Consider the following 72,089-nt stretch of genomic DNA (forward strand, 5'->3'; position numbering starts at 1 on the left):
GAAGTGACTTGTCCTTCTTGGGGACCATGACAACATTGGCGAGCCACTCGGAGTGGTAAATCTCTCGGATGAACTCCGCTGCTAAGAGCCGAGCCACCTCCTCGCCAATAGCTTTCCTCTTCTGGACGGCGGACCGTCGAAGATGTTCTTTCACAGGCTTGAACTTCGGGTCGACTCATAGGCGGTGCTCAGCCAGCCCCCTGGGAACTCCAGGCATGTCAGAAGGCTTCCATGCGAAGACGTCCCAGTTCTCACAGAGGAACTGGATGAGCGCTTCTTCCTATTTGGAGTCGAGCATCGTTGAGATGTGAGTCGGAGCAGCATCGGGGTCGGTCGGGTGAATGTGAGCTGGCTTAGTTTCACCGGACGACTGAAAAGCAGATTCTGAAGCAGGCTTCTTGGCTCGTAGCAATTCACTCGGATCAGCAGTCTTCTGGTACTCTTGCAGCTCAACAACTGCCATCTGAGCGTCAGCAATCTTTGATCCTTTCTGAGAACACTCCTCTGCTTTCTTCCGATTGCCTGTAACGGTGATCACACCTCTGGGGCCGGGCATCTTCAACTTGAGATACACATAACATGGTCGAGCCATGAAGCGTGCATAAGCTGGCCTGCCCAAAATGGCATGATAAGCACTTTGGAAGTCCACAACCTCGAATGTCAACTTTTCCTTGCGGTAATTCTTTGAATCGCCGAAAACCACATCGAGAGCAATCTGGCCGAGTGATTCGGCTTTCTTTCCAGGAATGACTCCATGGAAACTCATGTTGCTGGCACTGAGCCCGGACATCGGAATGCCCATCCCTTTCAATGTTTCAGTGTACAATATGTTCAGGCCACTGCCACCATCCATCAGGACTTTGGTCAGTCGAGTGCCTTCGACAACTGGGTCGACCACCAAAGCTTGCCTCCCAGGGGTGGCAATGTGTGTAGGGTGATCAGACTGGTCGAATGTGATAGCAGTCTGAGACCACTTCAGATAACTGGGTGTCACCGGAGCAACCATATTCACCTCACGGTTAATGACTTTCAGTCGACTTTTGCTTTCGACATCAGCAAAAATCATCAGGGTGGAATTGATTTGGGGGTATCCATCGTCACTATCTTCCTTGTCCTCAACTCTGTCCGACTCTTTTTCCTTATCTTTGGACGGTTTGCCCTGAAACTGCTGAATCAGGAGCCGGCACTGTCGAGTGGTATGCTTTGGGTAAATAAAATTACCTTCCTCATCTTTCTTGGTGTGGATGTGACATGGCAGATCCAAAACATCATTTCCATCTTGATCCTTGACTTTCTTGGGCTTCCAGGGGCCTTTGGGCTTTCCCTTGAAATTTCCCTGGGTTGCGGCCAGGGCCTCCCCAGGGGCGGCTGGCTCGGCCTTCCGCTTCTGTTTCCGACTGGAAATGCCTCCGGTTTCCTGGGCGACTGCTTTCTGCTTGCCACTCCGGAGTCGATCTTCATCTTCTCCATTAGCGTACTTGGTGGCAATTTCCATCATCCGATTCAGAGACATTTCTCCGGTCCGACCGAACTTCAGGTTCAATTCTCTGTATTTAACGCCTTCTTTAAAGGCACAAACTGCTTGATGGTCAGGCACATTCTCAACTGTGTGATGCAACGTGATCCACCTCTGGATGTAATCCCTCAGAGTTTCATTCGGTTTCTGCACGCAAGAACGCAATTCTGTAAGGCCTGCGGGTCGCTTGCATGTTCCCTCAAAGGTTGTGACAAACACTCGGGAGAGGTCCTCCCAAGTGTAGATGTTGCTGGGCGCCAACTGATTTAGCCACGCTCTGGCTGAGCCCTCTAACATGAGAGGCAAATGCTTCATGGCCACCTCATCATTGCCACCGCTAATCTGTACAGCCACTCGGTAATCTTCGAGCCAAGTGTCAGGCTTAGACTCACCGGTGAACTTGCTGACTCCAGTCGCCAACCTGAAGTTGGGAGGAATCACTGCGGCTCTGATGGCTCGACTGAAACACTCTGGCCCCGAAACATGCACTCTACTGCTGGCAGGCGCATCTCTGTTGTGGCCTTCCCGATGAGCTCTGTTCCTGTCAACCAAACCTTGAACGAGGATAGACCTCGCGTCAAAGCCTGGGTCCCTGGGGTCGACTGGAATCCTCTGCCCAACACTATGAGGGCGCCTGTCATCTCGATGCCGAGGCGCATATGACCCACTCCTCGGGGGAGGGGTTGGCACTCGACGTCGATCATCACGGTCGGATCGGTGATCATACCGCTCATTCCTTCTGTACTGATCATGCCGGTCACCACGTCCCTCACGCCTCGGGGGCGATCTCGGGCTGTGAGCTGACTCGACTGTATCTGTTGCAACGGATCGACTGTGGATCCTATTCCGCGACTGAGAAACAGCGGAATTCTGGTTTCCCGCCGCCCGGAGCAACGCTCTGATCTGCAACAAGCCCCTGCCAGCCTCCGACTGGGAGGGCTGAATCGATTCTGCTATACGGGCCGCGGTGGCCAAATTCTGAACTGGGGTTCGGTATACCTGCGTCGGCGGGAAGAGCTGACGTCGACTAGACTCGGGAGCCCGCTGACGCGCTTGCTCGTCGAGTGCTCGCTGGAGATTCTCCAGTCGAGTGCGCTCGGCCAAGTTAGCCAAGCGCGCGTCCTCCAAGGCCCGGGCCTCGGGGGTCTCTCCGACGATAGGAGTGTGGAGTGCGTCCATGTTCCGGCGGCGAAGCTCCTCTCGCTGTAATGACGTGAGAGGTTCGGGGAGATACTCATAGTGGGGGTGCGATGGGTCGCCCCCACCCGCGCCTCCATCAGCGCGAGGGAAACCGGGAGGACTGTGCGTTCCATCGACCGCCAGAACCTCAGCCGCTGGGTCGCTGCTGTCGCACTCGGATGCGGTCTCCATGGAGCCAGTCGACAGGTCGAACAGGCCGCAGAGGGATTCGTCGGGCTCGATTGCCGCGACTTGTGGGGCGGTCGACTGGCGAGCCATGGCATGCCTCACCCACCTCTGAAGTCTCGACCGACCGGAGCGCTTGCACCGGTGGGAGACAGAGCGGGGAGACGATACGGGGGCCGACCGATACTGGGTCGACGGCTGCCGCAGGAGGACGCCACGAACGCATGCGCGAAAATGCGTCGCACCGCGGACGGGGAGCGCGTCGATGTCGAGTGGTGCCTCCTGAAGCCAGGCGGAGTCGTCGGCGATGAACGTGAGCGCGCCGAGGCGGATCTCGCGGCCCTCCACCAAAACTCCGCACGAAACCATGATCAAAGGGATCGGAAAAATCGCAACTTCTCCAATCAGGCGCTAAGATTCCGGCCCCACGGTGGGCGCCAACTGTCGTGGTTCTAACTCTGACAGTGAGGTAGGGGGGTGTGTATGGAGAGGCTAGATCTCAGCTATTGGGAAGTTGTAAACACACGAGGATTACGAGTTCAGGCCCTTCTCGGAGGAAGTAACAGCCCTACGTCTCGGTGCCCGGAGGCGGTCGATTGGATTATGTGTGTATGAATAACAGGGGTGCGAACCCTTCATACTGAGGAGGGGGGTGGCTTATATAGAGTTTGCCGGCCCTCTCCTGCCCTCAGTGATGCAGGGTTTAAGGTACATTTAAGGTTGGGCGTTACTGGTAACGCCCCTAATAAAGTGCTATAATGACCATAAAGACTACTTAATAGCTGACCGTTTGCCTGCGGAGTGACTTTAGGTCCCCTGGCAGTCGAGTGGTTGGCTTCATGGTCGAGTGATAGCTTATTGGTCGAGTGTCTTGAACCCGTCGAGTGGGATACCTTCAAGTCGATTGAAAGGTGACTTCTTCTAGGGATGTCCTTGGGTAGGGCTCTTTGGACAGGTCCGTGCCCCTACCCTAGGTACATAGCTTCATCAGGGCCTCCTTCTCACTCTACCCCTCTCTCTCGGCAACGCCGTCAAACCCTGCAAAGTCCAAGGGTGGTGGCGTGTCCTCTAGCGCATCCTTAGACTCCAGCCAGTCGCTCCAGAGTCTCGGAGGAGCGGATGCAGGCTCAAACGAACCGAATCTCAAAGTGCTCATAGGCGTCGACACCGAAGGGGCCTCCCCAGACCCAGGTGCCTGCGAGGTGGAACTCGGCCTGTTGGCCAACTGATTCTCAACCTCATCCCCTCGCGATTCCGTGTTACCGGACCCATCATCCTTATCCTACATATGTACATTTGTCCCAGCCATAGCCTCCACAAAAAGATCTGAGTCCTCAAACTCTATCTCAAGGTTGAAAACCTCCCCCTTATAAGTCCACTTGACCATGTTAGGTACAAACTTGATATGAAGGATACTCATGAGTAAGCATGCCACCCCATGAGCTCAGGTGAAAGTCATGTCCACCTTCTCAGTTTTCCCGGCCAGCATTCCCAAGATAGCAGCAACTCGGGCATCATGAAGCGGCTTGGAAGGCGCCCCTGAGAAACGCAACCAAACCTGAGTGAGGGGCTTGCCCTGCGGCTCAACTCGTTTACACTCATGGAACTCGAGGATGCACTCAGTTCTAGGGACTCTGCACAACCCAAAACTGAGCATGCGCTCTAAGTCCTCCGATGTCGGGAAGTCCACATCAAAAGAATTATCCTCGAGGCGACTAAGTTCCAACACAAAGTCCCATAGTATAAGCTCAGAAAGCCTGTGAATAATTTGTGCCTCAGACACCTCACACTTAGTTACCTTAACAATCCCTGTATATGAACTATGTGGCTCGTCAGGAATCTCCCTCGCACTGGGAGACTCAAAAAACATTAGCTTAGAATAGTAGACTCCATAAATGGTGATACTCGGCATCTGATCACGCAAAAATCGGGCATGCCCCAGAGTCATGTACTGGCTTAAGACATGTATCACAGAGCTCCGTCTCACACTCAGTAATAAAGTGGCCTCTCTCGCCACACCGGTAGCACAACATCTTTTCCTTTTTACGAGCCCACTTGGATGCTCTCTCCTCCTCCGCCTTGTGAACCGCCCAGGCATCCTCCATCTCAACGGACTCTAGCAATGGCACGTCCGCAGACGCGAGCGCAGACACCACTTCCATAGCCTGCCCGGACAGCTCCACATCCTGGCCGGTGACCTCGACCATCGGATCCACCGCGGCCGTAGGTGAGGGCTGGGGGTAACGGTTCCTGCCACCGCGACCACCGCGACCCACACGGTGTCCTCGGTAACCACCATGCTGCATGTATTCGGGGCCAGATGCTCCCTCGACAAAACCACCAGGCGGACTATAGAAAGGCCGATCAACTGACCCATCTCCCTTCCATGCGTAGCCACGCCCACCATCTGTAGACGATGAGCCACGATGTTGACCAACTCCATAAGCATTGAACCCGTCATCACCCCACTTTCCTCGGGGCGGGCCATTGCCATCGTGATTAGACGTCGCCCGAGCCGCGGTCACACCTCCCTCTCCTGCAACAGGTAATGTCGGTGCGGTCTGAACCGGCACCGCTCGCTTCTGAGAAGGTTGCGCCACATAATGCGGCGGAGGCGCCGCCTGAGAGCGCAACCCCGGCACCGTAGCCGGCGAAGGCCGTCTCGGTGCAGCAGCTCCTCACCCGACAAGAGAGGGCGTTGGCGGCCTTGGCAGAGCAGCCCCGCACCCCACTGGCACGGGCGTAAGCTGCCTCAACTGAGCTGTCCCGCGGCCCGCGTTCACCGGCACAGAAGCCGCAGGCGGCGGAGGCCGACTCCCCTACGCAGGCCGCATGGCTCCCACCTGCGTGACCTGCTGCCCTGGCGCGGTCCCTCGACCGGCCACACCCGCAGGGCGCGGCCTCTGAGGTGCTCCTCTGCCAGCCGGCAGCACCGGCCTCTGGCTAGGTTGCACGCCGCCACCTCGGGCCGCCGGCGCTGCCCCGCAGCTCGGCTGGTTTTTGTTGGGGCCGACAGCCGCCACCTCTCCCCGACCCACCATCAGAGGGGGAATGCGCGCAGCTCTCCTCGGACCACAGCGATGAAAACCCGGAGCATCCCCGCTGCGTCGCAAGCTAGGGCACAGCGACGACGATCGATCGCACGAATACCCTTGATCGCACGAACGCATGCAGGAGGTAACTCCTACGTAGCTCGTAGATCCAGCGGAGTCCAAGTTAGACTGGGCCACAAACCCAGCTAACATCGGCCCATTTGGAGTTGCCGCGCGATGGGCCTCATACCCATCGGCAGGCCGACCCAACTCTCCCACTGCCCGATCGAAGCCACCTGGGCCCATGAGCGAATTCAAACGGCGAGCCCTGTCGGCTTGGATCTCACTCATCACTCTGGTCGCCGGCGCCGGCGGCGCCGCCGCCGCCGGTCTCGATTTCTTTCTCTTAACGATGATCCACGATTCCGGCCGAATTAAATCAAAAATGGTGAGGTTAGGAAGACCGACCTTCGGGATAGGACCCTTCTAAGGCCTGACCGCCGTCGCCGCCATTCGCCGATGCACCACACGGCGCACCATCTCCTCCTTCTCTCCCTCGTGCAGCCCTATCCTGGCTGGATCATCGAGAGGCAACAATTTATCGCTGGTCGTCATCACTTCCTCTTCCGTGTAGCCAGCGTTGAAGAACTCGCAGATCTGGTCTGAAGGCATCGGCGACTGCGGTGATGGTGGAGACGTGACCGCATCCCCATCCGCGTCGTCCTCGTCGGCGACAGCTAGAGCCCAAAACCGGCCCCCACCCGCCATCGATCATCGGCGGAACTAGGCGGAGCACCCGCGGTCGCCCCGCTGGTCTCCGCCCCAGTCGCCCCAGTCGCCATTCAAGCTTTGGCATATTGGTTCTCTTTTTACTAGCAGGAAGATAACTGCTAGAAGTAGTTGGCAAGAAAAGCATTTGATCGATCTCGGAGCATTGATACTGAAGGAAGGTAAATACAAAAAGGCATTTATTTTATCAGATCCTACTCAAAGGTAACTACTCAAATGCTATGCTAGTAAATCTATACAATATGCAATTTGCTATAGTTATGTATGCAACTAATATGGGCAACATTCTTAGATTTGGTTGCTGCAAAACCTGTAGGGTTTTCCCTGTCGGCTAAACTTTCCGTTCCTCTATTGTATGGATGATTCAACCGTATTTGTCTCTTAGAAGAATTGGGTGTTTCATGGTTCACATGAGATGGTTATAATGGAGTTGAGGGAAAGCATTCTAGCTAAAGAATCATAAGATAATACTATGGTTGTCATTACTGTTCTGCTGCTTTGAGATGGCGAAACATAGTAGATGTGTTGTGTATATGCTATCTGCTCCTAGAATAAGGCGAGGAGATTGTTTTCTCCTTGCCCTTCTCTATATTTGAATCTGCTGTAATTTTTTGCATTTAACTTTATCTTTGTATCAGCTGCTTCTTACAATGTAGAGAAAAAAATGTTGTTGCTGAGAAAGAATGGAAAAGAGCATCCGAAAGTACCTCCTGATTAAGCAACCAGCTAATTAGTCTTGGAATGTATTTTTCACATAAAGTGCTCCATTAGGTTGGCCTGAATTTTTTTATCCAACAAAAAGTTGCAAGTTCAACCGCTTCATTTTTTCAGATTATAGAACATGCATCCATGCCATCCTTTTGGCTGCTAATCTAGCAACCAACACAATGGTGGACAAACAGGTGCAAGGCCAGTGAAGCAAGGGTCTGATAAAGTCACTGAAGAAACTTCCGGCCATCTTTTGTTCCCAAGGAAGGACACATTCGTTGAATCCATGTTATTATCTGTTGTAATTTACTGCCATCTCTAAGACACAGTAGACCTATGTGTTATCATTTCTTATCTCTTTTGTTGCATCCAAGTGCTTTGGCTCATGATCATGAACTTCAAAATAGTCTGGGAGCTTCAGTGGTGGTCTCTGAGCCTTTTGTTAAACAACTGAATCATGTTGTATATACGCCTAGCTTGTTCTTCAAGATAGGTTAGTTAGAGGTGATTCGTATCTAGCTGTAGATCATGTTTATCTTGTATTTTGTTGTGATCACAACACATTGTAATCTGTAACCTCTTGACGCATATAAATACATGACCAGGGCGGCCTCTATTGAGGTGTGCCAAACTGCATCTTTCCATCTTTTCACATGGTATCAGACCTACCTCTTCCCATCTAAGATGTCTACGACCTCCAGCCAATCTTCCTCAACCACAACAGCTGCCACCACCTCCGCGCTCGCGTCGTTCACCTCCGGCGCAGTAACCACCCAATCCCTCGGCGTCATGGCATCCGCCTCGCCGTCGCCATCCCTCTCTGGCTTAGTCACCGTCAAGCTTTCCCACGACACCCATCTCCTCTAGAAGGCCCAGATCCTCCCGGCGCTTCGCGGTGCACACTGGATGTCCATCGTTGATGGCTCGGAGCCGGCTCCGGACAAGGTTGTCGCTAGCGCTGAAGGAAGTCCGCCGGTTCCCAATCCTGAGTACCTCTCGTGGGTGACGAGGGACCAGCACTGCTTGAGCTTTCTTCTATCAACTCTCTCCAACAACACCCTGTTGCAGGTGCTCTTCCTGCCGTCATCAGCGGCGGTGTGGAGCGCACTGGAGAGGACCTACGCGACCCGCTCTAGGGCGCACGTGATGCAACTCCACCGCCAGCTCGCCACCATCCAGAAGAGGGACATGACGATGGTGGACTACTTCACCAAGGTCAAGGGCCTCATTGACGCCTTCGCCGCCGCCGGAAAGTAGCTGTATGATGAGGATATTATCATCTATCTTCTGACCGGCCTCGACTCCAGCTATGATCCGCTCGTCACCTCGGTCACCACGAGGGCAGAGGCGATCTCCCTCAACGATCTGTACTCTCATCTGCTGAACTTTGAGATCCGTCATCAACACCACGATCACATCCTCCAGCTCCCTGGATCAGGCGGCTCCTCTGTGAACCACATCAGCCGCGGCGCTGGCGGCAACGGCAGTGGTGGCGGCGGTGCAGGTGGCAACCGCAACTGCAACCCTGGAGGCAACCGCAACCGCAACATAGGAGGTGGTGGCGGCGGTAAAGGCGGCAGCAACAACCGCAGCTGCGGTTCCCCGGGACACAACCACAACTGTGGTGACCCGAGCCACAACCACGGCCGTGCCTGTGGTGCTCCCAACTATGACAGGGCCGGCGGCAAGAGTGACACCATCTGTCAGCTCTGCAAGCGCCCCGGCCATGATGTCTTTGACTGCTACCGGCGCTTCGACCACTCCTTCATCCGCAAGGAGTGCTCCGCCAACAATGCCTCCACCAGCCAAGCATTTGATCCAGCGTGGTACCTTGATTCCGGGGCCACGGATCACATAACTGGCGATCTGGACAAGCTCACGATGCATGAGAGGTACACAGGCAAGGATCAAGTCCATGTAGCAAACGGATCAGGTATGCCAATTGCTCATGTTGGTTCATCTCAGATTCGTACGTTTCATAATCCATTGATCCTTCGCAATGTCCTCCATGTTCCTCAAGCTACACGAAACTTGCTTTCCACCGATAAACTCTCCAATGATAACAATGTATGTGTTGAAATTCACCCAACTTACTTTCTTGTTAAGGATCGGGCTTCGAAGAAGGTTCTTCTTCGAGGGGGCACTGATGGCGGCCTCTATCCCATCTCCGACGGCCATGGCAGGACACCACATGCTCTTTCTGCCGTCAAGCATACCCATACACGATGGCACTACCGTCTAGGCCATCCAGCTTCCCCGGTGGTGGATCAAGCACTTCATCGTCAAAAATTAGAATTTCTTCGTGAATCAAATAAAATAAAATCCTTGTTTGTGATGCCTGTCAACAGGGAAAGAGTCATCAGCTTCCGTTTTCTAGGTCAATAAGATCATCCTCCAAACCTATTGAACTTGTTTTCTCAGATGTATGGGGGCCTGCGTGCACCTCCTTTGGAGGTTTCAAATACTATGTTAATTTTATTGATGATTATAGTAAATTTACATGGGTCTATTGCCTTAAATCTCAAGCTGATGTTTATCGTGTTTTTCTCCAATTCCAAGTCCACGTTGAAAGACTACTCAACCACAAAATTATTTGCATGTAAACCGATTAGTGGGTGAGTATGAAAAGCTCAATTCTTTTTTTCGGCAGCTAGGCATAGAGCATCATGTCTCATGCCCCCACATTCATCAACAGAATGGCTCTGCCGAGCGCAAACATCGCCATGTAGTCGATGTTGGTTTTACACTTCTTGCACATGCATCTATGCCCCTTCGGTTTTGGGACAAGGCTTTCCTTACCGCTTGTTTTCTCATCAATCACTTACCCACCCGAAATATCAACAACACCACACCCCTTGAATGTTTGTTTGGAAAAACACCTGATTACAATTTTTTGCGCACGTTTGGCTCGGCATGTTAGCCATGTCTTCGTCCTTACAACAAGCATAAAATCCAATTTCGTTCAAACACTGTGAGTTTCTTGGGTACAACATGATGCACAAAGGGTACCGATGCCTCCATGTTTCCACTGGTCGGATCTACATCTCCCGGGATGTTATCTTCGATCAAAATATTTTCCCCTTTTCTACCGATACACCCAAACAAACTCCCTATGAATATCTTGAGCAAATCCTCGTTTTTCCCTTCCTCTATGGAACGTACGGAAACGAGTACTCAACATGCAGAAAATGGCGATATTTTACCCCCTAATGCTTGGACTAATCCGGCTTCCCAGCCTATTTTGTCGTTATTTCATGTGCATGATGATGACCCACAAGTATAGGGGATCTATCGTAGTCCTTTCGATAAGTAAAAGTGTCGAACCCAACGAGGAGCAAAAGGAAATGATAAGCGGTTTTCAGTAAGGTATTCTTTGCAAGCACTGAAATTATCGGTAACAGATAGTTTTGTGATAAGGTAATTGGTAACGAGTAGCAAGTAATAAAAGTAAATAAGGTGCAACAAGATGGCCCAATCCTTTTTGTAGCAAAGGACAAGCCTGGACAAACTCTTATATGAAGGAAAGCGCTCCCGAGGACACATGGGAATTATCGTCAAGCTAGTTTTCATCACGATCATATGATTCGCGTTCGGTACTTTGATAATTTGATGTGTGGGTGGACCGGTGCTTGGTTGCTGTCCTTACTTGGACAAGCATCCCACTTATGATTAACCCCTATTGCAAGCATCCGACCTAACCATAGCATGAAACATATGGATCCAAAACAGCCCCTTACGAAGCAACGCACAAACTAGGGTTTAAGCTTCTGTCACTCTAGCAACCCATCATCTACTTATTACTTCCCAATGCCTCCCTCTAGGCCCAAACAATGGTGAAGTGTCATGTAGTCGACGTTCACATAACACAACTAGAGGGATGACAACATACATTTCATCAAAATATCAAACGAATACCAAATTTAAATGACTACTAATAGCAAGACTTCTCCCATGTCCTCAGGAACAAATGTAACTACTCACAAAGCATATTCATGTTCATAATCAGAGGGGTATTAATATGCATAATGGATCTAAACATATGATCTTCCACCAAATAAACCAACTAGCATCAACTACAAGGAGTAATCAACACTACTAGCAACCCACAAGTACCAATCTGAGGTTTGGATACATGGATTGGATACAAGAGATGAACTAGGGTTTGAGATGAGATGGTGCTGGTGAAGATGTTGATGGAGATTGACCCCCTCCCGATGAGAGGATCGTTGGTGATGACAATGGTGATGATTTCCCCCTCCCGGAGGGAAGTTTCCCCGGCAGAACAGCTCCGACGGATCCCTAGATTGGTTCCGCCAAGGTTCCGCCTCGTGGCGGCGGAGTCTCGTCCTGAAAGCTTGCTTATGATTTTTTTTCCTTGACAAAAGACTCCATATAGCAGAAGATGGGCATCGGAGGGCCACCAAGGGGCCCACGAGGCAGGGGGCGCGCCCAGGGGGTAGGGCGCACCCCCCACCCTCGTGGCTGATGGGTGGTGTCGGTGTCAAAACCGGCGGATCTCGGGTAGGGGGTCCCGAACTGTGCGGCTAGGCCGGATGGTAACAGGAGGCAAGGGACACAAAGTTTTACCCAGGTTCGGGCCCTCTCGATGGAGGTAAAACCCTATGCCCTGCTTGATTAATATTGATGATATGGGTAGTACAAGAGTAGATCTACCACGAGATCGAGGAGGCTAAACCCTAGAAGCTAGCCTATGGTATGATTGTTGATGTGTATGTTGTCCTACGGACTAAAACCCTCCGGTTTATATAGACACTGGAGAGGGTTAGGGTTACACAAAGTCGGTTACAATGGTAGGAGATCTTCATATCCGTATCGCCAAGCTTGCCTTCCACGCCAAGGAAAGTCCCTTCCGGACATGGGACGGAGTCTTCAATCTTGCATCTTCATAGTCCAGGAGTCCGGCTGAAGGTATAGTCCGGCTATCCGAACACCCCCTAATCCAGGACTCCCTCAGTAGCCCCTGAACCAGGCTTCAATGATGACAAGTCTGGCGCGCAAATTGTCTTCGGCATTGCAAGGCGGGTTCCTCCTCCAAGTACTTCATAGAAGATTTTGAACACGAAGATAGTGTCCGACTCTGCAAAATAAGTTTCCACATATTGCCATAGAGAGAATAATATTTACACCAATCTAATCAGCTGACGTATTCCGTAGCGTGTCACACCACGGCCAAGCCTTTATCCGAGTCGTTTCATTATCCCACCTCAGCGCGTCATGCGAGGCGGTTTCCTTGGCACGTCTTGTTAAAGCAGAGATCGTGTCCCCTTATCCCGGGATTCTCATCAATATGGGCGTGGGTAACCCAACCGCGCCATTGATTACGGCACTTGGAGATAAGCGAGTTTTACCAGGCTGGTGGGGACATGTTGTCGCGTCCACCCATATAAGGGGATAAGGATCCACCTTTTCACCTACGCCTTCTTCCTCCTTCGCCTATCCATTCTTGCGCACTCGAGCTCCAGCGCCCAAGTCCGCACTCCCCACCTCAACCTTCTCCAGCCATGTCCGGAGCGGGAGGCAAGTGGATGGTCTCCTCCGTCACGGAGGGACACATCAAAAAGCTGAGGAAAGCCGGATACCTGTCTAACGACATCGTGTACCGGCTTCCCAAGAAGGGGCAGCTCATCCCCACCCCTAGGCCCCATGAGAGGGTGGTATTTCTCCCCCATTTCCTCCGCGGACTGGGCTTCCCTCTCCACCCATTTGTCCGGTGGCTCATGTTCTACTACGGCCTGGATTTCCACGATCTGGCCCCGAACTTCGTCCTCAACATCTCGGCGTTTATCGTCGTGTGCGAGGCCTTCCTCCGCATCCGCCCCCATTTCGGCCTATGGCTCAAGATTTTCAATGTCAAGCCGAAGGTGGTGCGCGGCAACCAGGCGGAGTGCGGAGGCGCCATGGTGGGCAAGATGGCCAACATCCTCTGGCTCGAGGGCTCCTTTGTGGAGACCCTCAAGGGGTGGCAATCGGGGTGGTTTTACATCACCGAGCCGCACGACACCGAATGGGTCGCACCCCCTGAGTTTTGATCCGGACCCCCTACGCGGCTCACCTCCTGGAAGGAGACGGGCCTATCGTGGGGTAAGAAGGGAGAGCTGACTGGACTCCAAACATGCGTCCAAACCCTGGTGGACAAGAAGCTCAAACTTGTCAACGTAGTCCAGGTTATGCTCATCTGCTTGATCCTCCCGTGTCAATAACGGGCTTTCAACCTATGGGAGTTTGACCCGGCGCGGCACCAAACTCTGAGCAGGCTCTTCGACACAACGTACGAAGATGCCTGGAAGGTGCTTTTCAAGGGCGCCGAGGCTCCCGCATCCGCTACCGAGGATCGCGGATTTAGTGCGCAGTGTCATGCTCTCGCGGTAAGCTGTTTTTTCCCTTTACAGGGTATCAGTTTTTCATAGTTTGACTCCACGCGGGATCTAAACTCCCTTACCTTTGAAAGGATTGGCAGGTGACATCCAGAAAGATCAACTGTCCGGCTCCTTTGCCCGAAGGCCCAGCGGACGCTCACTTGGCGAAGCTGCTGGTTCCTGCACCCTATGTGGTGTCGGAGAAGAAGGCCACAAAAAAGGCCGCGGGGACTCGAAAGAGTGCCCAGCGCCAGGAGGTGTCGGATCCCTCATCCGACGGTTCCGAGGCGCATTCCTCCCGTGAAGATGAGGAGGAAGAAGAAGAGACCTCTCCCCCTCCAGCGGGGGAAGAGAAGAAAAGGAAGGCCACCCTCTCTGGGGAGGCCGGAGGGTCCAAGAAGGGGAAAACCCTTCCTCCGGACTGCTCCACCGAAGCCGACGGTGGCGGAGAGGAGTGGCAGCCCAGGGCCAAGCCCCTGGCAAAATCGTGAGTATCCGGATACCAGAGTAATTCATAGTATTCGTTTATTGCACAGCTTTCCCTTACATCGAATATGTTTATGCAGCCCACCCAAAGACCGGCTCGACACATCGTCGAGCGGCTCACTGGACTCGTCGGATGTGAACTCGCTTCCGACGGCTTCCTCCCCCGCCCTACGGACGACACCAAAGTGTTGTCCCAACAGGTTCCAAGCCGGGAGGAGGTGGTCCTGGGTCGCCGCAAGGCGACCTCCCGGACTCCAGGAGTAAAGGGGATGAAACCCCTCAGGGCTCCAAGTCCGGCTCTAGGCCGGACACCCTCCGGAACCTTCAGAGGTTCCAGAGTCCGGCGGGGGACCTCCTTCCAAGAGGAGCAAGTCCACTATGCCGCTGGCCCCGTCCAACCGGAGGCGCCGGACAATATGTTGGAGGCGCTCCAAGGCGCCTCCATCGACGAGGAGCACCGCACTATTATGAGTGCGGTGGTCCAGAAGGTTCAGTACGCCAAGAGCGGACTGACTGAAGCTTGTACTAGCCTTTTAACAGGCTTTGAGGTAAGTAAAGAATGTGTAAATAATATTACCGCATAGACAGTAGCCCCTGATGCTCTGTTTGGCGTTCGGGAGGAAAAGCCGAATAGAGGATCAAATAAAATTCGCAGGAGTCTAACAAAAATGAGTCAATATGCATGTGCAGGCTTCTCTGCTTGCGTCCGTCGCACTGACTGCGGAAGTGGACACGCTAAAGCAGAACCTCGAGCGGTCCGAGCAAGAGCTCGGGCGTGCAAAGAAGCAGCTCGAGGACAATGAAGGTGAGAAATACCTTGTTTTTAAATATATATATATAAAAAGGTGCAATTGCAAAGAATGACAGGATAATCGTGGCTATTGTAGGGGCCACGTCTGAAGTGGCGACCCTTAAGAAAACGTTGGTCGAGGCCGAGAAGAGGGCAGCCTTGGAGCGCACCGAGCGGGAGAAGTATGAGGCCGAGGTTGGCAAGGTGCGGCAAGAGCTCTAGGCTCTCATGGAAAAACATGAGAGCTTGGAGCTTGACTCAAAGACGCGAGCGTCCGAGCTTGCGGTGGCTATTGAAAATGCCAAGTCTGCCAAGGCCGAATCCCAGAAGACCCTCCAGGAGTTGGATGAGGTGAAGAAGATAGCGGCGGGTAAGGCATTCTTTATGTAAAGCAAACACATAAACGTGAGTTACTTGTTACTTACCCGAATCCGGAGCTCTCCAGGAGCGTTTGCAGATCTTCCCCGGAGTGTGTCCGATGCCACCGCATTCTATCGAGCCGAGGAGGGCAGCTCAACGAAGAAGGTGTTCTGGTCTCAGTACGCTGAGGCCGGACACCCCGTGCCCCTAAGCGACCAGCTGAAGCAACTGTCGAGCTCCACAAGGCGGCCGAATAGGCCATGAAGGGCCTCATTGTTCGGCTGTGGCCAAGAGGGGCTCTGCCTGGGAGCTATTTCGGGCTGGTGCGGCGACTGGTGGAGGCCTGTCCAAGGCTCGAAGTCATCAAGCGCTCCGTCTGCATTGAGGGTGCCCGTACGGCCCTTGCCCGTGCTAAGGTGCACTGGGGAAAGCTGGATGCTGAGAAGCTTGTGAAGGACGGGCCACCGCTGGGGAAAGAGCATCGCAAGCCCGAGAATTACTATAAGGATGTTCTGAAGGGTGCCTGCCTTGTGGCGGATGAATGTTCTAGGGATGTAATTTTTGAGTGAAACTTGCTCGTTTTGTCCTGTGCGCTGAAAACTTGTTTATATGCGCTAAGCAATGCTATTGGAATTTAAAATATTACCTTCTGTGCGGCTGTTTATCAATTCTGAGAGATGGCGAGTCGTCGTCTTCTGCCCCCGTGCCGCTAGTGCTGGGGTGTTCGGGGATAAACCTGAGCGCTCTTTTTCCCATGTTTGGGTCCTTCGAGGGAGGCGCTCAGCCCAATGAATAAGGCAATCGGACTATAATGCGTGAACACTCTCACTTAGCCATAGAATTCTATAATTTTAAATTTCAGCGAAGCCCCTGGTATTCGGAAGACCGAGTTCAGGGCGCTATCCACGCCTTGGCCGGACAGAGCCGGCTCCTCGCCCTAAGCGGCATAAGTCTTTAGGGACTCGAAAAAACCTCTCGAACAGCAACCAGCTCTCGCTTCATCATGACAGTCAGTTTTAGCTTTCTCCACTGAGGTGCTCGACCCAGCTCAACTGGGGCACAATCGCAGTGGTTCTCTTAGTGCTACCTTAGCCGATATAGCGGAACGTAAGGCACCAAAACATAGGAGCCGGGCAAACCCAACTATTGACCCAAGACATGATTCGGAGCCGATGCATATAATGCTATAAGTTCGAGGTGCCGCACTTGTTAAAGTGTTCGGACTTCTCACACCATATTGAGGGGTACTAAAGCCCCTGGCGTATTTTGGCCGTACCAACGTGTACGGGTGCAACATGTCGTTAAGGAACATATATAAAGAAAAAAGGTAATGCAAAAATAGACGAAAGCTATGCATTGTTTATTAAAAAAGGGGTGCGATCAAGGCAGAACGATACAAGTAATGCGATAAGTGGAAGGTTGGACTAGTTTACATGTCCGTTCCAGGGGCAAGCTGCGGAATAGTATGCGGAACGGGTATACTGCTCGTGATAGAGACCACCTGGGAGTTCCATAATGCGGCGTGGCTTGTCCGCTTCCCTGGTTCTTGCATCGTTTGTGCGGCAATTGAACTGCCGAACAGGCCTTCCGAACGATGGAGTCCTCAAAGTAAGAGAAAATTTAAAAAAATCGGCAGCCCCTGGTACGGTTTAAGCCGTGTTTTGGGCGTGCCGTGATGGTGCCCCTCCCCCTGTGCCCATGGTATCTCTAGAGCGTAGTTATGTACGAGAAGTACTAGCGTCGCCTTTTTGCGAGGGTTGGGGTTGGGGCCGCGTTGCTACGCCTGCTCAGATCGTGCCAGGCGGTCTTGTTGTAGGTTACTCCGGGCGCGCTTGACGGTGTCCGGTCGTTTAGTGGCCGGACTGGAGAACTGTCAGGAGAGGCTGCTTTGTACTTCCGCTGCAAGGGCCGCTGTGTGCTCCTCCGTTCGGAGGGAGCGTTCGGTGTTTCCATTGACCGTAATTACTCCTTGAGGGCCTAGCATCTTGAGCTTAAGGTATGCGTAGTGCGGTACCGCATTGAACTTAGCGAATGCGGTTCGCCCGAGCAGTGCATGATAACCAATGCGAAATGGGACTATGTCAAAGATTAACTCCTCGCTTCGGAAATTATCCGGAGATCCGAAGACCACTTCAAGTGTGACTGAGCCTGTACAGTTGGCCTCTATATCTGGTATTACACCTTTAAAGGTAGTTTTGGTGGGCTTAATCCTCGAGGGATCTATGCCCATTTTCCGCACTGTATCCTGGTAAAGCAGGTTCAGGCTGCTGCCGCCGTCCATAAGGACTCTAGTGAGATGAAATCCGTCAATAATTGGGTCTAGAACCAATGCGGCGAATCCACCATGACGGATGCTAGTGGGATGGTCCCTTTGATCAAAGGTGATCGGGCAGGACGACCATGGGTTGAACTTTGGGGCGTCTGGCTCTACCGCGTATACGTCCCTTAACGCGCGCTTCCGCTCCCTTTTGGGGACGTGGGTTGCATATCTCATGTTCACCGTCCGCACTTGTGGGGGAAAACCCTTCTGTCCACTGTTGTTCGGCGGCCGGGGCTCCTCGTCGTCATCGCTATGCAGCCCCTTGTCTTCGTTTTCGGTGTTTAACTTGCCTGCCTGCTTGAACACCCAACAATCCCTGTTGGTGTGATTGGCTGGCTTTTCGGGGGTGCCATGTATCTGGCACAAGCGGTCGAGTATTCGGTCCAAACTGGACGGGCCCCTAGGATTCCTTTTGAATGGCTTTTTCCTCTGACCGGATTTAGAGCCTCTGAATCCGGCATTAACTGTCGTATCCTCAGCATTGTCACCGTTAATGCGGCGCTTCTGCTTGTTGCGACGCGACCTGCCACTACTGTCCCTGGTGTCTGAATTACCAGGGTTCTTGGTCATATTGTTGCTACGAGCAAGCCACCTGTCTTCTCCCGCGCAAAAGCGGGTCATGAGTGTCGTGAGTGCTGCCATAGATTTCGGCTTTTCCTGTCCAAGGTGCCGGGCCAGCCACTCGTCACGGATATTGTGCTTGAAGGCTGCTAGGGCCTCAGCGTCCGGACAGTCGACTATTTGATTTTTCTTTGTTAGGAACCGTGTCCAGAATTGCCTGGCCGATTCCTCTGGCTGCTGAATTACGTGACTTAGGTCATCGGCGCTTGGGGTCGCACATAAGTGCCCTAGAAATTGTCGAGGAATGCGGCTTCCAGGTCCTCCCAACAACTGATTGATCCTGTTGGCAAGCTGTTAAGCCAATGCCGAGCTGGTCCTTTAAGCTTGAGTGGGAGGTATTTGATGGCGTGGAAATCATCGCCGCGGGCCATGTGGATATGAAGGAGATAATCCTCGATCCATACCGCAGGATCTGTTGTGCCATCATATGATTCGATGTTTACGGGTTTTGAAACCCTCGGGGATTTGATGATCCATTATTTCGTCTGTAAAGCAGAGTGGGTGTGCGGCGCCTCTATACTGGGCTATATCATGACGTAGCTCCAATGAGCCTTGTCTACTGTGTTCGGCCCTGCCGAATTTGTGGCCGGCATGATGGTTACCGTCTCGAGCCGTGGGGCGCCCACGCGATCCGTAGATCGATCTTGTTTGCCTTCCCTTGTCATCCAACATGTCTCGTAAGTCCGGTGCATATTCCGGTGCCTTGGTACGGGGTGCGGCTTAGGTGGATGAAAGCACAAGTGCTCCCTAGGTGGTTTTGATAATTGATGACAACATATCTTTTGTTGGACTAACATTTCTATCTAGCATGTTTCAGATAAGTTCAACAATGGAGTGGCATGGACTAAAGGTTGTGGGAACTCCTTCAAGATGCTAAGGACAAAGGATTAGCTAAAGCTTAAAGCTCAAGACTCCTCATTTTACATTTTAGTGATCCAAGATCACATTGAGTCCATAGGAAAAGCCAATACTATCAAGGAGGGATGAGGTGTTGCTTAATGAGCCTCTTGCTTCATGTGCTTAATGATATGCTCCAAAATCCTCAGGTACTTTCCTACTTCCACAAATGACCTAAACCCTAAGCCAAACTCGGTCATACCGATTCTTCCTATCCGGCGCCACCGAGTTTCACTTGTCATAAGCCACTGCCAAACCCTAATCAGTTCGGTCTCACCGATGGGATCTCGGTCTCACCGAGATGGGCTTGCAAACTCTCTGTTACCCATTGCAATATTCTCGGTCCCACCGAGATATGCAATCGGTCCCACCGAGTTTGCTTGACCAAATCTCAGTTTCACTTATTACCCAAATCGGTCCCACCGAGTTTGAGTAATCGGTCAAACCGAGTTTTGGATTTACCCTAACCCTAGCACATCAGTCCCACCGAGTTGATCCAGTCGGTCCCATCGAAATCTCTAATGGTCACTAGGTTTACCTTTTCGGTCCGACCGAGTTTGTTGATTCAGTCCCACCGAGATTGGAAAACTGTGTGTAACGGTTGGATTTTGTGTGGAGGCTATATATACCCCTCCACCTCCTCTTCATTCGTGGAGAGAGAAATCAGACTAAGCCTACACTTCCAGCATCCTATCTCTGAGAGAGAACCACCTACTCATGTGTTGAGACCAAGATATTCCATTCCTACCATATGAATCTTGATCTCTAGCCTTCCCCAAGTTGCTTTCCACTCAAATCTTCTTTCCACCAAATCCAAATCCTATGAGAGAGAGTTGAGTGTTGGGGAGACTATCATTTGAAGCACAAGAGCAAGGAGTTCATTACCTACACACCATTTGTTACTTCTTGGAGAGTGGTGTCTCCTAGATTGGCTAGGTGTCACTTGGGAGCCTCCGACAAGATTGTGGAGTTGAACCAAGGAGTTTGTAAGGGCAAGGAGATCGCCTACTTCGTGAAGATCTACCGCTAGTGAGGCAAGTCCTTTGTGGGCGATGGCCATGCTGGGATAGACAAGGTTGCTACTTCGTGGACCCTTTGTGGGTGGTTGCTTCTTCATGGACCCTTCGTGGGTGGAGCCCTTTGTGGACTCGCGCAACCGTTACCCTTTGTGGGTGGAGCCCTCCGTGGACTCGCGCAACCGTTACCCTTCGTGGGTTGAAGTCTCCATCAACGTGGATGTAGGATAGCACCACCTATCCGAACCACGGGAAAAACATCCGTGTCTCCAATTGCGTTTGAATTCTCCAAACCCTTCCCCTTACATTCTTGCAAGTTGCATGATTTACATTCCGCTGCTCATATACTCTTTGCATGCTTGCTTGATATGTATTATGTATGTTGAAATTGTGCCTAAAACTCCACTTAAATCAAAAAGCCATAAAAATTGCAACTTTAGCACTAAGTGTCTAATCACCCCCCTCTAGACACATCTACTTCTAGATCCTACAGTGGAGGGCCGAAAGGCCTCTCTGTCGCGGCCACGAGGTGGTCGGTCGGCCGCATAAAGTGCTTCCTCCTCTAATCGGGGTAGCAACCTGTGCTTTGGGTAGCTCTTGGAGGGGCGTTCGAGTTTATGCTCTTCGGCCGCAAGGACTTCAGTACATCTGTCGACTAGCAAATCTTGATCAGCTCTAAGCTGTTGCTGTTTTTTCTTGAGGCTTCTTGCTGTGGCCATAAGCCTGCGTTGAAAACGCTCTTGCTCGACGGGATCCTCTGGCACGACGAATTCGTCGTCGTCGAGGCTTGCCTCGTCTTCGGAGGGAGGCATATAATTATCGTCCTCGACCTCTCTGTCCGCCGCTCTCTCATGAGGGCTGGTTTCTCCATCCTCCTGTGCTAAATCTTGCTGGAGGGGGTTTTCTTCGGTGCTTTCCGGAGTATTATTATCTCCCGTGCTGGAATCACCGTGTTTGTTTTGGCGGGATTTTGAGCGGCGCCGCTGACGCCGGCGCTTAGGCTGTTTCTTGGAGGGGTCATCCTCCGCTGTTCCATCGCCATCTCCCTCTTTTGGGGTGTCCACCATGTATATGTCATACGACGAGGTGGCTTTCCAGGTCCTAGTAGGCGCTGGTTCTTCATCATCTCCTTCATCGGCGTCCATATCGTCGATGTCTTCGGAGTCGAAGTCGAGCATGTCGGTTAAGTCGTCGACAGTGGCTACAAAGTGGGTGGTGGGTGGGCTTTGAATTTCTTCATCGTCCGTACCCCAACCTTGCTGACCATAGTCCGGCCAGGGCTCTCCTGATAAAGAGAGAGACTTCAGTGACTTTAGGATATCGCCGAGAGGCGAGTGCTGAAAGATGTCCGCGGCAGTGAACTCCATGACGGCGACTAATCGGATTCGATCGGTAGGGGCGCGGAGGGTTCGGAGTCCGGAGAGGAGTCCGGCTCCCTGGAGTCACGAGTCTCGCAGAGTACAAGGCTGGTGTTCGGCTCAATCGCCGTTAGGGTCGCAGCCCCCAAGGTGGCGTCCAACCGCCCATCCTCGATCGGCGCAGTTGGCTCCGAATTAGGGGTCGGAGCTGACGCAGGTGCGGCCTCCAGGGCACTGTTCGGCGGCAGAGCTAAATCATGCTCGTCGTGACAGAGCGGCGCGCTCGGCAGTGGCTCGAATCCGTCGAAGATCAAGTCTCCGCGGATGTCAGCCGTGTAGTTTAAACTTCCAAATCTGACCTGACGGCCAGGGGCGTAGCTTTCGATCTGCTCCAGACGGCCAAGCGAATTGGCCCGCAGTGCAAAGCCGCCGAAGACAAAGATCTGTCCGGGGAGGAAGGTCTCACCCTGGACTGCATCGCTATTGATGATCGTAGGAGCCATCGAGCCAGACGGCGACGACACAGAGGAACTCTCAATGAAAGCACCAATGTCGGTGTCAAAACCGGCGAATCTCGGGTAGGGGGTCCCGAACTGTGCGTCTAGGCCGGATGGTAACAGGAGGCAAGGGACACAAAGTTTTACCCAGGTTCGGGCCCTCTCGATGGAGGTAAAACCCTATGTCCTGCTTGATTAATATTGATGATATGGGTAGTACAAGAGTAGATCTACCATGAGATCGAGGAGGCTAAACCCTAGAAGCTAGCCTATGGTATGATTGTTGATGTGTACGTTGTCCTACAGACTAAAACCCTCCGGTTTATATAGACACCGGAGAGGGTTAGGGTTACACAAAGTCGGTTACAATGGTAGGAGATCTTCATATCTGTATCGCCAAGCTTGCCTTCCACGCCAAGGAAAGTCCCTTCCGGACACGGGACAGAGTTTTCAATCTTGTATATTCATAGTCCAGGAGTCCGGCTGAAGGTATAGTCCGGCTATCCGAACACCCCCTAATCCAGGACTCCCCCAGGTAGCCCCCCTCTGGTACTTCTTGCGCTCAGTATTTTTTATATATTCTGAAAAGTGCTCCCATGAAGTTTCAGGACTTTTGGAGATGTGCAGAATAGGTCTCTAATATTTGCTCCTTTTCCAGCCCAGAATCCCAGCTGCCGGCATTCTCCCTCTTCATGTAAACCTTGTAAAATAAGAGAGAATAGGCATAAGTATTGTGACATAATGTGTAATAACAGCCCATAATGCAATAAATATCGATATAAAAGCATGATGCAAAATGGACGTATCAACTCCCCCAAGCTTAAACCTCGCTTGTCCTCAAGCGAAAGACGAAATCGAAAAATATGTCCACATGTTTGGAGATAGAGGTGTCGATAAAAATAAAATACGGACATGAGGGCATAATGATCATTCTTAGAGCAGCAACATATATATATATATATATATATTGTCATATGATCTCTTATGCTAAAGTAACAATTCAATCACAATTTCAAGTATGAATCATAAACTTCATTGAGAACCAACAAACTCTAATCTCAGTCATTGAGGCAATTGCAATTTATCATAACATAGGAAAGAGTCAATATAAGAGCTTTTCAGCAAGTCCACATACTCAACCATCTTTTAGTCTTTCAATTGCTAACACTCACGCAATATTTATGGGTATGAAGTTTTAATCGGACACAGAGAAAGATAGGGGCTTATAGTTTTGCCTCCCAACGTTTTACCTCAAGGGTAATGTCAACCATAATAGTTCATGAAAACTCACATCCAATTAGCTATATATATCTGGATCTTTCCAATACATTGTGCTTGCCAAAGGATAATATGTAAAAGGAAAGGTGAAGATCACCATGACTCTTATATAAGGTAGAAGATAAAAGTAAAAGATAGGCCCTTCGCAGAGGGAAGCAGAGGTTGTCATGCGCTTTTATGGTTGGATGCACAAAATCTTAATGCAAAAGAGCGTCACTGTATATTTCCACTTGTGATATGTACCTTTATTATGCAGTCCGTCGTTTTTATTTCTTCCATATCACAAGATCGTATAAATATTATTTTCTCCCACACTAATAAGTCATACATATTTAGAGAGCAATTTTTATTGCTTGCACCGATGACAACTTACTTGAAGGATCTTACTCAATCCATAGGTAGATATGGTGGACTCTCATGGCAAAACTGGGTTTAGGGATATTTGGAAGCACAAGTAGTATCTCTACTTGGTGCAGAGAAATTGTCTAGCATGAGAGGGAAAGGCAAGCTCAACATGTTGGATGATCCATGACAATATAATTTATCTCAGATGTAAGAAAACATAACCCATTACATTGTCTTCCTTGTCCAACGTTAACTCTTTAGCATATCATACTTTAATGATTGCTCACAATCATAAAAGATGTCCAAGATAGTATATTTATATGTGAACCTCTCTTTCTTTATTACTTCCTACTAATTGCAACGATGACCAAAACTATGTTTGTCAACTCTCAACAACTTTTATTCATTATACTCTTTATATGTGAGCTCATTACTCTCCATAAGATCCATATGATCTCTTTATTTCTTTTTATTTCTTCTCTTTTATTTTATTTAATTCCCTCAAGATCATAGCAAAATAATCAAGCCCTTGACTCAACACTAGTCTTTATTATATAGCTCACGGACTCGATTACATAGAGGGATCATAAAGCAAAACTCACAACTAGATCATACTAAAAATTTATTCTACTAGATCAAGATATTATCAAAAGGATCGAACTAAGAAAAATGGTAAAGATAAAAGTGATGGTGATACGATACCGAGGCACTCCCCCAAGCTTGGCAGTTGCCAAGGGGAGTGCCCATACCAGATACTCAATTCTTCTTTGTTGGTGAAGAAGGTGATGGTTTTGTTGATGGCGTAGGCTTCTTCCTTTATTTGCGCTTGAGGACAGAATTTTGATCCCTCAGGTCATCAATCTCCTGCTCCAGGCTTAATATATTTTTGCATAATTCCTGCTTGTTTTCCTGCAAGAGGCGAAAAGGGATAAACTCGTTCTTAAGTTTCTTTGCTCTATCAGGGAGGCTTGACTTTTTGAACTCCACATGCATGTCCCCAGGTTGAGGTAATGTGACTTCATCTTCAGATGAGCTCGTCTCCTCCTTTCCCTTGGGTTCATAGTCCTCTTCTTCTTCCGTAGTCCAATCAAAATGCTCCACATCCCCATAAACCTTAGGATCTGCAAGGTAATCAGCCACATAGCTTTCTCCTTCCGAATCCTGGGACGACATGTTGCTCTAATCTACAGCAGGACAGCTCGAGACAAAGACAGGAGATATTTGCGTGATACGATGGTCAAAACCTTCGAGAGATTATATAATGAATTTTTACCGACTAAAAGAAGTATCATACAAGAAAACAGAGTCCGGAAAGCGCACGAGGTGCCCACGAGGCAGGGGGCGCACCTAGGGGGGTAGGGCACGCCCTCCACCCTCGTGGAAGCCTTGTGTCCTTTCCGGTCTGCTTCTTATTTTCCTATTTTTTCTAAATATTCCAAAACGGAGAAAATTACCATTAGAACTGTTTTGGAGTCGGTTTACTTACCGTACCACGTACCTATTCCATTTCGGAGTCTGAAACGTTTCGGAAAGTGTCCCTTATGTATTCCTCCGGGGTTACGGTTTCAATAACATTAGTTTCAACATTTATGGGATTACCTGAGATATAATGTTTGATTCTTTGACCATTTACCACCTTCGGATTTGTGCCTTCGAAGTTGTTGATTTTTATGGCACCAGAACGATAGATTCCTCGATAACGTAAGGACCTTCCCATTTAGAGAGAAGTTTTCCTGCAAAAAATCTTAAACGAGAGTTGTATAGCAATACATAATCACCTACATTGAGCTCACGCTTTTGTATCCTTTTATCATGCCATCTTTTAACTTTTTCTTTAAACAGCTTGGCATTTTCTCACTTCATCAAGTGAGCTAATGTCAAAAAGCCTCTTCTCACCAGCAAGTTTGAAGTCATAGTTGAGCTCTTTAATAGCCCAATATGCCTTATGTTCTAATTCAATAGGTAAGTGACATGCTTTGCCATAAACCATTTTATACGGAGACATACTCATGGGATTTTATATGCAGTTCTATAAGCCCATAATGCATCATCAAGTTTCTTGGACCAATTCTTTCTAGATCTGTTAACAATCTTTTGCAAAATTAATTTGAGCTCTCTATTACTTAATTCTACTTGACCACTAGACTATGGGTGATAAGGAGATGCAATTCTACGATTAACATCATACTTAGCAAGCATTTTACGAAAGGCACCATGAATAAAGTGTGAACCACCATCAGTCCTTAAATATCTAGGGACTCCAAACCTTGGAAAAATAACTTCTTTAAGAATCTTAATAGAGGTGTTATGATCAACACTACTAGTTGGAATAGCTTCTACCCACTTAGTAACATAATCAACAACAACTAAAATATGTGTATACCCATTAGAGGAAGGAAATGGTCCCATATAACCAAAGCCCCAAACATCAAATGGTTCAATAACAAGTGAATAGTTCATAGGCATTTCTTGACGTCTACTAATATTACCAATTCTTTGACATTCATCACAAGACAAGACAAACTTACGGGCATCCTTGAAGAGAGTAGGCTAATAAAAACCGGATTGCAATACCTTATGTGCGGTTTTATCTCCAGCATGGTGTCCTCCATAAGCCTCGGAGTGACACTTGCATAGGATCTTTTCCTATTCATGCTCAGGTACACAACATCTAATAATACCATCCACTCCTTCTTTATAAAGATGTGGGTCATCCCAAAAGTAATGTCTCAAATCATAGAAGAACTTTTTCTTTTGCTGGTATGTGAAACTAGGTGGTATAAATTTAGCAACAATATAATTAGCATAATCAGCATACCATGGAGCAGTACGAGAAGCATTTATGACATTTAATTGTTCATCAGAAAAGCTATCATCAATAGGTAGTTGGTCATCAAGAACATTTTCTAACCTAGACAAGTTGTCTGCAACGGGGTTCTCAGCTCCCTTTCTATCAATAATATGCAAATCAAATTCTTGTAGCAAGAGAACCTATCTAATAAGTCTAGGTTTAACATCTTTCTTTTCCATAAGATATTTAATAGCAGCATGATCAGTGTGAATAGTTACTTTAGAATCAACAATATAAGGTCTGAACTTATAACAAGCAAATACAATTGCTAAAAATTCTTTTTCAGTAGTAGCATAATTTCTTTGAGCATTGTCTAGGGTTTTACTAGCATATTGAATAACGTTTAATTTATTATCAACTCTTTGCCCTAGAACAACACCTACAGCATAATCACTAGCATCGCACATAATTTGAAAGGGTAAATTCCAATCAGGTGGCTGAACAATAGGTGCAGAAATCAATGCTTTCTTAAGTATTTCAAATGCTTCTACACAATCATCATCAAAGACGAAAGGAATATCTTTTTGTAATAGATTAGTCAGAGGCCGAGAAATTTTTGAGAAGTCCTTAATGAACCTCCTATAAAAACCGGCGTGATCGAGGAAGATTCTTATACCTTTAATGTCCTTGGGACATGGCATCTTTTCAATAGCATCAACTTTAGCCTTGTCAACTTCAATACCTCTTTCAGATATTTTATGCCTCAAGACAATACCTTCATTAACCATAAAGTGGCATTTCTCCCAATTGAGAACAAGATTAGTTTCTTCACATCTCTACAAAACTCGATCAAGGTTGCTCAAGCAATCATCAAAAGTGGATCCATAAACGGAGAAATCATCCATGAATACATCACAAATATTTTCACAAAAGTCAGAGAATATAGCCATCGTGCATCTTTGAAAGGTAGCAGGTGCATTACATAACCCAAAAGGTATACGTCTATAAGCAAAAGTACCGAAAGGGCAAGTAAAAGTGGTCTTTGCTTGATCACCAGCTGACACAGGTATTTGAGAGAAACCAGAGTAACCATCTAGAAAGCAAAATTGTGTATGTTTGTATAATCTTTATAGCATTTGATCAATAAAAGGTAAGGGGTAATGATCTTTTTAGTAGCCTTATTTAATTTGCGAAAATCAATTACCATCCTATAAGCTGTAATAATTATTTGTGGGATCAATTCATCTTTATCATTAGGAATGACAGTGATACCTCCCTTCTTAGGGGCACAATGGACATGACTTACCCACTGACTATCAGCAACGGGAAAAATTATACCTGCCTCAAGGAGCTTTAGTATTTCTTTTCTTACCACTTCTTTCATCTTAGGATTCAGCCGTCGTTGGTGATCAATAACTGGTTTGGCGTCTTTCTCTAAGTTTATTTTGTGCTGACATAGAGTGGGACTAATTCCCTTAAGATCATCAAGAGTATATCCAATAGTAGGACGGTGCTTCTTCAGAGTTTTCAATAATTTCTCTTCCTCCTTCTCTGAAAGGTTAGCACTAATAATAACAGGATATATTTTCTTTTCATCAACATAAGCGTATTTAAGAGTATCAGGTAATGGTTTAAGATCAAACACGGGATCACCCTTGGGTGGAGGAGGATCCCCTAGGATTTCAACAGGCAAGTTGTGTTTCAAAATAGGTCCCTGTTTAAAGAATACTTCATCTATTTCCCTTCTTTCATTCATGAACATATCATTTTCATGGTCTAGCAAATATTGTTCTAAGGGATCAGTAGGAGGCATGGCAATAGAAGCAACACCAATAATTTCATCTTTACTAGGCAATTCTTTATCATGGGGTTGTCTACGAAATTTAGCAAAGTTAAAATCATGAGACATATCCCCTAAACCAACAGAAACAATATCCTTATTGCAGTCTATCTTAGCATTGACAGTATTCAAGAAGGGTCTATCAAATATAATGGGACAAAAGCTATCTTGTGGGGAACCAAGGACAAGAAAATCAGCAGGATATTTAACCTTCCCACACAAGACTTCAACATCTCTAACAATCCCAACTGGTGAAATAGTATCTCTATTGGCAAGCTTAATGGTAACATCGATATCTTCTATCTCAGCTGGTGCAATATCATGCATAATTTCTTTGTATAAGGAAATAGGTATTGCACTAGCACTAGCACCCATATCACATAAGCCATGATAACAATGATCTCCTATTTTAATAGAAATAACATGCATGCCTACAACAGGTCTGTGTTTATTTTTAGCATCAGGTCTAGCAATTCTAGCAGCTTCATCACAGAAGTAAATAACATGCCCATCAATATTATCGGCTAAGAGATCTTTAACCATAGCAATTTTAGGTTCAACTTTAATTTGCTCAGGGGGTTTAGGTGTCTTAATATTACTTTTGTTGACTACAGTTGAAACTTTAGCATGATCCTTTATTCTAACAGGGAAAGGTGGTTTCTCAACACAAGTAGTAGGTACAACAGGATCATTATAAGTGATAGTATTTTCTTCAACTTTAATAGGTGCAACTAATTTTGTTTCAATGGGAGGATTATATTTAAACCACTTCTCCTTAGGGAGATCAACATGAGTAGCAAAGGATTCGCAGAAAGAAGCTACTATCTCAGAGTCAAGTCCATCTTTAGTGCTAAATTTACAGAAAACATCGGTATCCATAAAAGATTTAACACAATCAAACTTAGGTGTTATACCTGACTCCTTACCTTCGTCGAGATCCAAATCTTTAGAGTTTCGTATAATTCTCTCCAATAAATTCCATTTGAATTCAATAGTCTTCATCATAAAGGAACCAGTACAAGAAGTATCGAGCATGGAGCGATTGTTGTCAGAAAGCCAAGCATAAAAATTTTGAATAATCATTTCTCTTGAGAGCTCATGATTGGGGCATGAATATAACATTGACTTAAGCCTCCCCCAATCTTGAGCGATGATTTCTCCTTAGCGAGGCCAAAAATTATATATATAATTACGATAACGATGAACAAGATGCATAGGATAAAACTTCGGATGGAATTCCAATTTCAATCGCTTATAGTCCCATGATCCCATATCATCACATAGCCTATACCATGTCAATGCATCTCCCTTCAAAGATAAAGGGAAGACCTTCTTCTTGATAACATCATCGAGCATACCTGGAAGCTTAAATAATCCACAAACTTCATCCACATAGATTAAGTGTAAATCGGGATGCAATGTTCCATCTCCTGCAAAAGGATTAGCCAGCAATTTATCTATCATACTCGCAGGAATTTCAAAGTAAACATTTTCAGTAGCTTCAGTAGGTTGAGGAGAAACTATTTGCTCTACCGGTCGGGGTGAAGATACCCCGAACAAGCCCCTCAAAGGATTACTTTCCATAGTAACAAGTGACAGTAAATTTCAGCACACTATATAAATTTTTCCTTACCAAGTTCCACCTACCAAAGGATGCTTCACTCCCCGGCAACGGCGCCAGAAAAGAGTCTTGATGACCCACAAGTATAGGGGATCTATCGTAGTCCTTTCGATAAGTAAGAGTGTCGAACCCAACGAGGAGCAGAAGGAAATGATAAGCGGTTTTCAGCAAGGTATCTCTGCAAGCACTGAAATTATCGGTAACAGATAGTTTTGTGATAAGGTAATTGGTAATGAGTAGAAAGTAATAAAAGTAAATAAGGTGCAGCAAGATGGCCCAATCCTTTTTGTAGCAAAGGACAAGCCTGGATAAACTATTATATGAAGGAAAGCGCTCCCGAGGACACATGGGAATTATCGTCAAGCTAGTTTTCATCACGATCATATGATTCGCGTTTGGTACTTTGATAATTTGATATGTGGGTGGACCGGTGCTTGGGTGTTGTCCTTACTTGGACAAGCATCTCACTTGTGATTAACCCCTATTGCAAGCATCCGTAACTACAACAGAAGTCTTAAGGTAAACCTAACCATAGCATGAAACATATGGATCCAAATCAGCCCCTTACGAAGCAACGCATAAACTAGGGTTTAAGCTTCTGTCACTCTAGCAACCCATCATCTACTTATTACTTCACAATGCCTCCCTCTAGGCCCAAACAATGGTGAAGTGTCAGGTAGTCGATGTTCACATGACACCACTAGAGGGATGACAACATACATCTCATCAAAATATCGAAAGAATACCAAATTCACATGACTACTAATAGCAAGACTTCTCCCATGTCCTCAGGAACAAATGTAACAACTCACAAAGCATATTCATGTTCGTAATCAGAGGGGTGTTAATATTCATAATGGATCTGAACATATGATATTCCACCAAATAAACCAACTAGCACCAACTACAAGGAGTAATCAACACTACTAACAACCCACAGGTACCAATCTGAGGTTTGGATACAAGAGATGAACTATGGTTTGAAATGAGATGGTGTTGGTGAAGATGTTGATGGAGATTGACCCCCTCCCGATGAGAGGATCGTTGCTGATGACAATGGTGATGATTTCCCCCTCCCGGAGGGAAGTTTCCTCGACAGAACAGCTCCGCCGGAGCCCTAGATTGGTCCCGCCAAGGTTCCGCCTGGTGGCGGCGAAGTCTCGTCCCGAAAGCTTGCTTATGATTTTTTCCTCGACGAAAGACTCCATATAGCAGAAGATGGGCATCAGAGGGCCACCAGGGGGCCCACAAGGCAGGGGGCGCGCCTAGGGGGTAGGGTGCGCCCCCCACCCTCATGGCTGATGGGTGACCCCCCTCTGGTACTTCTTGTGCTCGGTATTTTTTATATATTCTGAAAAGTGCTCCCATGAAGTTTCAGTACTTTTGGAGATGTGCAGAATAGGTCTCTAATATTTGCTCCTTTTCCAGCCCAGAATCCCAGCTGCCGGCATTCTCCCTCTTCATGTAAACCTTGTAAAATAAGAGAGAATAGGCATAAGTATTGTGACATAATGTGTAATAACAGCCCATAATGCAATAAATATCGATATAAAAGCATGATGCAAAATGGACGTATCACAGGATCACGCGGCCGCAGAAAATCCGGGATCTCCTGCTGCACCCGATCCGACCGATGCTCCTGCCACCCCTGATCCCGGTGCAGACTCGCCTGGCCGAGGTGACACCGCGCCAGGCACAGATCCCGGGAGCGATCTGGTCTCCCCTCCCCATCTTCGAACTCCACGCACCTCTCCGCGTACGCCAGCTGGTGCGCCCTCCGCGGCCGGCCCCGAATCGGTGGACAGGCCCTCCAGGCTGGCCCATGTGCCCGGCCGAGGGGGGGGCGCGTCGCCACCCCCGTTGGCCTCTACCAATCCCGTGTTGTCACGCGGGCCGCCTGTCTCTGCGCCTGGCCATGATGGGCCTGCTGCGGCCTCCACATCGCCTGAAGCCACTCCCGCGACACCACTTGTCCCGCGGGCGCGCACACGATCCCAGGCGGGCGTCCACAAACCATACGTACGTACTGATGGTACGGTTCCATATGATCCATGTAAACATGGATTTTTAGCGATGGTCAAGCCCTCGCTCGAGCCAACAAGTGTTTCTGTTGCTTTGGCTGACCCTTCCTGGGCTGCTGCAATGGAGGAAGAGTACCAAGCGCTTCTTCGCAACTGTACGTGGCATCTTGTCCCTCCTGGTCCCGGCCGTAATCTTATTGACTACAAATGGGTTTTTCGTCTTAAGAAGCGAGCTGATGGCACTGTTGAATGTCATAAAGCTCGTTTGGTTGCCAAGGGCTTTAAGCAGCGGTATGGAGTGGATTATGAGGATACCTTCAGTCCCGATGTAAAATCTGCCGTTATTCGTCTGGTCTTGTCTCTTGCAGTCTCTCATGGATGGATTCTTATGCAATTGGATGTCCAGAATGCGTTGTTGCATGGCATTCTGGAAGAGGAAGTGTTCATGCGTCAACCACCTGGCTATGTTGATTCGCGCTTTCCGCATCATGTTTGCAAGCTTGACAAGGCTTTGTATGGGTTGAAGCGGTCTCCTCGTGCATGGTACTCCCGTCTCAGCTCCAGACTCCAAGAGTTGGGCTTTGTACCCTCTCATGCTGATACCTCACTGTTTGTGTATAACTCCGCTGGTGTCATCATTTTTATGCTGGTTTATGTGGACGATATCATTGTCACTAGTTCATCACCGACAGTTGTCACACGTCTCATCCAGGACCTTCATACTGAGTTTCCCCTTAAGGATCTTGGTGATCTTCACTTCTTCTTGGGTATTGAAGTGCGGCGGTCAGGGGAGGATCTTGTACTCACTTAGGAGAAGCATGCAGCTGACTTGCTTGCAAAAGCAAGTATGACATAGTGTAAGCCAGCTAATTCACCCATGGCAGTCTCTGACAAGCTCTCTTGTGAAGGGGGCACTCTTTTATCTATCGAGGACACCACCTGGTATCGCAGTATGGTTGGAGCTTTGCAGTATCTTACATTAACTCACCCTGATATTTCATATGCGGTAAACAAAGTTTGTCAATTTCTGCATGAGCCCACAGATGATCATTGGACAGCGGTTAAAAGAATTCTCCGTTATGTCAAGCATTCTTTGCATACTGGACTGCACATTCGCAAGTCTCAGTCTTCCTTGATCAGTGCATTTTCAGATGCAGATTGGGCAGGTTCAGCAGACGACAGGCGTTCCACTAGTGGCTTTGCAGTATTTTATGGAAGCAATCTTGTTTCTTGGAGTTCACGCAAACAAGCTATAGTGGCACGGTCGAGTACAGAAGCAGAATACAAGGCGTTAGCTAATGCTACAGCTGAGATCATCTGGCTACGGTCTTTACTTGGTGAACTTGGAGTCTATCAAGCACGAGCACCTGTTCTTTGGTGTGACAACCTTGGCGCCACATATCTCTCTGCTAATCCGGTGTTCCATGCATGGACTAAGCACATTGAGGTGGACTTTCATTTTGTACGAGAATGTGTTGCACTCAAGGCCTTGGAGATCCGGTTCATACCTACACAAGATCAGTTGGTGGATGGTCTAACTAAACCTATCGGAATACAACAACTTCAGTTACTTAGACACAATCTCAACCTTACCGACTGTGATTGAGGGGGAGTGTTAAACAGCCGAATCATGGTGTATATATGCCTAGCTTGTTCTTCAAGATAGGTTAGTTGGAGGTGATTCGTATCTAGCTGTAGATCATGTTTATCTTGTATTCTGTTGTGATCACAACACGTTGTAATCTATAACCTCTTGACGCATATAAATACATGACCAGGGCGGCCTCTGTTGAGGTGTGTCGAACTGCATCTTTCCATCTTTTCACACCTTTTACCATGATGAGATTGATAGAGTGATCAAGTGAGGTGTGCCGAACTACATCTTTCCATCTTTTCACACCTTTTACCATGATGAGATTGATAGAGTGATCAAGTTGATGCCTGCAGATAGGCACCGGGGCCTGACGGGTTTAAGAAAAAGGGTTTCCTCCCGCTTTGTATTACAAAGCAACCATCCGATACAACCAACGATAGGGGCTGGGGCGGAAGCAGCACAAACACGCCCAAAAGAAAGGAAAGAGAAAAAAAGAAAAGAAACAAATGTCGATAACGGCGGATCGACAAAAACGACGAAGCCTCGTGACCGCTGAGTCCACCAGAGATCGCCCACCAAGCTCCGAGACTCCGAGGGCCTGATGGGTTTAGTAGCGTGTTTCTAAAATCTGCTTGGCACATTGTCAGATAAGATTTCTATAGATGTGCTTTGACTTTTATGATGGCAAACTCAATCTCCAGAGTATAAACACTGGCTATATTACACTGATCCGAAAATTGCTTCACCGGAGACTGCAAATGACTATAGGCCGAGCATACTCCTAAACTGTTGCCTGAAAGTGATCATGAAGATTCTTGCCAATCAATTACAGAGATTGATATTGCATATTATCCACAGAAACCAATATGGCTTTTAACAACGGGAGAACCATTCAGGATTGCCTTGGATGGGCGTTTGTATATTTACCAATGTCATGCTTTTGGTAGTGGGACTTTCATTCTGAAACTGGATTTCGCCAAAGCCTTTGATACTATAGAGCATGCAGCCAGGCTGGATATTATAAAAGCAATGGGGTTTGATCACTGCTGGCTAGGGTGGATTAAGCGCATTTTCAGCTATGGAATTTCTTAGGTTCTGCTCAACAGGGTACCGGGCAAATAATTTCATTGCATTAGGGGTATTCGACAGGGTGATCCCTGTCTCTGCTAATCTTTGTGCAGGCAGCGGACTTGCTTCATGCGACAATCAATGATTATTACCGAGAAATCTTTTGTCATTGCTCATTATTGCAGTGGGAGATTCAGACTACCCTATTATTCAGTACGCCGACGACGTGATGATGGTGCTGCATGCCCTGTTCAAATAGCGACGATGAAAAATATTTTGATAGACTACGCTGCTTCCGTTGGTCCAAACATTAATTTCCAAAAATCTATTTTGGTGCCAATCAACTTGTCTGCTCACAAAACCAGTGCTCTAGCAGAGATCTTTCAATGCTCTGTCAAATCCATTCCCTTCAAATACTATGCTGCTTCCGTTGGTCCAAACATTAATTTCCAAAAATCTATTTTGGTGCCAATCAACTTGTCTGCTCACAAAACCAGTGCTCTAGCAAAAACCTTTCAGTGCTCTGTCAGATCCATGCCCTTCAAAGAATATGCTGCTTCCGTTGGTCCAAACATCAATTTCTAGAAATCTATTTTGGTGCCAATCAAAATTAATAATTAACCGACCAAAAACTTAGGGTAGGTTAATTGTTCGAACCAACTCTAGAAAGCCAGGCTGCCAAGTTTTATTTGGAGGTCACGAGAAATATCAGAGTCGATTTAAGAAAACCATCTCAGTCATTCAAATAAAAAAGCAACCTCTCCAAAACCGAACTGTTTGAATTTTCCGGGTTTATGGAGTTTTGTTGTCCTGGCTGTAGCTACATTGGAGTCGATTTCGAAAATTGACTCTAGTTGGTGCGGACAGATTTTTCCGGAGTGTTTGTGTGAATCTCGACAATCCAGATTTTGTTCTCAGAAAAAACAATGGCCTGTTTGTAAAAACCCAGACCCCATTGATTTTTCTTCGGCTTTTGCTCCGGGTGTAATATGTTTTTTTTAAACTGACCCTTTGGATTTGTACGAACTGTCCAGCCTTTGTTGCATGGTTTGTGTCCGCCCTTTTTGGATTGTTTAGAAATGGCCATATTTTCACATGGATATGAGTAGTTCATGCTTTATTACTCTAACTAGCAAAAGAGCCATTGCGTTGCAATGAGAGAAAAAAAATCATAATCTTCAAAGGCCATGACAACATTTTGCTGCATCACCGATAACATTTTGGCGAACATTTTGTTCAATTTTATTAACATTTTTAATAGACGAACTTCTAAAAAAATCATGAACATTTTTTGATTGACCAAACATTTGTTTTCAAAATGTTAACACTTTTTAAATATGCGAGCATTCTTTTAAAAATTGCAAACATTTTTTAAATCCACAAACATTTTATGAGTTATTGAAAATTTTAATTAAAAGATGTCTTTTTTAATTTTTCGAACTTTTTCAAAGTAGAAAATTATTTAAATGAGAAAAAAATTGAAAACAGAAAATGAAAAATAAAAATAAAAAACAAAATTTAAAAGCAGGCCGCCCGAACATGGGCCACCTAAAACGGGTGCGCTACGTCCTCTCCCAGCGCATAGAGCACGGTATAAGAGATTCCTACTCTGTGGGCCGACCCAGGTGGGGAATTCCTCTGTGTGAAACGTCTTTTGTTACTTACAGGTGGCATCGATGGGTAATATTATACAACTTTAAGGGTAATTTATGTGATGTACAGCCAGAAGCACTAATAACTTTAGGGATAACTCAGACCACATAAGTATTCACACCATAAGACGAACGACAAATTCACGACAGTGCATAAACCAAATGTAAATGATCGATACCAGATCAGACATATTCACAACTTTGGCAAAATATAGACGAAGGAAAAGAGTTTAAATCATATGATTCTCGCATCATCGATGCTTTGCAATTTTAGTATTCCATTTTACATGAATAAGATGACACCTAATGGCATGAGTTTGTCTAAGATGCACGGGGTGGATAACTATGTGACAAACATGCATAGCTTGATGAGATGAAGAGTGCATGTTGTAACAACTGAAGGTAGTGGGTATGGTGCATGCATGATAAATAGTTCTAGTGAATACTGACATGGCAAACTTGATGGGATGGAAGGCTGCATGTTGAGATGTGGGGGATGAACTTTTAAGAACGGAGGATTAGTAATGTGATGGAAATAAACAGGGAAATCACATGAATTACTAGAATTAGTGCTGCTAGTACAGGTGCATGTCCGACAAACAAGATACATGCAGAAATTTATGAAATAACGAATAAAATTTTGACTAGGAAAAGACGACTCAATCTGGCCGGCCGGAGTGCGAGCTGAGCGCACGCCCACACATGGAAATGCCAAATGTTGTAGGATGGGCCCGTACGGGGCTAGTACTTTTTTTTAACACAGTACGGGGCTAATACTAGAACACGATCACGAACGACGATGAGAGCGAGCAGCAAGCAAACGTCATGGATCATTCATTCGACCACTGCTCGGACAACGCGAGCAGCTCTTCCAAGTAGTCTGCTCCCAGGTCCTCTAGCTCCAGCACGCTCGATGACGACGACGCAGCGGCAGCGGCAGCAGGTTGCTTCTTCTTCATGTCACCCTCCTGGCTCTTGCCCTTGGGAGTGCGCTTCCGGATCCAGTGGCGCCAGGCCCGGCCCGGATGGGGGGGGGGGGGGGGGGGGGGGGGGGGGGGGGGGGGGGGGGGGGGGGGGGGGGGGGGGGGGGGGGGGGGGGGGGGGGCGGCGGCTGCCCTGAGCCCCCGAAATCCAGGAGCCCCTCTCAGATGTGGTACGAAGATAGCCCATAGGCCCATATCATTTCCTGAAACGAAATTAGCTCAAACAAAGAAAAGAGGTAGCAGCCTAGGCGCAAGTACGCAATCAGGAATTAATTACTTTCTTCTCCCGAAACGAAATTAGCTCAAGTAAACAAAATTAGGCCCACATTGATGTACGCACGCAATCACGGCGTAACTCTTGCGACGTGAGATCGCATCCCTAATCCACTGACCTATTCTCTGTTCCCTGGTCCCGAACTTTAGATCAAAAGTCGCTAGCCGCCGGCAGCTCGAGTAGCTGGACGCAGCCACGCAGGACTCACACGCACATCACCAGGCCATGGCAATTGACAATACCGAGTGCGTTCGTTATCCACTTTCTAGGTGTTGGGATTATATTGCTAGGTGCCTCCTGCCTAACATCCATATCGCGCCGTTGTTGAGCGCCTAATCACGGATGCTGATGCGTTTGGTTTGAGGTATATCATTTGTACCCGCAAAAAAAAGAGGTATATCATTCGTACTATTTCCTAGTATTTATGTTGCTGATGAAGTAATTTACCTTCACATACATATAAGATGCATATCTTCCACTGCTAAATGATTTGGCAATATTACACATCTATAAAAATTGTTGGATAAAATTTACATTGATCCTATGATAAGTGGATTTGTATCGAGAATTATTTTAAGAGACTAGATCTTATATATATTGTTGTCCTTTGCTTGCTTAGTCGTTCTGTAGCCAAGTTATTCGAATGTTTCTCAGGATAAACGGATGTCCAACATGTTTCGCCTACAGAAAAATGACTGATCTGTTGACACGAATCATGGCCTTACTACTAGGTCCCAGATGGCCAGCGGGGTTTTAGAAGAAACTTTTAGAATAATATATAGAAAGTATTGAACGAAAGTAGTATCAAAATTGGTTGCATTAAAGTGTTATTGGTTATATATATTAGGGGGAGCCCTAATTTTTTGTCTTGCCCCTGGCCCCCAAAATCTTAGGACCGGCCCTGAGTGGCGCCTCTTGAGCTCCAGCACGGGCGAGTCGTCCTCCTGAGACTGGATTTTCTACTCTCGGGTGCACCTACACCCGCATGAACAGTACACTTGAAAAAAACACAAAACAAAATTGAAAAAATCTGAAATTTTGGGACATCAAACTAGATCAAAAGTTTTCGCTTCTTGCAAAATTTCATGACCAAATAACATTCGAGGAGCCCTCAACAAAAATAATAAATCTGTGTTCAAAGTTTTATTCACTTTTCAGGAGTTATTTTGTTTTTTTTTTGCTGAGGGCTCCTCAAATGTTATTTGGTCATGAAATTTTGCAGAAACTTAAAAGTTTTGATCTAGTTTGATGTCAAAAAAAATCGGATTTTTTTTACTTTGTTTCATTTTTTTTTAAGTGTACTGTTCATGCGGGTGCACCTACAACCGGAAGCTGCCACACCTTTCTCCGTCCTCCCCCGCGGCGGCGGCTTCGCCGAGCTTCAGCACGCGCAGCGACTCCCGGACTCGCTCCACCGGGAAATTGAGCACGGTCGCGGTTCCGCGGGATGTGTAGGCCGCCTGATCGTAGGCCAGCGCGGCGGCCTCCGGGGTGTCAAAGGTGCCCAGCCACACGCGCTCGCTGCTGCGCGTGGAGTCCCGGATCTCCGCCGCATACTTGCCCCACGGCCGCCTCCGCACGCCGATCAGCTGCGGAGACTCGGCATTGGCCTTCTTTGCCTCGTGCTGCTCCGCCCAGGATGGTACAGCAGGTGAGATGTACGTGGCCTCCATGAGCGCGCTGAACTGGTCCATGTCCATGCCCATGCCCATAGCACTCGCCGCGCCATGGTACTGGGTAGAAGGAGACTGCTGGTATTGGTAGCCATAGGAGGGTTCGGAAGTGGCATAGCTCATGCCGTAGTAGCATGGGTTGTCGTCATTTGTATAGGACCCATTGTTGTTGTCGTAGTAGCCGTAGCCGTAGCCGCTGTGGTTAGGTTCCATCACTTGATACTCCTGGCTATAGGCTAGTCTCTCTTGCTTAATCAGGCAGGTGTGCACTTAAGCTCGGTTGGGGACGACTATATCTTTATCTTTACCTAATTTTTTTTAATAATAAAGCAAATTAAGTTTCGATTGTCCGTTATGGCATTTTTCAGAAAAGCCTCTGTGTTTGGATGAAATCAACCCGCGGTCCGGACTTAAGTCACAACCAAACCGTTATTTTACATTTTTCGAAAACCCGTTGATATTTTAGGTAATTCATCCGCGGATCATATCTAAGTCAAAGAAATGTTTTTTAAATCATCCATATCTTTTAAACCCTAACTTTGATTTGAACATGTTATATATAAAATTTAATTAGAAAAATATGTAGAATATGAATATGAGATTTTTTTTACCTGTTAATTATTTTAAATATTATTTTGGAATATATTTAAGTCAAACAAATGATTTTCTAAATTATCCGTATCTTTTAAACCGTAACTTCAATTTTAACATATTATATATATGAAATTTTATTAGAAAAATGTGGGGAATATAAATATGTTGTTAATTTTACCTTTAAATATTTTTAAAATATTGTTTTGGAAGAAAACTTATAATTTATAGCGCAAGATCCATTTTTCTTTAATACCGGCGGCGATCCGGATTGCAAATAAACACCCCACTATAACCATATAGGGAAAAGAAAACATCGCTAACTACACATGCATACCTCTGAAAAATGTCACAGGGGAAAACAATAGATTTCTCATCGCGGGAGTGAGAGATAGCGAGAGAGAGAGAGAGGGAGAGAGAGACGCCTTAGGATTAACCATATTCGAACACGTTTTTTTTTTGTGAACACCGAGGCCATCGCCGGCGAGGGTGAGAAAGAGGATAAGCGACAACACAAATATGATGCCTCACAAAAATAAAGAAGATGGACCTATTGTGGTCTTGAGTGATGGTTGTTGGATTAAGAGCGTGTGTTATGTTTTCTCTCCCGTTGCAACGCACGGGCTTTTTTGCTAGTTTAGCTAATCGATATTTGTAAATCCCAAACGTTCGGATCTTTCTGATAGGTCCAAACGATCTGGATGCCATCATTTTTTTATCGCGGGAGCCTCCCGTAATTCTGTTTTTTGTGTCTCCTTAATTAATGGGATTTTAATTACGGAATACATGGATTGACCTGATTTTTAATCGGGGAATTTATTAGTTAACTCAATTTAGTCTCCTGACTCTTAATTAGCACGATTTAATTTCCTCCTATCCTAATTGGCATGATTAATGGGTTCCTAATTATGCGTACTGCCATTTAAAGCTGCCTTTTCGTTTTAAATCAAAAAATGAGTGAGTGGGATAGGTATCGATCTCCTGCCCTCACTATCTGTGGCATGCAAGACTAACCAACTCAGCTAACAATTGGATACATTCAATAAATAGAAATGTGATAGTTAAGCTTTTTTCACTTTCATATGAGCTAAAAAAAGCATTTTTCTTCTTGTGTTTTTTGGATTTCTCAAGTTGTCTTGTAGTCTTCCATACACCAATTGGTTGTATACCTTGCCATGTAGGCTCATTGTAAATATGATGACAACTTCACATGAAGGATTTTCTGGGTTGAAACATACTCTGGTAATTTCTGTGCATATGGCATGGTAATTTGTGCACCGGGACCCGATAACTTACATACAAATGTCATGGTAACTTCGATCGGGGGTGAAAAAATTATTGAAACATCTCCTCGGTAATTTATCTGTAAACAACGTGGTATTTTCTACATGGCAACCCTGATAACTTAGCCACAAACAACCACGACAACTTTGACCAAAAATGTACCCTGGTAACTTTTGTATAAACATCATGGTAATAATGCATCATATACATGATAACTTAGATACAAACATCATGATAATTTGGACCCCGAAGAAAAAATATTGAAAAATATAATCTTGATAACGTTTGCGTGAAGCACTGCATACCTTATACTTAGGTGAACTACGCGGGAGGGGGGGGATGGGATTTATTGAAAAACATATTCCCGGTACTTTGTGTGCAAATAACACGATATTATACGCACATGAGAGTTGATAACTCATATACAAATATCGCGATAATTTTTTGACCGAGGGAATGAAAATTGTTGAAAACCATACCCCGATAACTTTTGTGCTACATGATAATATACACAACAAAGCTATAACTCACTATAAACAACATAATCACTTTTTGACCCTCGGATAAAAGTTTGTTCAAAATATATTCCGGAAACTTTTGTGTAAATGACGTGGTAACTTATGTATGACAGACGTGATAACTTAGCTAGCCCAAAGATGATAACTTTTGGTCTGAAAAAAATCATCAAAACATATCAACATGGGATCTAGTTTTGAAGATCTCGTCGAGATGAATTTTTTTGTGAAGACGGTTTTTTAATCGGAGCGACGGTTTGATCTACAAAACATTTTAAAATTTGAAAAAAGAAAAAATCTAGGATGACATCAGCTTTTCATCCTTTAGTGCATATATTTCCACTACTTATCTCCACTACTTATAAAAGATCAAACATTAGTTTCACTAAACACACATAACAAAACACACACAGACGCACTACCACCGTTTGATTAGGCCCACTAATTTTAATCTAACAGCTAGCTTTATCCTGATCTATTTTTCGGTGTGCACTTAGTATTTTGCGTTGACTGACCATGCTTCACCTGGAGGAAAACAAATTCCATTCGCCTGTGATCGCAACTCCTATAATCACGCATCCCACACAAAAAAAAAGAAACATATCCCCTCATAAAAAGAAACAGACCCTCCGACAGATCTAAAACACGTCATTAGGGCACCTACAATGCCGGGCGCTAGGATTAATATCCTGCCTAATTGGCAGTTAGGCTAGAAAATCCTAGTGTCTTACCTGGCATCGGCGCAAAGGTTAGAGGCGGACGCTTCGTCTTTTTTTCCTGCCAGGCTTGAAAGATGCATGTAGCGATCGAGTTTCCCTGCTGGTTGTGGGATTAATTAGCGCCGGTCCTTAGGGCCCAGCGTTTTTTTAACATCAGTACAGACACAAGCGTTCATATACACGCGCATACACTCATCCTATGAACGCACACACGCACATCCTACCCCTATGAGCACCTCCGAGAGACTGAGCCGGCATATCATCTTGAGATTTACGAAGTCACCGTAGGCGCCTCGTCGTCTCCTCCCACTGAAAGCGCATCGCCGGAAATTCTGAAATAAATTCAGGAATAATGCGAGCACCAGGATTTGAACCCTGATGGGTTGGGAATAGCACTGTCCACCTGACCAACTCAACCACGGGTTGATTCGCCTTAGCACCCAGCGTTGGCGTGTAAAACGCTAAGCTAATTTTTTATTTTATAATGTTTATTTTTTTTCGTCATAAGCGCCGATGCAAGCGCTCTGCAATGGACATGCCCTTAGCAAACCTCCACCGCGCCCCACCCACGACACCTTGATTGCACGATGCCCTCCCCTACCCGCCGCCTACCTCGCTCGCAGCCTCAACCACATCGCGGCTACTGGTGTCGGGCACCATGCAGAGCGGCCGCGCGGGCCAGCCCACGCCGACGTGAGAGAAGTACGTGTCGCTCCCGACGCCGGACAACACCGGCCCCTGTATCTCCGTCGTCGATGCCACGAAGATCGGCATGGTGTTGGCCTGATTCAGGTCGGCACGGGAGATCCCATCGGCAGCCAGAGATGCGTGCGCCGACAATGCGGCGGCCCAGGCCGATTCGCGGCGCAGGCGGGCGAGAACGAGGGACACGTGGCTCTGGTGCCGGGCCTGCTCCTCCCGGATGAAGTCCCCGGAGTGAAGCCGCAGGGCGAGCCCGCTCTTCCCGCTGGAGTGCTCCTCCCTAGCAAGAACATCGGTGTCGCTCGTGGAGAGGGACTGGTGGAGGTGGACGGCATCGGTGGTGGCGGCTGCGTTGACGCCGCCCTGACGGATCGCACAGGCCCCAAAAATCCGGCTTCGTACATCATGAAGGTGGAACTGTACTTTCTTCCGTGATGATATCCAGCTTTGCCGGCGGCCGTGGTGGCGCTACCCTGCCGGATCACAGATAAGCTGCTGCAGCAGAACAGCCCCAGAAAAGATGCCCACCTATTGAGCGAGCAGGACGAGCTCTGGAGTTGTGTCACCACGTTGCTGATGTGCGTCGTAAGTTCCTACTCTACAGCTATCAGTACTTGTGTTGTTCGTGCCATACTAAGCCTAACCTGGGATGTGGTCTTCATTTTCGGCTGCAGAACAGTTTCCCATCGAGGATGTACTTGTATATAATCACGCCATGATGCCAGATCGAAAAGCCCACACACTGTAGGTCAAGACTCCATCCAGTCATTGATCAATTTATTATTCATCAGTTGATCCCATACTTTTGCTGGTCTAACCGTTGCACTGAATATATTAAAAATACTAAATATATTCATTACTTATCATGATGTGTTTCAATGGAATATAAGATCAGTTTATTGATACTTCCTCTGTAAAGAAATATAAGAGCATTTAGATCACTGGAGTACAGTACAATCTTTACTATCTTGCACAATAGTGGACATATTTCTAAATATGTACAAAAAACACCAAGTTATATAATTAGGTAAACTATGAATTTTACAAATCTCCAAAATTAGGGTCCCATTTTTCATTTCACTCCAGGACCCCACATTCATGTAAAAGGCAGAGGGGGCGTCACTACAGCCAACGGGAAGATGGATGATGGATGGTGTATGGATGGGGGTGGAGATGAGATCTCACGGCATTCTTATACTTCCCTCCACTCCCCTGTGCTGCCTTTACTTATCGTTTATCTCACATTGCATATAGTGGAGCATGGTGTCCATGGATTAATTTTTTCGAGGGTACGATGTCCATGGATATTAAGGGAGGCAGCCGGACGACTAGATAGGTTTGGTGGACTACTGGCGGGGGGCATAGGGGACATGCTCTTGGTTTCCATCTAATTTACTTTGCTTATTATGTCTTTTCTGAAGTTGCTGAGTAGGTAGTGGCATGATTAGAAATAGAAACCTAGTGATTTAAAACGGTTTGCCACCAGGTGTGTTGCAAATCTAATATACTGGCTGATGTTCCAGAGCAAGCATCTTGACCTGCATGTGGTTATTCATTCGGGATGGTGAGAGCGGTGCTAACATAGGAATCATTTATTTGAACACTTCTATATTTTGTAACCATGGTGCTAAGATGTCGGCCGACCGCGTGTGTCGCCTCCCGCAATCAGTGAGATCCGAGAGGAAGAGGGGAGGCAGAGAGGGGACGGAGTGGGTAACAAGGGAGGCTAGGGAGGACGAAGAGGATAGAGAAACCTGGAAGCGCGATGGTGAAGGTATGGCCTCCCCAACCCCAAGCAGCCCTAACCACAGTAGCAAAGTGTGCATCCATTGAAATAAACCAGACATTGCTTATGTACACTACTAATGATTGTAGGATTATATTTCGGAAGGAACCAATTTTTTATGGTCACCGCAACCATGATCATATTTTCAAATAGCCAAGGTTAGTCACAATTGTCTTTTTTTTTCAGAAAAGGTGTGTGCATGCATGCATGCTAAATATCATCTTTCACTTTTTACATCAATGTATTGTAGTCAGTAAGAAGGTCCTTTTATACTTATGAGCAGGTGCTACGTACATATCAACTTAATGTTTATTTGAACAAATGCAGAATTGTGATTGATCCTGGGCTAGAGGCACCGATTGGGAGTTAACTCACACTATGAACATCTTATTCTTATGACGTAACCATAACACATTTTCTTGATTGACATGCATCCCTTAACACAGGCATAACAGAAAACCTTGGTCAGACCTTGGAACATAAGGTGGAGAATTACAGTAGGTTGTTGACATCTTTGAAAGTTGTTTGTTACATTGATTTTTCTCAATAGATTCATATTAGGCCCGGGTTTATTTGAATGCCAAACACATTTTATGGCTACAACTGTATGTCAGGGGGAGTTATAGTTATCACAAGGCTAATGACATGTGAATTTTTAGAGACTTCTGGAGTGTTGTACATATGCAAAAACTTTTTAAGGTGCATGTCATCAACTTCTGGATTTTCTTTATTTGCATCTCTTGTCCATTTTTCTTGGTCATATAAATCTTAAGGTAGTCTACTTCGCACCAGTGAGCTTCAATAAATTAATAATATGATTCTTTATCGTAGTACTATGAACTTTTATTTTCATGAAATTACAATGTTTATTATGAGTAAGCGTGGTTCTACCTTTAAAGGTTTGCACAACTGATTTGTCTGTCAGCGAGTTCTCTAACTGGTTTCACGTGTACTTGCTACAGCCGCAGGAGCAAGGATGTCATATTATGCAGATTGATGCTTTGATTCTATAGGAACTTGCAATGTTTTGTTTCTTAGATGCACAAACTTGTATCTCGGAACTCTAACGAATTATGTCATTTGATCAGCTTATGTGGAAACTATCAATTTCCATTGCCTCCACGCGCACTTGCATTTCTTTTTTGCTTGGTGCTTATTGGCAGTGGCCCATTTGTAGGTACTAACTAGAAGAAATTAAGATTGAAGATATATATTTCGTGATTGGAAATAGTGTACCTCAAATTTAGTTTAGTTTGGTAGTTAATGATCTTTCGTGCATGCTAAGCAATGGACATGGGCATGTTGATTCATAAAGCACAATATTTCCAGTCATTTGTATGACTTAGGAATTATATGCTCTTTGCATGAGATTTCAGCTTTTCAAAAGGTAGGTTTTCATTACGATAGCACTATTATTATGTTTTTGATCAATATATTTTAGTCGAGACGTGCATTGCACGTGCATACTTACTAGTGCATGTAATTAGAGAGATGAGTGCATATGAAAGGAAAAATTAGTCATTCTAATGCATGCATGTATATAATTAAAGTGAAGTAAGAATCGTTCTTGCCTATTGCTAAAATCCGAACGTTTGATAGTTATAAAAGTCCCTAATCTAATTAAGCAACTAACGTAACGAAGCCTTATATAGAGCGACTTGCCGCAAATAACAACAGCTACTGAGTTTGACTTGAGCATAAGAAACTGTGGTCAAGTTAGGGGAGGCAGGCCACCTCCATCACCGTCTACACGATTGTGCGGATCTTAGAGGGAGATTGACACAATCCGTATGCGCATTCTTGTATGCTGGCTCGGATTCTTGCACGCTCCTACAGATTCTCTCCGTTTCTCTCTTAACTTCTCCTTTCCCATAACCATGAATGCATCACCCCGGACCCGGAGCAGTAAGCCAGTAAGCACTAGACGGAAAATTGTATAACAAAAGACGCTGATCGAAGCTCACATGCCGACTGCGGCAAAGCAACAATGATCGCAGGAGATCAGCGACGCTTCGCCGGAGATAGCTTGCAAGCACATGAAGCGGCTGTGGCTGCTAAAGTGCAGATCGATCGCCAAGATACCATGTGTGATTTAAAACTGCAGATTACAGTGTATGCGGCACGTACGTTTCAGTACGTTTAAGGAGTATACATCTGTGGAGTATCCACCCTACTCGATCTTCTATGGAAAGTCCAAACCACGCCGCCGCCTCCTCACGTGCCCCGGTGCCGACGTCGACGTCGATCATTACCCCCGCGCGCCGTCGCCGAAGTTCCACGGCCCGCGGGTTATCTCTCCTGGCCATTAAGAAGGCCGCTGCTCAGCTCTTTTTCTTTTTCTTTTGGGGGGTAACTGTTTTCTGTTTAACCAGCTAGAAGATGTAGCTGTCTGTAAATTTGGAATGTGAGTCATGTACAAGTGTACATATCTGGGTTTTTTTTAACAGTACAGACGCAAAACGTTCATATATACGCGCATACACTTATCTTTTATAAACGCACACATGCACATCCTACACTTATGAGCACCTCCAGAAGGCTGAGCCGGCATATCATCAAAGTCATCATAGGCGCCTCGTATTTCACAGGAACGTCTCCTTCAACTGAACGCGCATCGCTGAAAATCCTGAAATAATTCAAGATAAATGCAAGCACCAGATCTTAAACCCTGATGGGCTAAGAATGCCACTGTCCATCTAACCGTCCAACAAGATGTTGGTTCGCGTGTACATATCTGCCTGTAATATATTTTATAAGTTAACCAAGTAGTACCCCCATGGTACTTTACATATAGAATCCAGTTGACCCTAGTGGCGGATCAAGAATGAGATTTCCTACCCCGAAAAAAAAACAATGAGATTTCCTATTGATTCCACAAGTTTATCTAGTTAAGTCAAACATATCATTGTTGACAATACAAATAAGTCAAACATATTAACGAACATGACCGCCCAATGACGACGATGATAGCGACGACTTGTTTAACTGGTTAACTATTAAAGATCCAGTTAAGCAACAGTGTGGATATTTTTCAATCAGATCTTGCGACGAAGAACAACTTAACATGTCTCAGTATATACATTTCACCAACAAATTTCAGCTCAGCATGTTATCCTCTGATGTAGATGTTCAATGACTGTATCGCAGACCTAGGCCTCCGCAAACTAGATAGGGTTGGTGTCAGATTTACATGGACCAACCACCAGGCAGACCCGACTCGCTTCATTCTGCCTAGTCTCTCCGGAATGGGAACTGTGATGCCCCCAGGCATCTCTTTGCGCGATTACCCGGATCGGGTCAAACCATATCCCTCTCCTACTCTCGTCCGAGAAAGAACCCCCCTCCCCCCCCTCCCCGCTTTCGGTTCGAGGCTGTCAGCAGCCGCTGGCCGGTGCAGCCTCCCCGGCCCTTCTCGGCGGTTGACACCCTCCACTTTTGCGCTAAACGCACCCACCAATTTGTGAAGGGTTGGGGCGCGAACCTGGGCCAGGCTGTTCGCGACCGGAAGAAAGCCAACCTAGCCGACATTCATGCCCTTGACCTCCGGGCCGACACCTCTGGTATTTCCCCTGATGAGTGGATTCTTCGGTACGACCTCGAGGAATAGCTCATGGTCATATACACGGATGAGGAGGCATATTGACGCCAATGGGGTACCCAGCGATGGGTCCTTAAGGGTGACGCTAGTACGGCCTACTTCCACGCCATCGCGAATGGTTGTCGCCGCCGCAACACGATTCCCCTCTTATGGGATGGTGGGCTCCTCCTCCAGCTTCCAGATGAGATCCGGGCCCATGTAGACGACTGATGACCCACAAGTATAGGGGATCTATCGTAGTCCTTTCGATAAGTAAGAGTGTCGAACCCAACGAGGAGCAGAAGGAAATGATAAGCGGTTTCCAACAAGGTATTCTCTGCAAGTACTAAAATAAATGGTAACAAATAATTTTGTGATAGGATAATTTGTAACGAGCAACAAGTAAGAAAAGTAAATAAAGCGCAACAAGGTGGCCCAATCCTTTTTGTAGCAAAGGACAAGTCTGGACAAACTCTTATATAGAGAAAAGCGCTCCCGAGGACACATGGGAATATCGTCAAGCTAGTTTTCATTACGTTCATATGATTCGCGTTTGGTAGTTTGATAATTTGGATGTGGGTGGACCGGTGCTTGGGTACTGTCCTTACTTGGACAAGCATCCCACTTATGATTAACCTCTATTGCAAGCATCCGCAACTACAACAAAAGTATTAAGGTAAACCTAACCATAGCATGAAACATATGGATCCAAATCAGCCCTTTACGAAGCAACGCATAAACTAGGGTTTAAACTTCTGCCACTCTAGCAACCCATCATCTACTTATTACTTCCCAATGCCTTCCTCTAGGCCCAAATAATGGTGAAGTGTTATGTAGTCGACGTTCACATAACACCACTAGAGGAGAGAGAACATACATCTCATCAAAATATCGAACGAATACCAAATTCACATGACTACTAATAGCAAGACTTCTCCCATGTCCTCAGGAACAAACGTAACTACTCACAAAGCATAATCATGTTCATAATCAGAGGGGTATTAATATGCATATAGGATCTGAATATATGATCTTCCACCAAATAAACCAACTAGCATCAACTACAAGGAGTAATTAACACTACTAGCAACCTACTAGTACCAATCCCGGACTTGCAGACAAGAATTGGATACAAGAGATGAACTAGGGTTTTGAGAGGAGATGGTGCTGGTGAAGATGTTGATGGAGATTGCCCTCTCCTGATGAGAGGAGCGTTGGTGATGACGATGGCGATGATTTCCCCCTCCCAGAGGGAAGTTTCCCCGGCAGAACAGCTCTGCCGGAGCCCTAGATTGGATCCGCCAAGGTTCTGCCTCGTGGCGGCGGAGTTTCGTCCGAGCAGATGGCTTATGATTTTTTCCTCATCGAAAGACTCCATATAGCAAAAGATGGCCATCGGAGGGCCACCAGGGGGCCCACGAGGTAGGGGGCGCGCCCCCACCCTCGTGGGCAGGGTGTGGCCCCCCTGGTGAACTTCTTGCGCTCAGTATTTTTTGTATATTCTGAAAACGTCTTCCGTGAAGTTTCAGGACTTTTGGAGCTGTGCAGAATAGGTCTCTAATATTTGCTCCTTTTCCAGCCCAGAATCCCAGCCGCCGGCATTCTCCCTCTTTATGTAAACCTTGTAAAATAAAAGAGAATAGGCATAAGTATTGTGACATAGTGTGTAATAACAGCCCATAATGCAATAAATATCGATATAAAAGCATGATGCAAAATGGACGTATCAACTCCCCCAAGCTTAGACCTCGCTTGTCCTCAAGCGAAAGCCGAAATCAAAAAATATGTCCACATGTTTAGAGATAGAGGTGTCGATAAAAGTAAAATACGGACATGAGGGCATCATGATCATTCTTAGAACAACAACTTACATAATTCTTGTCATATGATTTCTTATGCTAGATTAATAATTCAACCACAATTTCAAGTATGAATCGTAAACTTCATTGAAAACTAACAAACTATAATCTCAGTCATTGGAGCAATTGCAATTTATCATAACATAGGAAAGAGTCAATATATAAGTGCTTTTTCAGCAAGTCCACATACTCAACTATCATATAGTCTTTCACAATTGTTGACACTCACACAATACTTATGGGTATGGAGTTTTAATCGGACACAGAGAAAGATAGGGGCTTATAGTTTTTCCTCCCAACGTTTTACCTCAAGGGTAATGTCAACAATAGTAGTTCGTGAAAACTCACATCCAGTTAGCCATATATACCAGGATCTTTCCATTTAGAGAGAAGTTTTCCTGCAAAAAATCTTAAATGAGAGTTGTATAGCAATACATAATCACCTACATTAAACTCACGCTTTTGTATCCTTTTATCATGCCATCTTTTAACTTTTTCTTTAAACAACTTGGCATTTTCGTAGGCTTGGGTTCTCCATTCATCGAGTGAGCTAATATCAAATAACCTCTTCTCACCGGCAAGTTTAAAATCATAATTGAGCTCTTTAATAACCCAATATGCCTTGTGTTCTAGTTCGAGAGGTAAGTGACATGATTTTCCATAAACCTTTTTATACGGAGACATACCCATAGAATTTTTATATGCAGTTCTATAGACCCATAATGCATCATCAAGTTTCTTGGACCAATTCTTTCTAGACCTATTGACAGTCTTTTGCAAAATTAATTTGAGCTCTGTATTACTCAATTCTACTTGACCACTAGACTGAGGGTGATAAGGAGATGCAATTCTATTATTAACATCATACTTAGCAAGCATTTTACGGAAAGCACCATCAATAAAATGTGAACCACCATCAGTCACTAAATATCTAGGGACTCCAAATCTTGGAAAAATAACCTCTTTAAGCATTTTAATAGAAGTGTTATGATCAGCACTACTAGTTGGAATAACTTCTACCCACTTAGTAACATAATCAACAACAACTAAAATATGTGTATATCCATTAGAGGCAGGAAAAGGTCCCATATAGTCAAAGCCCTAAACATCAAATGGTTCAATAACGAGTGAATAGTTCATAGGCATTTCTTGACGTCTACTAATATTACCAATTCTTTGACATTCATCAATTTATAAGACAAACTTACGGGCATCTTTGAAGAGAGTAGGCCAATAAAAACCAAATTGCAATACCTTATGTGCAGTTCTGTCTCCAGCATGGTGTCCTCCATAAGCTTCGGAGTGACTCTTGCATAGGATCTGTTCCTGTTAATGCTTAGGTACACAACGTCTAATAACACCATCTACTCCTTCTTTGTAAAGATGTGGTCCATCCCAAAAGTAATGCCTCAAATCGTAGAAGAACTTTTTATTTTGCTGGTATGTGAAACTAGGTGGTATGAATTTGGCAACAATGTAATTAGCATAATCAGCATACCATGGAGCAGTATGAGAAGAATTTATGACATTTAATTGCTCATCAGGAAAGCTATCATCAATAGGTAGTGGGTCATCAAGCACATTTTCTAACCTAGACAAGTTGTCTGCAACGGGGTTCTCAGCTCCCTTTCTATCAACAATATGGAAGTCAAATTCTTGTAGCAAGAGAACCCATCTAATAAGTCTAGGTTTAGCATCTTTCTTTTCCATAAGATATTTAATAGCAGCATGATCAGTGTGAATAGTTACTTTAGAATCAACAATATAAGGTCTGAACTTATCACAAGCAAATACAACTGCTAAGAATTCTTTTTCAGTAGTAGCATAATTTCTTTGAGCATTGTCTAGGGTTTTACTAGCATATTGAATAACGTTTAATTTATTATCAACTCTTTGCCCTAGAACAACACCTACATCATAATCACTAGCATCACACATAATTTCAAAGGGTAAATTCCAACCAGGTGGATGAACAATAGGTGCAGAGATCAATGCTTTCTTAAGTATTTCAAATGCTTCTACAAAATCATCATCAAAGACAAATGGTATATCTTTTTGTAATAAATTAGTCAGAGGCCGAGAAATTTTTGAGAAGTCCTTAATGAACCTCCTATAAAATCCGACACGACCAAGGAAACTTCTTATACCTTTGATGTCCTTGGGGCATGGCATCTTTTCAATAGCATCAACCTTGGATTTATCAACTTCAATACCTCTTTCAGAAACTTTATGCCCCAAGACAATACCTTCATTAACCATAAAGTGGAACTTTTCCCAATTCAACACAAGATTATTTTCTTTACATCTCTGCAAAACTCGATCAAGGTTGCTCAAGCAATCATCAAAAGAAGATCCATATATGGAGAAATCGTCCATGAAAACCTCACAAATCTTTTCACAAAAGTCAGAGAATATAGCCATCATGCATCTTTGAAAGGTAGCAGGTGCATTACATAAACCAAAAGGCATACGTCTATAAGCAAAAGTACCAAAAGGGCAAGTAAAAGTAGTCTTTGATTAATCCTTGGCTGACACAGGTATTTGAGAGAAACCAGAATAACCATCTAGAAAGCAAAAATGTGTATGTTTGGATAATCTTTCTAGCATTTGATCGATAAAAGGTAAGGGGTAATGATCCTTTTTAGTGGCCTTATTTAATTTGCAGAAATCAATTACCATCCTATAACCTGTAATAATTCTTTAAGGAATCAATTCATCTTTATCATTAGGAACGACAATAATACCTCCCTTCTTAGGGACACAATGGACATGACTTACCCACTGACTATCAGCAACGGGATAGATTATACCTGCCTCAAGGAGCTTTAGTATTTCCTTTCTTACCACTTCTTTCATTTTAGGATTCAGCCATCGTTGATGATCATGAACTGGTTTAGCATCTTCTTCCAAATTTATTTTATGTTGACATAGAGTGGGACTAATGCCCTTAAGATCATCAAGAGTATACCCAATAGCAGCACGGTGCTTCTTCAGAGTTTTCAATAATCTCTCTTCCTCATGCTCTGAAAGGTTAGCACTAATAATAACAGGATATATCTTTTTCTCATCAAGATAAGCATATTTAAGAGTATCAGGCAATAGTTTAAGCTCAAACGCGGGATCACCCTTGGGTGGAGGAGGATCCTCTAGGATTTCAACAGGCAAATTGTGTTTTAGAATAGGTTCCTGTTTAAAGAATACTTCATCTATTTCCCTTCTTTCATTCATAAACATATCATTTTCATGGTCTAGCAAATATTGTTCTAAAGGATCACTAGGAGGTACGGCAATAGAAGCAAGACCAATAATTTCATCCTTACTAGGTAATTCTTCTTCACGGTGTTGTCTACTAAATTTAGAGAAATTAAATTCATGATACATATCATCTAAACTGATAGTAACAACATCCTTTTTTCAATCTATCTTAGCATTAACAGTGTTCAAGAAGGGTCTTCCAAATATAATGGGACAAAAGCTATCTTGTGGGGAACCAAGAACAAGAAAATCAGCAGGATATTTAGTTTTCCCACACAAGACTTCAACATCTCTAACAATTCCCATTGGTGAAATAGTATCTCTATTGGCAAGTTTAATTGTGACATCAATATCTTCTAACTCAACAGGTGCAATATCATGCATAATTTCTCTATATAGGTCAAAAGGTATTGCACTAGCACTGGCACCCATTGAAGGAAATATGCCCTAGAGGCAATAATAAAGTTATTATTTATTTCCTTATATCATGATAAATGTTTATTATTCAGGCTAGAATTGTATTAACCGGAAACATAATACATGTGTGAATACATAGACAAACAGAGTGTCACTAGTATGCCTCTACTTGACTAGCTCGTTGATCAAAGATGGTTAAGTTTCCTAGCCATTGACATGAGTTGTAATTTGATTAACGGGATCACATCATTAGGAGAATGATGTGATTGACCTGACCCATTCCGTTAGCTTAGCACCCGATCGTTTAGTATGTTGCTATTTCTTTCTTCATGACTTATACATGTTCCTATGACTATGAGATTATGCAACTCTTGTTTACCGAAGGAACACTTTGTGTGCTACCAAACGTCACAACGTAACTGGGTGATTATAAAGGTACTCTACAGGTGTCTCCGAAGGTACTTGTTGAGTTGGCGTATTTCGAGATTAGGATTTGTCACTCCGATTGTCGGAGAGGTATCTCTGGGCCCTCTCGGTAATGCACATCAGTTAAGCCTTGCAAGCATTGCAACTAATGAGTTAGTTGCGGGATGATGTATTACGGAACGAGTAAAGAGACTTGCCGGTAACGAGATTGAAACTAGGTACTGAGATACCGACGATCGAATCTCGGGCAAGTAACATACCGATGACAAAGGGAACAACGTATGTTGTTATGCGGTCTGACCGATAAAGATCTTCGTAGAATATGTGGGAGCCAATATAAGCATCCAGGTTCCGCTATTGGTTATTGACCGGAGACGTGTCTCGGTCATGTCTACATAGTTCTCGAACCCGTAGGGTCCGCACGCTTAACGTTTCGATGACAGTTATATTATGAGTTTATATGTTTTGATGTACCGAAGGTTGTTCGGAGTCCCGGATGTGATCACGGACATGACGAGCAGTCTCGAAATGGTCGAGACATGAAGATTGATATATTGGAAGCCTATGTTTGGATATCAGAAGTGTTCCGGGTGAAATCGAGATTTTACCGGAGTACCGGGAGGTTACCGGAACCCCCCGGGAGGTTAATGGGCCTTAGTGGGCCCTTACGGAGAAGAGGATAGGTGGCCAGGGCTGGGCCGCGCGCCCCTCCCCCCTAGTCCGAATAGGACAAGGAGAGGGGGGCGGCGCCCCCCCTTCCTTCCCCTCTCCCTCCTCTTCCCCCAAGTCCTAATCCAACTAGGAAAGGGGGGGAGTCCTACTCCCGGTGGGAGTAGGACTCCTCCTGGCGCGCCCTCTTTCCTGGCCAGCCGCACCCCCCTTGCTCCTTTATATACAGGGGCAGGGGGCACCCTAGAGACACAAAAATTGATCATTTGATCTTTTAGCCGTGTGCGGTGCCCCCCCTCCACCATATTCCACCTCGATAATACTGTAGCGGTGCTTAGGCGAAGCCCTGCGTCGGTAGAACATCATCATCGTCACCACGCCGTCGTGCTGACGAAACTCTCCCTCAACACTCGGCTGGATCAGAGTTCGAGGGACGTCATCGGGCTAAACGTGTGCTGAACTCGGAGGTGCCGTACGTTCGGTACTTGATCGGTCAGATCGTGAAGACGTACGACTACATCAACCGCATTGTGCTAACGCTTCCGCTTTCGGTCTATGAGGGTACGTGGACAACACTCTCCCCTCTCGTTGCTATGCATCACCATGATCTTGCGTGTGCGTAGGAAATTTTTGAAATTACTACGTTCCCCAACAGTGGCATCCGAGCCAGGTTTTATTCGTAGATGTCATATGCCCAAGTACAACACAAGTGAGTTGTGGGCGATATAAGTCATACTACTTACCAACATGTCATACTTTGGTTCGGCGGTATTGTTGGATGAAGAGGCCCGGACTGACATTACGCGTACGCTTACGCGAGACTGGTTCTACCGACGTGCTTTGCACACAGGTGGCTGGCGGGTGTCAGTTTCTCCAACTTTAGTTGAACCAAGTGTGGCTATGCCCGGTCCTTGCGAAGGTTAAAACAGAACCAACTTGACAAACTATCGTTGTGGTTTTGATGCGTAGGTAAGAACGGTTCTTGCTAAGCCCGTAGCAGCCACGTAAAATTTGCAACAACAAAGTAGAGGACGTCTAACTTGTTTTTGCAGGGCATGTTGTGATGTGATATGGTCAAGACATGATGCTAAATTTGATTGTATGAGATGATCATGTTTTGTAACCGAGTTATCAGCAACTGGCAGGAGCCATATGGTTGTCACTTTATTGTATGCAATGCAATCGCCCTATAATGCTTTACTTTATCACTAAGCGGTAGCGATAGTCGTAGAAGCATAAGATTGGCGAGACGACAACGCTGCTATGATGGAGATCAAGGTGTCGCGTCGGTGACGATGGTGATCATGACGGTGCTTCGGAGATGGAGATCAAAAGCACAAGATGGTGATGGTCATATCATATCACTTATATTGATTGCATGTGATGTTTATCTTTTATGCATCTTATCTTGCTTTGATTGACGGTAGCATTATAAGATGATCCCTCACTAAATTATCAAAGTATAAAGTGTTCTCCCTGAGTATGTACTGTTGTGAAAGTTCTTCGTGCTGAGACACCACGTGATGATCGGGTGTGATAGGCTCTACGTTCAAATACAACGGGTGCAAAACAGTTGCACACGCGGAATACTCAGATTAAACTTGACAAGCCTAGCATATAACAGATATGGCCTCGCAACACGGAGACTGAAAGGTCGAGCGTGAATCATATAGTAGATATGATCAACATAGTGATGTTCACCGTTGAAACTACTCCATCTCACGTGATGATCGGACATGGTTTAGTTGATATGGATCACATGATCACTTAGAGGATTAGAGGGATGTCTGTCTAAGTGGGAGTTCTTAAGTAATATGATTAATTGAATTTAAATTTATCATGAACTTAGTACCTCATAGTATCTTGCTTGTCTATGTTGATTGTAAATAGATGACCCATGCTGTTGTTCCGTTGAATTTTAATGTGTTCCTTGAGAAAGCAAAGTTGAAAGATGATGGTAGCAATTACACAGACTGGGTCCGTAACTTGAGGATTATCCTCATTGCTGCACAGAAAAGTTACATCCTGGAAGCACCGCTAGGTGTACCACCTGCGCCAGCAACTGCAGACATTGTGAATGCCTGGCAGTCACATGTTGATGACTACTCGATAGTTCAGTGTGACATGCTTTACGACTTAGAACTGGGACTTCAACGACGTTTTGAACGTCATGGAGCATATGAGATGTTCCAGGAGTTGAAGTTAATATTTCAAAAGAATGCCCGGATTGAGAGATATGAAGTCTCTAATAAGTTCTACAGCTGCAAGATGGAGGAGAATAGTTCTGTCAGTGAGCATATACTCAAGATGTCTGGGTACTGCAATCACTTGATTCAACTGGGAGTTAATCTTCCGGATGATAGCGTCATTGACAGAATTCTCCAATCACTGCCACCAAGCTACAAGAGCTTTGTGATGAACTATAATATGCAAGGAATGGATAAGACAATTCCCGAGCTCTTCGTAATGCTAAAGGCAGCGAAGGTAGAAATCAAGAAGGAGCATCAAGTGTTGATGGTCAATAAGACTACCAGTTTCAAGAAAAAGGGCAAAGGGAAGAAGGGGAACTTCAAAAAGAACAGCAAGCAAGTTGCTGCTCAGGAGAAGAAACCCAAGTCTAGACCTAATCCTGAGACTGAGTGCTTCTACTGCAAGCAGACTGGTCATTGGAAACGGAACTGCCCCAAGTATTTGGCGGATAAGAAGGATGGCAAGGTGAACAAAGGTATATGTGATATACATGTTATTGATGTGTACCTTACTAGTGCTCGCAGTAGCACCTGGGTATTTGATACTGGTTCTGTTGCTAATATTTTCAACTCGAAACAGGGGCTACGGATTAAGCGAAGATTGGCTAAGGACGAGGTGACGATGCGCGTGGGAAATGGTTCCAAAGTCGATGTGATCGCGGTCGGCACGCTACCTCTACATCTACCTTCGGGATTAGTATTAGAACTAAATAATTGTTATTTGGTGCCAGCGTTGAGCATGAACATTATATCTGGATCTTGTTTGATGCGAGACGGTTATTCATTTAAATCAGAGAATAATGGTTGTTCTATTTATATGAGTAATATCTTTTATGGTCATGCACCCTTGAAGAGTGGTCTATTTTTGTTGAATCTCGATAGTAGTGATACACATATTCATAATATTGAAGCCAAAAGATGCAGAGTTGATAATGATAGTGCAACTTATTCGTGGCACTGCCGTTTAGGTCATATCGGTGTAAAGCGCATAAAGAAACTCCATACCGATGGACTTTTGGAACCACTTGATTATGAATCACTTGGTACTTGCGAACTGTGCCTCACGGGCAAGATGACTAAAACACCGTTCTCCGGTACTATGGAGAGAGCAACAGATTTGTTGGAGATCATACATACAGATGTATGTGGTCCGATAAATGTTGAAGCTCGTGGCGAATATCATTATTTTCTCACCTTCACAGATGATTTAAGTAGATATGGGTATATCTACTTAATGAAACATAAGTCTGAAACTTTTGAAAAGTTCAAAGAATTTCAGAGTGAAGTTGAAAATAATCGTAACAAGAAAATAAAGTTTCTACGATCTGATCGTGGAGGAGAATATTTGAGTTATGAGTTTGGTCTTCATTTGAAACAATGCGGAATAGTTTCGCAACTCACGCCACCCGGAACACCACAACGTAATTGTAGGATCGAAAGTATGTCTAGAGGGGGGGTGATTAGACTACTTGACCAAATAAAAACTTAACCTTTTCCCAATTTTAGTTCTTGGCAGATTTTAGCTATTGTAGGACAAGTCAAGCAATCATCACACAATTCGAGCAAGCATGCAAAGAGTATATTGGCAGCGGAAAGTAAAGCATGCAACTTGCAAGAATGTAAAGGGAAGGGTTTGGAGAATTCAAACGCAATTGGAGACACGGATGTTTTTCCCGTGGTTCGGATAGGTGGTGCTATCCTACATCCACGTTGATGGAGACTTCAACCCACGAAGGGTAACGGTTGCGCGAGTCCATGGAGGGCTCCACCCACAAAGGGTAACGGTTGCGTGAGTCCACGAAGGGCTCCACCCACGAAGGGTCCACGAAGAAGCAACCACCCACAAAGGGTCCACGAAGTAGCAACCTTGTCTATCCCACCATGGCCATCGCCCACACAGGACTTGCCTCACTAGCGGTAGATCTTCACGAAGTAGGCAATCTCCTTGCCCTTACAAACTCCTTGGTTCAACTCCACAATCTTGTCAGAGGCTCCCAAGTGACACCTAGCCAATCTAGGAGACCCCACTCTCCAAGAAGTAACAAATGGTGTGTAGGTAATGAACTCCTTGCTCTTGTGCTTCAAATGATAGTCTCCCCAACACTCAACTCTCTCTCATAGGATTTGGATTTGGTGGAAAGAAGATTTGAGTGGAAAGCAACTTGGGAAGGCTAGAGATCAAGATTCATATGGTAGGAATGGAATATCTTGGTCTCAACACATGAGTAGGTGGTTCTCTCTCAGAACATATGAGTTGGAGTTGTGTATGTGTTCTGATGGCTCTCTCCACGAATGAAGAGGAGGTGGAGGGGTATATATAGCCTCCACACAAAATCCAACCGTTACACACAGTTTTCCAATCTCGGTGGGACCGAATCAACAAACTCGGTCGGACCGAAAAGGTAAACCTAGTGACCGTTAGAGATTTTCGGTGGGACTGACATGCAACTCGGTAGGACCGATATGGTTAGGGTTTGGACATAACGTAATCTCGGTGAGACCGATTACACAAACTCGGTGAGACTGATTTTGGTAATTAGCTAACCAGAGAGTTGGTCAGGCAAACTCGGTGGGACCTATTTGCTCTTTCGGTGAGACCGAAAAGTTACAAAAAGGAAACAATGAATTTACATTGCAATCTCGGTGGGACCGATTCGCTCTTTCGGTGAGACCGAAAAGTTATGAAAGGGAAACAGAGAGTTTGCAATCCCATCTCGGTGAGACCGAGATCCCTATCGGTAGAACCGAATTGCTAGGGTTTGGCAGTGGCTTATGACAAGTGAAACTCGATGGCGCCGGATAGAAAGAATCGGTATGACCGAGTTTGGCTTAGGGTTTAGGTCATAAGTGGATATGGGAAAGTAGTTGAGGGTTTTGGAGCATATCACTAAGCACATGAAGCAAGAGGCTCATTAAGCAACACCTCATCCCTCCTTGATAGTATTGGCTTTTCCTAAAGACTCAATGTGATCTTGGATCACTAAAATATAAAATGAAGAGTCTTGAGCTTTTGAGCTTGAGCCAATCCTTTGTCCTTAGCATTTTGAGGGTTCCACTTTCACATCCATACCATGCCAATCATTGAGCTTTCCTGAAATAATCATCTTGGAATAGCATTAGCTCAATGAGCTATATGTTGTTATGAATTACCAAAACCACCTAGGGATAGTTGCACTTTCAGTAATGGTGTGTACGAACGTCGTAATCGTACTTTACTAGATATGGTGCGATCTATGATGTCTCTTACTGATTTACCGCTATCGTTTTGGGGTTATGCTTTAGAGACGGCCGCATTCACATTAAATAGGGCACCATTGAAATCTGTTGAGACAACGCCTTATGAACTGTGGTTTGGTAAGAAACCAAATTTGTCATTTCTAAAAGTTTTGGGCTGCGATGCTTATGTGAAAAAGCTTCAACCTGATAAGCTCGAACCCAAATCGGAGAAATGTGTCTTCATAGGATACCCAAAGGAGACTATTGGGTACACCTTCTATCACAGATCCGAAGGCAAGACTTTTGTTGCTACATTTGGAGTTTTTCTAGAGAAGGAGTTTCTCTTGAAAGAAGTGAGTGGGAGGAAAGTAGAACTTGATGAGGTAACTGTACCTGCTCCCTTATTGGAAAGTAGTTCATCACAGAAACCGGTTTCTGCGACACCTACACCAATTAGTGAGGAAGTTAATGATGATGATCATGAAACTTTAGATCAAGTTGTTACTGAACCTCGTAGGTCAACCAGAGTGAGATCCGCACCAAAGTGGTACGGTAATCCTGTTCTGGAAGTTATGTTATTAGACCATGACGAACCTACGAACTATGAAGAAGCGATGGTGAGCCCAGATTCCGCAAAATGGCTTGAGGCCATGAAATCTAAGATGGGATCCATGTATGAGAACAAAGTGTGGACTTTGGTTGACTTGCCCGGTGATCGGCAAGCAATTGAGAATAAATGGATCTTCAAGAAGAAGACTGACGCTGACGGTAATGTTACTGTCTATAAAGCTCGACTTGTTGCAAAAGGTTTTCGACAAGTTCAAGGGATTGACTACGATGAGACCTTCTCACCCGTAGCGATGCTTAAGTCTGTCCAAATCATGTTAGCAATTGCCGCATTTTATGATTATGAAATTTGGCAAATGGATGTCAAAACTACATTCTTGAATGGATTTCTGGAAGAAGAGTTGTATATGATGCAACCGGAAGGTTTTGTCGATCCAAAGGGAGCTAACAAAGTGTGCAAGCTCCAGCGATCCATTTATGGACTGGTGCAAGCTTCTCGGAGTTGGAATAAACACTTTGATAGTGTGATCAAATCATTTGGTTTTGTACAGACTTTTGGAGAAGCCTGTATTTACAAGAAAGTGAGTGGGAGCGCTATAGCATTTCTAATATTATATGTGGATGACATGTTGTTGATTGGAAATGATATAGAATTTCTGGATAGCATAAAGGGATACTTGAATAAGAGTTTTTCAATGAAATACCTCGGTGAAGCTGCTTATATATTGGGCATCAAGATCTATAGATATAGATCAAAACGCTTAATTGGACTTTCACAAAGCACATACCTTGAAAAGTTTTGAAGAAGTTCAAAATGGATCAAGCAAAGAAAGGGTTCTTGCGTGTGTTACAAGGTGTGAAGTTGAGTAAGACTCAATGCCCGACCACTGCAGAAGATAGAGATAAAATGAAAGATGTTCCCTATGCTTCAGCCATAGGCTCTATCATCTATGCAATGCGATGTACCAGACCTGATGTGTGCCTTGCTATAAGTCTAGCAGGGAGGTACCAAAGTAATCCAAGAGTGCATCACTGGACAACGGTCAAGAACATTCTGAAATACCTGAAAAGGACTAAGGATATGTTTCTCGTTTATGGAGGTGACAAAGAGCTCATCGTAAATGGTTACGTTGATGCAAGCTTTGACACTGATCTGGACGATTCTAAATCGCAAACCGGATACGTGTGTACATTGAACGGTGGAGCTGTCAGTTGGTGCAGTTCTAAACAAAGCGTCATGGCGGGATCTACGTGTGAAGCGGAGTACATAGCTGCTTCGGAAGTAGCAAATGAAGGAGTCTGGATGAAGGAGTTCATATCCGATCTAGGTGTCATACCTAATGCATCGGGTCCGATGAAAATCTTTTGTGACAATACTGGTGCAATTGCCTTGGCAAAGGAATCCAGATTTCACAAGAGAACCAAGCACATCAAGAGATGCTTCAATTCCATCCGGGATTTAGTCCAGGTGGGAGACATAGAAATTTGCAAGATACATACGGATCTGAATGTTGCAGACCCGTTGACTAAGCCTCTTCCACGAGCAAAACATGATCAGCACCAAGGCTCCATGGATGTTAGAATCATTACAATGTAATCTAGATTATTGACTCTAGTGCAAGTGGGAGACTGAAGGAAATATGCCCTAGAGGCAATAATAAAGTTATTATTTATTTCCTTATATCACGATAAATGTTTATTATTCATGCTAGAATTGTATTAACCGGAAACATAATACATGTGTGAATACATAGACAAACAGAGTGTCACTAGTATGCCTCTACTTGACTAGCTCGTTGATCAAAGATGGTTAAGTTTCCTAGCCATTGACATGAGTTGTCATTTGATTAACGGGATCACATCATTAGGAGAATGATGTGATTGACCTGACCCATTCCGTTAGCTTAGCACCCGATCGTTTAGTATGTTGCTATTGCTTTCTTCATGACTTATACATGTTCCTATGACTATGAGATTATGCAACTCCCGTTTACCGGAGGAACACTTTGTGTGCTACCAAACGTCTCAACATAACTGGGTGATTATAAAGGTGCTCTACAGGTGTCTCCGAAGGTACTTGTTGAGTTGGCGTATTTCGAGATTAGGATTTGTCATTCCGATTGTTAGAGAGGTATCTCTGGGCCCTCTCGGTAATGCACATCACTTAAGCCTTGCAAGCATTGCAACTAATGAGTTAGTTGCGGGATGATGTATTATGGAACGAGTGAAGAGACTTGCCGGTAACGAGATTGAAACTAGGTATTGAGATACCGACGATCGAATCTCGGGCAAGTAACATACCGATGACAAAGGGAACAACGTATGTTGTTATCCGGTCTGACCGATAAAGATCTTCGTAGAATATGTGGGAGCCAATATGAGCATCCAGGTTCTGCTATTGGTTATTGAATGGATACGTGTCTCGATCATGTCTACATAGTTCTCGAACCCGTATGGCCCGCACGCTTAACGTTTTGATGACAGTTATATTATGAGTTTATATGTTTTGATGTACCGAAGGTTGTTCGGAGTCCCGGATGTGATCATGGACATGACGAGGAGTCTCGAAATGGTCGAGACATGAAGATTGCTATATTGGAAGCCTATGTTTGGATATCGGAAGTGTTCCGGGTGAAATCAAGATTTTACCAGAGTACCGGGAGGTTACCGGAACCCCCCGGGAGGTTAATGGGCCTTAGTGGGCCCTTACGGAGAAGAGGAGAGGCGGCCAGGGCTAGGCCGCGAGCCCCTCCCCCATAGTCCAAATAGGACAAGGAGAGGGGGGCGGCGCCCCCCTTCCTTCCCCTCTCCCTCCTCTTTCCCCCTCCCAAGTCCTAATCCAACTAGGAAAGGGGGGGGGGAGTCCTACTCCCGGTGGTGCCGTACGTTCGGTACTTGATCGGTCAGATCATGAAGACGTACGACTACATCAACTGCGTTGTGCTAATGCTTCCGCTTTCGGCCTACGAGGGTACATGGACAACACTCTCCCCTCTCATTGCTTTGCATCACCATGATCTTGCGTGTGCGTAGGAAATTTTTGAAATTACTACATTCCCCAACACCCATATCACATAAGCCATGATAACAATGATCTTCTATTTTAACAGAAATAACAGGTATGCCTACCACAGGTCTAGGTTTATCTTTAGCACAAGGTTTAGCAATTCTAGCAGTTTCATCACAGAAATAAATAGCATTCCCATCAATATTATCAGCCAAAAGATCTTTAACAATAGCAATATTAGGTTCAACTTTAACTTGCTCAGGAGGTGTATATGTTCTAATATTGCTTTTACGAACCACAGTTGAAGCTTTAGCATGATCCTTTATCCTAACAGGGAAAGGTGGTTTCTCAACATAAGAAGTAGGAACAATAGGATTATTATAAGTGATAGTCTTTTCTTCAACTTTCATAGGTGCAGCTTCTTTTACTTCTATGGGAGGATGATATTTAAACCACTTCTCCTTGGGGATATCAACATAAGTAGCAAAAGATTCACAGAAAGAAGCTACTATCTCAGAGTCAAGTCCATATTTAGTGCTAAATTTACGGAAAACATCGGTATCCATAAAAGATTTAACACAATCAAACTTAGGTGTCATACCTGACTCCTTACCTTCTCGAGGTCCCAATCTTCAGAGTTGCGTTTAATTCTTTCCAATAAATCCCATTTGAATTCAATAGTCTTCGTCATAAAAGAGCCAGCACAAGAAGTATCGAGCATGGTGCGATTGTTATCAGAAAGCCGAGCATAAAAATTTTGAATAATCATTTCTCTTGAGAGATCATGATTGGGGCATGAATATAACATTGGTTTAAGCCCCCCCCCCAAGCTTGAGCGATGCTTTCTCCTTCGTGAGGCCAAAAATTATATATATAATTGCGATCATGATGAACAAGATGCATATGATAAAACTTCTGATGAAATTCCAATTTCAATCGTTTGTAGTTCCATGACCCCGTATCATCACATAGCCTATACCATGTCAATTCATCTTCCTTCAAAGATAAAGGGAAGAACTTCTTCTTAATAACATCTCCGGGTACACCTGCAAGCTTAAATAATCCACAAACTTCATCCACATATATTAGGTGCTCATCAGGATGCGTTGTTCTGTCTCCTGCAAAAGGATTAGCTAGCAGTTTTTCTATCATACCCAAAGGAATTTCAAAGCAGAAATTTTCATTTTCAGTAGGTTGAGGAGAAACTCTTTGCTCTACTAGTCAGGGCGAAGATACTGAAAGTGCGTTATATCGACTAGAGGGGGGGGTGTGAATAGGCGATTTTTATGAAAGTCTTCAAAACGTGGAAGTTATGAAGACAAACGATAGAAATAAACCTATTACCCTGCAGCGGAAGGTAGACTACACTAGGCAAGCCATAGTCAAGTATTCAATAGAGTGAAAGCACAATGACTAATAGCAGCTATGTAGTAAGGATCAGGTAGGAAGATATTGTGAAGCCACACAGAACACGCAGTCACTCAGTGAAGACAAAAAATAGTGCGAACATACAATGACTTCACAAGGAGTAACAGTAAGTAAAGGGAAGGGAAGATGAAACCAGTGACTCGCTGAAGACAATGACTTGTTGGACCAGTTCTAGTTGCTGTGACAACTGTACATCTGGTTAGGGCGGCTAGGTATTTAAACCTTAGGACACACAGTCCCGGACACCCAGTCCTGAACACGCAGCTCAGGACACCCAGTCCTCACCGTATTCCCCTTGAGCTAAGGTCACACAGACCTCGCCCAATCACTCTGGTAAGTCTTCAAGGTAGACTCCCAAACCTTCACAGACTTCGTTCACCGGCAATCCACAATGTCTCTTGGATGCTCAGAACGCGACGCCTAACTGGCTGGAGGATGCACAGTCCTCAAGTGTAATAAGTCTTCAGATCACACAGACAAGAAGATTTAAGTGATGCCTAATTCTCTTTGGCTCTGGGTGGTTAGGGCTTTATCCTCGCAAGGAATTCTCTCTCAAAGGCTTCGAGGTGGGTTGCTCTCAAACGACAAAATCCGTACTCTGAATCTGAGCAGCCAACCGTTTATGCTTGTAGGGGGTGGGCTATTTATAGCCACTTGGCAACCCGACCTGATTTGTCCGAAATGACCCTGGGTCACTAAGGAACTGACACGTGTTCCAACGGTCAGATTACAAACTCACACGGCAACTTTACTTGGGCTTCAAGCAAAGCTGACTTGCCCGACTCTGGACAAGATTCGCTCTCAAAGTCTTCACTCGAAGACATAGGTTTTGTTTAAGCATCACTTCAGTCATTCTGACTGGTTCTCTTGGACCCCACTTAACAGTACGGTGGTTCCTATGACTCAACACAGAAGAAAGAGAACTACGAAAGATCTAAGTCTTCGAGCTCCATAGGCTTCATGTGGTGTCTTCTCTTGTCATAGTCTTCAATGTGAATATCTTCATATACCACCTTTGACTTCAATGTCTTCATACGTTTTTAGGGGTCATCTCTGGTAGGAAAATCGAATCAATGAGGGACTTCTACCTGTGTTATCCTGCAATTCTCACAAACACATTAGTCCCTCAACTAGGTTTGTCGTCAATACTCCAAAACCAACTAGGGGTGGCACTAGATGCACTTACAATCTCCCCCTTTTTGGTGATTGATGACAAACTAGTTGAAGTTTTCAACGAGGAATATAATCTGTGAAATTGTAAAGGATAAGGAATTGTCTTCATAAGTTGCAAGGGCTCCCCCTGAAGATGTGCATATAAGTAATTTTCTTTTGGAATGCAAACGCACATGGAGGTTGTACTTGTGGAGATCCACTTCGACTTATGATGACAATCCACTATGCATGTGAAAGTATATGAAGATAATGACATGCATAATGGAAAATGGACGTCTGCAGAATGATCTAAGTGCGGAATTTATTGTCGCACATGCGGAATTTATCATCGCAACACAAGGTGGCAGATAAGTAGCAGACGACCATTGAGTTTAAGTGTTACAACTCAAAGAACCAAATGTAGCAAAACGAGAGTTGTAAGCACGAAGCAAAATATAAAGCACCCGCCCATATGGACCCGCTTGAAGACTATCAACCTCATATGCTTCTCCCCTTTTGTCAGTAAGGACCAAAAAGGTTTGAAGACATAGAGCATCTACTCGTTCCCATGAGGAGTAGGTGAAGCAGCAGGGTCGTTGGTGGTGTTTGGCGGTGCTGAAGAGCTTGGAGCAGAGTCGAAGCGTGCTGAAGGAGGTGGCGGTGAAGTAGCATCGTCTTCATCCTCGATCACTCTGGCATTCACAGTTGCAGCAGAGGAAGAGAACTCAGAGTCTTCAAGGGATGGAGTTCGTCGCAGCACTGCCCTTTGAGGAGGTGTGGAGTCAAACTTGAATCGCTCAGTGAAGCCATCCTCTTGAAGATCATCTTCAGAACACATCAGCGTTAGCCCTTTCCATGTGCGGCGAGAGGTTTCATGGGCAACAAAAGCATTCTTGGTGGCAAGATTGCGAATGCGATTAACATCCACCAAGAGGCTTTGCATCTGACGCTTCAGCCAGTCATGATGCCTATCCTGTTTCTGATGAAGAGCCACAAGAAGCTCTCGGTCGTTGAGAACATGAGTGCGCTTCTTGGGTCATGGAGCAGTTGTACTGTCAGTGGCTTCAGTGAGAGCAGGATGCGGTGCACGTGTAGTGCCAGCCAAAGGATACACACGAGTTACGGCTTCCACGCCTTCAACGTTCTGAGTGAAACTTTGATGATCTGCATTCTGAAGACTGAGAGGTTCCTTGGCAGGCGCAGGATAGATGGCTTCAATAGACATATCCACATCAGGCAAAAAGATCCGATGGTTGCGGGCCGAGGGCTGATATGAGATAGCGGAGTGAAGTTTGATCAGCCGCATCACCCAAGGGGCATAGAACTTCAAACCAAACAGATCAGAGCCAGATGCAGCAAGTTGGCGAATGAAGAAATCCTGTGTATTGAAGCATTTTCCATGAAGAATGTAGAAGACCAAAGTCTTCATTGCACCTTCCTGCTTGGCATGGGGAGAATGTCCTTTGATTGGCCAGAGAGTTCGCCTTATGATGTGATAAATGGTTCTTGGCAGATACTCAAGGTCTTCAACGAAGAACTCCGTGGGATAAGCAGCATCTTGGGGCAATGGCTTCATCATACTGAGCATCTGACTCATATTAGGTTCAGTCTTCTGAAAGATGCTCTCGATAGCTTCACTATGAAGCTGACATCCATGCTCGTAGAGATCGCCAGGAGTGGGCAAACCAGTGAGCTCAATGATGTCAAAGACTTTGGCTTCGTGATGAACGTTTCCTGTCATCCACTCCAGGACCCAAGTCTTCGGATCTCTGCTATACCCGCGGATGTGAAGTGTGGCATAGAATTGGAGCAGCAACTCTTCATTCCAATGCTCTTGGTTAGTGACAAACGGCAGCAGTCCAACCTCTTTTAAGCAATCCAGAGCTTCTTCCAGACAGGGCAGACCAGCTATTGCTTCAATGTCAAGGCGCTTGTGTGGGAAGATGCGACCTTGGTTGTAAAGAACGCATGAGTAATAGCTTCGCTGCGGATAACTCCAGAACCGATCAGATGATATTCTTTCCATGGAGTACGGGTTCTTGGAGCTGTTGAAGAATGTGTTGTCTGCTCTAAAGCCATTGATATTGAAGGAGCCAGGTGCTGATGCAGGACCTGGGAACCTTGGCAGTCTTGGGATTGGCTTCTGTACCCGAGGCCTGTGCTCAACATGATAGTCGAACTGGGGACCGGCAGCAGACTCAGGAACATAAGTGGTGGGATCAGTGGCTTCGCTGACTTCTGGTGCTTTTGTTGGTGAGGGCTCCACATTAGCTTCAGCCATGACAGCATCAGTGGCTTCAGTGGTGTTGGTGGTGGCAGCCTCAAGATGTTCAACCTCCACTTGACGAGCAGGAGGATCGGTCACGATCACATTCTCCTCGAGAACTGCTTCTTGGTGGGACAGGGGAGTGGCAACTTGTGGGACTTCTTCTTCCGCGGCTGATGCAGCCGGATTGTCTTCAGCAGAGACTTGAGGCCTTGGACCTTTGTGAAGCCTGCGCAATGCGGGTGACGCTTGTGGAGTTGCTGTTGGCTGGGCCTCAAGGTCTTCATTCTCTTGTGGGCGATCCGCCCATGAAGCATCCTGTGCAATTGGCGTCAGTGGACGACCAATGCTGATGAGTTCGCTGTGCGTTAGCACATGCGATGATACTTGTTGGTGTTCTAGCTGAGGAAGGGCTACATCATCTTCAACATGGTCATGATGACCAATGTCTTCAGCAGTGATGGGATCACCTGCTGGAAAGTCTTTAGCTTCATGAGCCTCTGTGAAAGCAGGCTCATGGACAGTTAGTTGACGTTCTTGTGGATCGGCATCGGGTGAACCATGGAAATGGGTTCAACAATAAAGGGCTCTGTGGGAGCAGCCCGTTCCTTCTTGGTCATTCTTTTCTTCTTGGCGGGGGCAGTAGCAGAGGCTTCAAAATGTTTTCTCTTCCTTGCTTCAGCCTCAGCAGTCCCGGTCTTCTTCAGTTCTGAAGCGGTTGACCTGACCTTTGGCTTCGGGCCAGTCATGCTAGTTGGGAAGACAAGGGGATCTGCCTCCTGCCTTGGTGCTTCAGGTTCAGCCATAGCGGGCTTCTTCTGCTTCTTAGCAGCCATCCTAGGGTCGATGCCAGGACGCCCAAGGGCCTTGCGCTTCTCAGCCTCATTGTAGACTTGCACACACCTATCAGCCAGGACCTTCATGCGCTCACGAGAACCCTGAGCTTCTGCACGTTTCTTTAGAAAGGCTTCCTTGAGCTCGTGCAGCATAATCTTGAAATTCTTCATGTCTTGCGTGCTGAGCTTGGCCATATGCTTCTTGAACTGAGATTTCTCAAAGTCAATCTTCTGCTTTAGTTCAACAACTCGCTGGGCGATAGATAACTCTGAAGCAATGGCACCATGGAAGGCGACACTGAGGCCAATGGGTAGTTGGAGATCGTCGAAGCTGATGTTTGGCGTGTCAAACTATTCATCAATGAAGTTGTGGATGATTGTTACATCAAAGAGAGGCAGATCATTGAAGATTTCTGCTTCTTCTTTGCTCTTGATGAGTTGCTCAAGAGTGTCATCTGCAAGATCTTCATCACTTGACAGATCAATGGAATCATTGCGCAGAATGGCAGCAGCTGTTAGCTCTTGGCCGGTGTGTGGCAGAGGCATCTTGACCTTCTGGGGCTTGGAGATGCGTGATAAATCTTCGGACTGCACACTGTCTTCAGGAGGTGCAGTTGCCAATGGCTTCGCCCATGAGATTTTTGGTGAACGGGCAGGCTTTGAAGCTTTAGGCTTCTTCAACTTCTTTGGCTTCGGTGCTACAGGCGCTTCATCTGATTCAGCGTCAGCTGCAGGCTCATTCACTGTAGTCCCTTGAACCAAGATATGGGTGATGAGGCCTTCAAGGTTGTAGAAAGGACCGATGACATTGGGTTCTGCATCTCGTGTGCCATCAGCCCTTGGAGCTGAGTGACCAGGGTTGAACTCTAGTCCCAATGTCTTCTTGTTTTGCTTCGCTGAGTTCTGGGCAAACTGGAAGTTGCGCTTGAACAGAATGTCGTCACGACACCATAGTAGTGACGATGGGTGTGCATCAACAGGCTATGGCCCACGGACCATGCAGGGATAGAAGCCTTGTTCAATGGCTTCATCTCTGGACCTGGGTTGAAGATTCTTGTATAGGATGTCTCCCCGCGGTCTCTTGATGGCATTTTTCTCAGCATATTCCTGGGTTACAAATCGGTATTTGAACCATTGTTCTGCCCAATATCTTCGAATCCATTGGATTCGGGTCTTGCGCTGATTGTAATCCTCTTCAGGATCTGTCTTGTACAGTTCTGAGAGGTCATCTGGCAGATCTCTAGATGTTTCTCCATGACGCTTTCTGCCACCCTTCCTTGCTGATTTCTCTGAAGCCATGAACTTTAAACTGAAAGGCTTCAACACATTCAAAGGCTTCAAAGATTTTCGCTTGCTGGACAAAGAGGAACTTGCTTCGGGAGAATTTATATGATGCTGTAAGAATTCTACAAATGAATGCAGACTATGAGAACCAAGTGATTCTCCCACGGACATGTACCTGTGACAGCATTAAGGTGCGAGGGAAGGGGAAGAGGTCATATGCATTCTCAGAAGATTTTGAATATAAATCAATTTAGAAGACATTGACCTCATCGTGCGAAGACATTCACTCATAGATAAGGAGTTGGTTTCAGATTTGTACGAATCCAGAGATCAGTACAAGTGAGGAATCTAACTACTTTGTGAAGCATAAGTGAATATACTAGGCATGTTATGACATGCAGTATGAGAGAGATCTAACTTGTGTGAATAGAAACTGCTTGTGGTAGAAAGTGACAAAGCCATAGGATCAACGGTGCCATAAAAAGGAGGTTTTATTTACCACACTAAGAACTGCTAGACGGAGTGGAAGATGAGGCCGAGCAGTTCGATCTTCCGTGCCCTAACTTGGCGACGGAGGACACCTACGGCGACGACGGAGAGGACGATGTCCGCGGTCGGTGTGAAGACGGCATCGGAGAGGTTGCGACAGCGAAGCGCTTCGTCGCCGGCATCGTCGAGGGCTAGCGGTGGCGCTAGGGTTCGTGCGAGAGTGGAAGAAGAGATAATGACCTCCGTGAAGTGTGTATTTATAGGTACAGGGGCGGCACTGCGTTATTACACAGGTGCCCCTGGCGATTCGCATCTGAGGAACATGCGGCCATCATGCAGAATTTTGGGGTTTGTTCCACGTCCCACACACGCCTGGATTGTCGGGTGGTCGTTCCTACTTCTCTGGGTTTCATGTGGAGGAATGAGCATTGAAAGTGGACATAAGGTTTGTCTTTGTATCTTCTGCTGACAAGGACGCAGAGAAGACATTCGACAGTTTCAATAGAATGCATATGATTTGGAG

General features: G+C 45.7%; 1 protein-coding gene and 1 pseudogene across 1 annotated transcript; one reads left to right on the forward strand and one right to left on the reverse strand.

Annotated features, from left to right (window-relative positions):
- The first annotated feature begins 8,664 nt into the window (after positions 1–8,664).
- Positions 8,665–8,803, forward strand: LOC125517757 (annotated as a pseudogene).
- A 28,369-nt stretch (positions 8,804–37,172) lies between these two features.
- LOC125516691 (ethylene-response factor C3-like) lies at positions 37,173–39,485 on the reverse strand. The gene is made up of 3 exons (XM_048682038.1): positions 38,967–39,485; positions 38,503–38,549; positions 37,173–37,344 (listed from the first exon to the last, which is right to left on the reverse strand). The coding sequence occupies exons 1-3, from the start codon at positions 39,483–39,485 to the stop codon at positions 37,173–37,175; spliced, it is 738 nt and encodes a 245-aa protein (XP_048537995.1).
- Positions 39,486–72,089: the final 32,604 nt, after the last annotated feature.

This window comes from Triticum urartu, chromosome 6 (assembly GCF_003073215.2).
Source record: "Triticum urartu cultivar G1812 chromosome 6, Tu2.1, whole genome shotgun sequence".
Lineage (NCBI taxonomy): Eukaryota > Viridiplantae > Streptophyta > Magnoliopsida > Poales > Poaceae > Triticum > Triticum urartu.

Coding starts and splice junctions, on each gene's coding strand:
- LOC125516691 (XM_048682038.1), bottom strand. CDS start 39,485: ATGGAACCTAACCACAGCGGCTACGGCTACGGCTACTACGACAACAAC. Junction 38,550..38,966: donor TGCTGAAGCTCGGCGAAGCC/GCCGCCGCGGGG, acceptor TAGAAAATCCAG/TCTCAGGAGGACGACTCGCC. Junction 37,345..38,502: donor GAGCTCAAGAGGCGCCACTC/AGGGCCGGTCCT, acceptor CTGGCGCCACTG/GATCCGGAAGCGCACTCCCA.